This window comes from Pseudonaja textilis, chromosome 8 (assembly GCF_049901715.1).
Source record: "Pseudonaja textilis isolate UNSWEBS1 chromosome 8, rPseTex1.2, whole genome shotgun sequence".
NCBI classification, from domain to species: Eukaryota; Metazoa; Chordata; class Lepidosauria; order Squamata; family Elapidae; genus Pseudonaja; species Pseudonaja textilis.
The window spans coordinates 17143341-17204288 of NC_141997.1; the positions used below are offsets into that span (position 1 = coordinate 17143341).

Genomic DNA, 60948 nt, shown 5'->3' on the forward strand with positions numbered 1-60948 from the left:
AGGGTGAACTTAAAATCCATGCAAAAACTAGAGGAACAAGGTATACAGATGAATTGGTTTTCATATGTGCAAATACATTCTAGATATGATAAAGATTTTAAAACAGAAGGTTTCTATGATAAATTGACTGATTTAGATAAGATCTTAACAGATACTGATGAAAAGGTGATTAAAAATTGTATGGATATTTATTAGAAATTAAGCTAGGAAAAGGACAAGTCAAAGAAACAATGATTGCTTGGGGGAAAAATTTTGGATATGGGATTGATTTGAAGAAATGGCAAAAATTGTGGTCTCAAAATTATAAAATGACAATGTCAACAGCATATAACGAAAATTTGTATGAGATGTTTTGCAGGCGGCATCTTCCCCCAACAAGAATAGCAAGAATGTTCAAGAACAAATCTGAAAAATGTTGGAAATGTCATCAGATACCTGGCTCATATTACCATATGTGGTGGACGTGCGCGGATGCTAAAAGATATTGGACTAAAATCCACACATGGTTGGAAAAAATGACAAAAAAGCATATAGACTTGAAACCAGAGATACTTTTATTGGGAATTTTACCCGAAATATACAGTAAGGAATTGAAATATTTGATTGTAAATGTATTAACAGCTGCTAGGATTGTATTTGCTAAAAACTGGAAAATGAGAAAATTTCCAACGCAGGAGGAAGTTATTAAGAAAATAATGGAATGTGCTGAAATGACTAGATTGACATTTGAAATCAGAGAACAAAAAGATAAACAATTTTATAAGATTTGGGATTTATTTTATCAATGGTGAGACAATAAAACATGGTAATGAAATATGTAGATTTTTAGAATATAAAGAATATATAAAGATGTATTATTTTTATCATAATATAATTATAGGATAGATTTGGGGTGATAATATGGATTGTCATAAAATAAATCAATTAAAATATGGATTATCTCACAAAACATTAATGAATAATAGTAGAGTCAAATGACTGATTAATAATGATATCAATGTATTAAGGAATATTTGATAGATAATATGAGAACATATACCAGTGATTGTAAGTGATGACTATGAAGCGGATGCACAAAACAACTTGTAAACCAATCGACACACTCTACGTACATATGTGGAAGATGGTTTGATGTTTTTATGTTATGTTTGTTTAAAAATAATAATAAAACTTTTTTTTTAAAAAAAAAGAACACGCACACACATCCCACCAAGATTTTTTTTACTGTATCTTTTTTAGTAACCAACTTTTCATTTTTTCAGACATTGAATTGCAATAAAATCTCATGCAAGTATGCAAAAGGATAATGTATATGTCATATATGTACAGTAAATCCTATATTCTGGTCCTCCTCCACAGATTACAATTATGATACCTGTATTGACAGTGTATTCAAAAATAATTGAATAACCTAGGACTCTGTTCTTAATAGTAATTTAATTTGGATATTTCCAGCGTAAAGAACGCTGTCCATGCCTTTATTTTCCTAATAACTTTCTAATGTTCAAGCAGAATAGAGCTGGAAGGGACCTTGGGGATTCTTTAGTCCAACCCGCTTGCTCAACAGGAGACCTTATACCATTTCAGAGAAGTGGCTGTCCAGTCTCTTCTTAAAAACGTTAAATAAATTAATGTGATGATTGAATTATATCCCAACATATTAGGGTTAGAGTGTTTTACTGTTCCAATTCTGGGGCTTCTGCTTAAGCTGAACTGCTTTGCAAGAACAACAGCAACAACTATGGTTTAACAAGATGTAGTTAAAAGCAAACACTTCTCTTCTCTTCTTGAAACTGTATCAGAAGAGGAAAATAGAAACTTTTGCTGCCTATTCATATTAACAATTAACATGCTAATCTTGGTTTAATTCTGCATCCAATACTAGCTAATATTGCAATACCTTTATGTCTGATTGAAATTAATTGAATTGTATTAATAACATGCAACAAACTGAAAAATGTAATGCAAGGAATCTCCAACATAGCGCCCAGCGGTTATATTTGGTTACAACTACCATGATTCCCAAAACAATTATGACTGGAGGATTATGGGAATTGCTGTTCAACACATAGTAGATGAGGATCACCAGTGGGGAAAAAAAATGTTAACAATTTCTAAGCTCTTACTTTTTATTTGTTTCTGGAAATACAAAAACCATTTTGTGGTGGCTTAATATCTGATTTTCTACAGGAAAGTATCGTTCTAAAATATAAATGATACTAAAGAAAGCCAAGCTAATTGTCCCTGGGGAAGAAAATCAGTACTAGGGGAAAGGATTTTGAGCTGCCAAATGACAAAAAGGCCTTTTTTTCTTTTTGGAAACACTAAAACAGTTGAGAATTTTTTTCCAATGTTAGCATCTTGTTTATTCTGTAACAAGTCACCTTCTTGGTAATAGGAGCAACAAGGATCACAATTTAACAATGGTGGGGAATTTTCTCTTTGTGGCCTCAGGCTTGGAAGTTGAAGCCTTCCCTAACATTACATTTTTCAGCACAATACAGTTGGCTTACCTCAATAGCTGCAGTTACTATACTCAAGCTGAATACAATGCTGCAATATTGACACCAAAGTAGTTTAGACTGTTGTGCATTAGAATCTGAGAATGTGACTCAACAGCAAAGAAGATAAATGTGATTTATTTATTCCTGCATAATTCAAGAATATATTTCATCCAGAAAGGATTAATCTAATTCTAGCAGATGTGGTTAATTCAATAACCAGTCATCATTTACATTGCTCAAGACATACTCCAGATGTATTTCATCCCCACAATTAATATATATCAATAAAATTGATTACAGTAAATTTTACAACTAGAATGATGTAGAAATGAATTATTCCATGTTAATAATTCTAGATATCTGGCAAACTGGTTCTCTACTATATTTGGCAGGCCACATGTCTTGAAAGCAAACAGATTTTTCAGATTGTTTTGGTACTTTTTACAAGTTCTGGGTAATTGCTCCTCCTTAGTCACGGCTTTCAAACTCACAGCCTGTGGGTCGTATGTGTCACGCGCTGGCCACCCCCACACCATTTATCAAAAGGGGGAAAAGTCCCGATAGTCACGTGACAATGTGAGTTTGACACCCCTGCCCTTAGTGATGAGGATTGCTTCCATTAACACAACTTCAAGAAGTGAAAGAAACAAGAATTATTTACATGCTGTTTATTAGCCCTAACAAGTGTTCGTCAAAGTTGGCAGTTTAAAGATATGTAGAGTTCAACTCCCAGAATTCCCCAGCCAACAGAGCTAGCTGGGAATTCTAGGACTTGAAGTGCACACAACTTTTGATAGTATCAACCATGGGTATCCTTTTGGGACAGCTGCAGAGGATGAGGTTGGGTGGCACAGATTTGCATTGGTTCGGCTCCTTTCTCTGTGGCAGGTTTCAATCAGTATTGATAGGGAGTGAAAGGTCCAGCCCTTGGCTGCTGTTCTGTGGTATACCATAGGGCTTAGTATTTTCTCCACTCCTTTTCAACATCTATAGGAAACCTCTGGGTGAAATCATCCATCACCATGGGTTGAGATATATATTGTATGCTGATGAGACCCAACTCTATTTTTCCACTCCTCGTGAGCCAAGTGATGCTGTGGCTGCCCTTTCACGGTGCCTGGCAGCTGTGAGGGACAATAGGCTTCAACTGAACCCTGGCAAGGCTTTGGATATGTCCAAGGTCTGAGACTTTGTCATCCTTGAATCTGGATGGCGTATTACTACCCCAGAAAGACCTAGTCTGCAACTTGGGGGGTTCTCCAGAACTCACGACTTCTGTTCAAGGAACAGGTGGCAGTTGCAGTTAGGAGAGCCTTTGCATAATTTTGTGTTGTGTGCCAGTTGCGGCCTTCCCTAGGGTTCCCTGCGCTCAGTCATTCAGTCCCTAATCATCTCACGACTGGACTGCTGTAATGCTCTCTACATATGGGGATATCCTTGAAGAGTATTCAGAAGCTACACAGCTAGTGCAGAGTCCGGTAACAAAGGTAGTTCAGGAGACCCCAAGAATGGCCTCTGTAACACCACTGCTCCACGAGCTGCATTGGTTGCCAGTCTGCTTCCGGGTACACTTCAAGGTGTCGGTGATCCCCTATAAAGTCTTTCAGGGCATGGGTCAAAGTTATTTACGGACTGTCTCACCCCATAAGGATTGGCCTGTACCATTCATGCTGGCAGAGGACACAATGCTGCTGGTTTCATCAGTCCAATTATTTCAACTGGCAAGACCCAGGAGGTGAGCATTCTCTGTCATTCTCTGCTATTGCTCCTGCCCTCTGGAATATCTTGCCTTACAATGTGAGGTTGGCCCCAACCTTATCTTTTCATCAGGGCCTAAAGATGTGGCTTGCCAGTCAGCTTGGGGCCCCGGGGGGGGGGGTCAGCTCAATGGAGGTGGTTGATTGAATAATAACAGACCTCACTCCCCCCCCCAATTCTGTTCCCAGCATCCCATGTCTTTGGTTTTTAATGTTTGATTTTAACTTTTTATGCTTTAACTTAGCTCTAACTATAAGGCGCCCAGAGTTACCCTATGGTAAGATGGGTGACCAATAAATTTTATGAATAAATAAATAAATAAACTTAAAGTTGCCAAGTTTGAAGAACACTGCCATAAATTACCAAAGCAAGCTGTCAAACTAAAAAGCAATTCATACTGTAATCCTGCACCACTTTGTTCCTTTTTCCTTTCTAGAAGTTTCCTGCAGAAGAATAGTAAATAGTAAGTCAGACACTCTAAATTTATCTGAATTACATTCCCGCTCCCCCTTACTATCAAGGTGGGTAGAATGTGTAATAAGGCAACATTGTTCACATTTCTTGCCTGCATATGATTCTACTTCTGGATGGCATATGATCTGTAGCTCACTATTCTAGTTCTATTTTTGGTAAACAGCTGCAAGAAGAGGATGAAATGGCATAGCTGACTGATATGGGCAAGGTGCCAAACTATTTGATTTATCCTTTTAGCCCTTACATTAAAAGCTGGCACAGATGTGCCGTGTTTAGTTTAAGAGCATTCTACAGCTAGCAATACCCATTGGGAGATTCTCAGGTTTAAATTTTCTCCAAAATGGGCTGAGGAATGAATCTGTAGTCACATGAAAAAGTGCAGCCTTTCTAGATGATAAGCCCTAAATTCGTGAACATTAACACTCAAGAGAATATTAAATGGGTAAATATTCTTAAAACTATTTTGTAACATGGATAAATTATATTTCTTATCATAAGATAACTCTTTTTTAAAAGTCCCCTTTCATTTGCCATCACACTGACCAGGATGTGCTTAATTTACTGTCCCTATGGCAACTGTAGATGTTTATAGGGCAATGCAACAGGAAAATATTTAATGTATTTTTAACTCCCTTTTAATGGAATTTAGCAGCTGGATACACAACTGAGAGCCAGGAACACATGACATGGACAGATAGGATTTTGTTTTGTTTTGTTTCCCTCATATATCACTCCAACCTTGATAAATTAAACCACAAACTCTCTAGCTATAAGAAGATACTGGAACATGCAATAGTCACATATATTCTAAGACATAATATCTAGTTTTCAGTCTATATCACAAAATTGTGAAGAGATCCCCATATAATAACATTGTTTGATAAAAGCAATGTTGGGGATTTAGCATAATTATAATATATATTCTGTATATATTCTACATATTTTTGTAGTTTTCGGATGTTGAACAACTTTCTGACAATCCTTAGTTGCTTCCAATATAAAGGAGATATGAGTAGGTTGAGGATCGACTGGACCAGACTGTAATCTGTCCAGCATTCAAACCACTGCAAGAGTTTTTTTAATTGTTCTTGCTAGAACTAACAATATTTTACAATAAAAAATATCCCTATGCACCATTGCTTTTATGTGAATGGTTCAACTTATTATCATAATTCAATAGCACCTTTCATAAACCCTAATCTTGGACGATCCCAATCTCAATGACTAACATCAGAGTAAGCTATTCCTTAGCAGAGAAATATAGAAACACACCTGACATACTAAACCAGGGGTTTCAAACTCGCAGCCTATGGGCCAGATGCATCATGTGCTGGCCACTCCCACTCCCAGTTTAACCAAGGGGGGGGGAGTTGCAATATGTCACATGACGATGCAAGTTTGAAAACCCTGCACTAATCTATCAGCTTTCATTTTTTATCAATCTCTCCCAAAAGTCAGATATTTGTTTCTACAGTATTTTAACATTGCTATATGGTGATATCAAATCTAAACTCTCAACAGTGATGGATTACTTTTCAAGATGTCTTTTGAGGAAACCTGCATAAAAGTGTACCTTCAAAATAGAAGCTTTTTTAGCAACTGAATAGCCAAGTTATTACACACTTTCTTTTTTTTTAAAACAAGTTTTATTGGTTTTTAAAGACAAACAAAAACAAACAAAACATAAAAACATCCAACTTTCTTTCATAAATGTACAAACAGTGTGTCGGTTGGTTTACAAATTTTTTGTGCATCCATTTCATAGTCTCAAATGCAGTTACACTGCATAATAACTCATATTATCAATCAAAAATTGAATACCCTACTATCACTATTAAATAATCATTTGACTATAATTTTGTTCATTCATACTTTGCGAGATAACTATAATTTACTTAGTTTATTTTATAACAATTCATATAATCCTCCCAAATCTATCCTAAAAACATTTTATAGATATAACAAAAAAAGAGAAATACATCTTTGTATATTCATTATTTTTTAAAATTCTAGATATTCTATTATTGTATTTTATTATCTAACCATTGATAGAAAAGGCCCCAAATTTTATAAAATTGTTTATCCTCTTGTTCTCTAATTTCAAATGTCAATCTACTCATTTCAGCACATTCCAATATTTTCTTAATAAGTTCCTCCTGTAATGGTATTTTCTCATTTTTCCAATTTTTAGCAAATACAATCCTAGCCGCTGTTAATACATTTGCAATCAAATATTTTAAATCTTTACTGTATATGTCAGGTAAAATTCTCAATAAAAATATCTCTGGTTTCAAGTCTATATGTTTCTTTGTCATTTTTTCCAACCACATGCGGATTTTAGTCCAGTATTTTCTAGCGTCCTCAAAAGTCCACCACATATGGTAATATGAGCCAGGTATCTGATGACATTTCCAACATTTTTCGGATTTATTCTTGAACATTCTTGCTATTCTTGTCAGGGGAAAATGTTTAGTTTAGTTTCCAATAAATAACCATGCAATTTTTTAATCACCTTTTCATCAGTACCTGTCAAAATCTTATCTGAGTCAGTCAATTTGTCATAAAATCCTTCTGTTTTGAGATCTTCATCATACCTTGAATGTATTTGCGCATATGAAAACCAATTCATCTTTATACCTTGTTCCTCTAGATTTTGCATCGATTTAAGTTCACCCTTTTCATCCAATATTTCCCCATATCTAACTGTTTGTTCCTTCTTATATATTATAGGATAGGAAAATGCTTCAATAGTCGATAACCAGATTGGAATTTTCAAATAGCATTGTCTTTTAATCTTCTCCCAATTTAACCACAGAGACTCCCATATATGATGTGGGATAGCCCTGTGTTTTTGTTCCCTTATACCAGGGGTGGGCAAACTTTTTGGCTCGGGGGCCTCATTGACTTTTAAAATTTGACAGACGGGCTGCCACCTGGTGTCGAAATGCCTGTCATTACAAGTCAAAATCAAATGAATGCAATCATTCAATCATTCACATCAAACCTTAATTCTGTACCAATCTAGGCGGGCCGGATTAAAAAGACCAATGGGCCGGATGTGGCCCGCGGGCCATAGTTTGCCCACCCCTGCCTTATACCATAGAAAAGCATGCCACCCCAACAACAAATCATGTCCTTCTAATGTCAACAATCTAGTTTTTCTTAATGTTATCCATTCCTTAGCCCACATCAAGTTTGTAGCTTGGTAGTACAACTCCCAATTAGGCAAACCAAATCCTCCTCTAATTCTAGCATCTTGCAAGAGTTTTAACTTTATTCTCACTTTTTTACCTTGCCATATATATTTCAACACAATTTTATTTAAATCTTCAAAATAGTCCTTTCCAAGCCTAATTGGTATTGTTTGAAAAAGGTATAAAATTCTGGGTAAGATATTCATCTTGATTGTTGAGATTCTCCCTATTAATGACAATTGTAGATTTTCCCATTTCGTCAGATCTAACGCTATCTGTTGTTTAAGTTTAATGTAATTGTTCTCTTTTAATGTACTACATCTTGCTGCCAAATGTATCCCCAAATACTTAACCTTGTTCGTGACTTGAATTTTCAATAGGTCTGCCAGTTCTTCTTTTTGTCTTAGTAGCATATTCTTTGTCAAGATATTTGTTTTATCTTTATTTATTTTCAAACCAGCCACCTTACCATATGCCTCTATCTTTTCCAATAATTTTGGTGCTGTTTCTAAGGGTCTTCCAAAATAAAGGCCAAATCGTCCACAAAGGCTTGTAATTTAAATTCTCCCTTTTTAATTTTCATTCCTTTTATACTCTTATTGTCTCTAATATTTCTATTCAACACTTCCAAAGTTAATACAAATAGCAAAGGTGATCGTGGACATCCTTGTCTTGTACCTTTACCTATATTGATGGAATCTGTCAATTCTCCCTCTATCATTACCTTTGCTGTTTGCTTATGGTATATGGCTTCTATTGCTTGAATGAATTTTCTGGTGAAACCCATCTGTTCCAATAATAATAGCATGAATCTCCAATTCACATTATCAAATGCCTTTTGTGCATCTAAAAATATTAAAGCCATTTGCTTTTCAGAGTGTGCCTCATAGTATTCCAAAAGTATCCAAAATTACTCTCATATTATCTTTGATTTGTCTCTTTGCAGAAATTCATTTTGATCAGGATGAATAAAATTATTTAAGTATTTTTTAAGTCTTTCTGCCAAAATTGAAGCAAAAATTTTATAGTCTGCATTTAGTAAAGAAATAGGTCTATAATTCTTGATTTGCAGTGGATCAGCCTCTTCTTTTAGAATAAGCGTAATATAGGCTTCTGACCATGTTTTAGGTATCTTCTTCTTTGACATAACTTCATTCATGACTTCTAGCAATGGAAGGTTCAGCGATTCTTGTAATGTTTTATAAAATTCTGCCGGAAGCCCATCTGGACCTGGTGCCTTTACATTATTTTGCTTCTTAAGTGCTTCAGTTAATTCCATCTTGTTATATTGCTTTCTAACATTTTTTCAGTCTCTTAAGGTATCTTAGGTAGATTAGCATTCTGTAAGTACTGTTTGACTCTTTCCTCATCAATATTCTCTTGCTTATATAGTTGCCCATAAAAGTCTCGAATAATTTCCTTTTTCTCTTTATTACCATAGCAAACTTGACCTTGATCATCTATTAACTGCAATATTTTCCTTGATTCTTTCTCCTTTCTCAATTTGTATGCTAACCATCTACCTGGTTTGTTTGCATGTTCAAAGTAGTTCTGTTTAACACTTCTAATTTTCTGTGCTAATTCTTCTTTCTCTATTTGACCCATTTTGTGTTTAATTATGTCCAATTTTAGTTTAATGTCTTTTTTCTGTGGCGTTTTGGTGAGAACTTTCTTTTTTATCATTACTCTAAGACTTAAAGGGACACCCTAAGGAAAAGGAAAAATCTGTAAGTTTTGACAGAACGGAATAAGCGGCGGTTTTTAAACGGAAATGTCAAAGTAAGGCTTGGCTTTTTATTTATTTATTTCTTATTACTGGACTTCTGTCGCGATTTAACATTTGCTAACTGGACTGGCTTTTTTCTTATTTACATCTATTTTTTCTTCTCTTTTTTGCTTTGCAACATTTTAGGTTAGAGGCTCCCTTTAGTTACTTTTCTTTATATGTATATGTGTGTGTGTGTGTGTGTGTGTGTGTGTGTGTGTGTGTGTGTGTGTGTGTATATATATATATATATATATATATATATATATATATATATATATATATATATATATATATATATATATATATATATTATAGTATATATATATATATATATATATATATATATATATATATATATATATATATATATATTCTTTTTTTAACTTCTATTACGTTTTGCCTGGAAAAGGAGGGGGAGAGTGAGAGTAAAGAAACTTTGTAACACTGCCAAGTTATTACACGCTTTCTGTTACCCCTCTAGCTTGGCATTGGTGAGGAAACTTAGCTATTCTAAGTGACATTCAACATTTTAAAATATTTGACTCATTTCAGTGGTGGGATTCAAATATTGTTGCCACCGGTTCAGTGGGCGTGCTTTGCTCTCCGGAACTGGGCAGAACCGGTTGAATACCACCACTGACTTGTTTCTGGTATACTAGAAAATTGTAAAACTTTATATTAATCTTTTCAGATTACCAACCTGATCAAAACATAACACATATAGAGTATAATTAATCGGCATCTTTCCCCCTCTCTCCTTTGTCTATGAGGCATTTGGTGCAAGATTATCATTATTGTATATCATTCAAAACAAGTGACATGAAGCAAGAAAAGCCTTGCAGAAACCTCATCAGTTTTTTTAACATATCCCACATGTATCCTGTGTAGGCAACTTCACAGAATTTGTCACCCTCTACATCACTTTTGCAAGGATTTTGATGTAATCCGTTTACATTCAACGATAGACTTTGGTGGTCATACAGATAAGAAAGATGATGTGAGCAAAACTCAAGGTTTCCAGCAAATTTACAGTATCCTTGTCTTCCTTCTCCTGAATGAACACAAGTTTGTTCAATGAAATCATGCTTGAAAACATCTTAATCTAAATGGCCAGCTTGCTCTGGGATAGTAAAAGCAATCTGAAGGCTGTAATTTGCTGGATCCACTTTCTGATGCCTGGAAATACTGACAGTCATTTTCTCTTGCAATGAGAAAGCAGCTTTATTTATCTGATAATAAGAAACCTGCAGCACTCCTTCTGGTTATAACTATGAAAGTATTGATAAATTTAAAAATAATGTTCTGTGTAAATATCCATTATCTATATATATAAAAGTGAAATACCATTCACACATCATCACAAAATCCCCAGAACCATAAAGCCTACAAACTTGAAATTTGGCATGTATGTTCCTCTTGGCTTCTAGGTGCCACTAAGAAAGGATTTTTCAAAATGACCATCAGAGTATTTCTTATATTATTATTAACACACTCTGATGCTAAGGAGTTCTACTCCCCCTTCCCACCTGAAAATGCAAAATACAAGCAAAGGAATTTTAGTTTCACAGCACCAAGCAGCTTTAATACAGAACAGTTGAGCTAAGCCATGCCCAGGCTCCTTGCTGTCTCTTTCTTGTTCACACTGCAAATACTGTTTCAGTTTCCAAACAGCCCTCAACTCTCTCACACACTGACAGGATGCTAACCAGATGAATACCAATGGATGCTAGTAGGCAGAGGCACGATTTTTCCCCTTATTTTCCTCCCCCCAAACTAAGCCTAACCACATAGTTTTGTAGCGAAGCATGGGTATCAAGCTAGTTTTCCATATGATGAACACAGTTGTTCAAAATATGTGCTAGGTATCATTTGCCATTGGTGTCCTCTCTTAAACAACTTCAGTTTGCAAACACGTTTTCCCTGTCTTCCTCTTGAAGGCATATTCCAGATACAGTATTGTAGGTATTATTATACACCTATTCTCAACAAATATTTTTTAAAGTCCTGATATTTTAAATATAACTTATTTATAGTATAGTATCTTCTTTTCACAAGACAGTTGTGTGATAATTTAACCTGTAATACCTACCAGAACAAAAGCAAAAACATCTACTGCAATAATATTTTTCATTTCGCTACCTGGAATTAAAATCTATTGTAATCTGTCAGGCTTCCTAGAGACTTCCTTCAAAGCTAATGAACATTTTTGCACTTTTGAGGGTTCTTCCACACAAAACTTGATTGTAGCTCAAACATTCTCACTCACTGCGCTTTAAAGATCTGCACATGATGTAGTTTCCTAAATTGTCATTCCTAAATTGTCTAATTTCATATTAAGTAATCTGATGTTAAAATGTGCTTTTCATTTTCTCCCAGTACAAGTTTTTCTGTGCATGATTTGGGGCACTGTGTTAACAACTATGTCCTTATTCAGCAGAAATTGGGTTCAATTCAATTCAGTTCAGTTTATTACAGTCATAGACCAGGACAAATAAAAACACTCAGTGAATATCCAATTAAAATGTATAGAATAAAATATCAGATGAAATCTATGATAAAATCCATTCTGTCAATTACACATGGCCTGACTATACTAAAATTACAATCCATACACTGTGAGGCCTGTAGTCAGTTTAATACTAAAAGGGAAAAGAATACGTAGTGCAAAAGGTTTGCTACATTTGTTGTATAAAATAACTATGGTGGATTAGACATGTTTCCAACAAATCCCCAGTGCTCCTGCACAGAATCTAGGCACCTGCACTGTAGTTATGGACTGTTCATCCTTAAGCAGCCACTGAAGATAAGGATATGGTTTTTTTCTAATATCTCTGTAAAATGAACATTGAAGGAGTATGCGACCAACGGTCTCCATCTCTGCTGAGCCACAAGAACAGAGTCTTTCAGTCAATTGTATCTTTTTATACTTTATACTTTTTTATACTATGATGACAGTGCCACCAGCCGCTCTCATTACCAGGGCAAATTAGAAATTGATATTAGTGCCAAAGAAATTATGCTGTCAGAATTGTGCCTCCCCTATAGACAGAAATCTTACCAAACAAAAGCAGACGACTTGCACCATAAAACATCTACTCGAGGAACTATTAGGAGGAGCTATCTTCTTCCTCTCACACAAACTGTGATGTCTCTTGCTCCCTCATGGGAATCTGAACAAGACGCCATCTCATCTTGAATAAAAGATACCGACATAAACAAATGACACTGGAGTTTTTTTTGCCGGTTATAAGTTTGCAGAAGTGTTCACTGTATGGTAAAAACTCTAGGTATGCAATAAATTGGAATAATTCATGTTACCCATACATTTGTGGGGGAGAATTAATGTAGAAGAAATCAATTTTGCATTAAAACTGATATATATTTTGAAGTCTTTGTTGGTTCTACCGAAATGTGTTAAACAGATTTATTTTACTGTTAAATTTTTATGAAAGGGGGAAATAACCATGACATCTATTTTAAAGTTACATCTCTTCTATTGAGGTTGTGCTTTTAATTTTCCTGATTTTAACACTACAGGTAGTTCTAATATGAAATCGCAGTCTTTGAGCTCATCAAGGTTTATGATACCAACTCAGACTCTCATTAAATCAATGTCTGCTCTTTGAAATCTCAAATGTCTTAATCAATGTTTATACACAAAATCACATCTCTGAACTTGACTGTATGTTCATGAGCAAAATCACGCCTCTGCCCATATGGGATCCTCAAGCACAACTAAATGCAATGCAACTAGTAAAGCTAGGAAGCTTCTTTTGGCCATGGAAGTGGCACCACAAATACTTTTCCAACAGAAAATGGGACTTGTCCCTTTAAGGAGCTAGAGCAAAAAAGAAAAGCCTCTGCCCACAAACAGGATTTCTCGAGATTAACATGAATGGCTGCGATTGAGAATTGATTTTGAAACTGAATAAATCAATTGAAGTTGATTTTACTGGAAACTAATCAAGGAGAGAAGCAACCTAGAACTAGGGAGAAATTTCCTGATAGTTAGAACAATTAATCAGTGGAACAACTTGCCTCCAGAAGTTGTGAATGCTCCAACCCTGGAAGTTTTTAAAAAGATGTTGGAAAACCATTTGTCTGAAGTGGCGTAGGGTTTCCTGCCTAGGCAGGGGGTTGGACTAGATGACCTCCAAGGTCCCTTCCAACTCTGTTGTTCTATGACCTTCAAGGTCCCTTCCAACTGTGTTATTCTATTCTATTATTCCAATGACTGAATTTGGATTTAAACATTAAGCACTTCTCCAGAGATCAGCGTGTTCACTAACATGGAAGAGGTCAGAGGCATTAAAACCAGGCTTTCAACTTGCCAAATTACTGTTTCCCAGGGAGAAAAAAAAAATTACAAAATCCTTGACACTGTTTTCTGCACCATCTATATTGTGTAAAATCATACTTTTGTGGCCACAAGCCCCTCAAGGGCTAACGTTTGCAGAATTAAAACCGCATATTGAATCACAAGGTTCTGGCAGCGTCGGTTGTTGCACGCGGCAAGCCGCTTCCCGCACAAACCCCCTCCTAACTGCTGCAACTTTTCAAACCGCGCTTCTGCACGCGCCACCTTTCTTTCAACCCGCCAATCAGGAGGCAGCAGGAGTTGACGCGCTAAGCTCAGACGCTGCTGCCGCCGCCGCCGCGAAGCCCCGCCCCGTTTCTTCCTGCCCGCTTGCTGGTGTTTCGGCCTCCTTTTCCTCACCTGCCCCTCCCATCTCCGCCGCCGTGGCGGACGTTTCACGCGAGTGTTTTTGGCTTTTTGTTTTTGTTTTTAGGCCCGACGGAACGCGATTGCAGCTAAAACAGGGAGGCGTCCGGGAAAATCCGGATGTATGGGGTAATCCTATTTATAAACACTTACTGTTGCTTTCTGGAACTAATAACTGGGCTTTGGAGTCGCTCCAGCGGCTGAGTTCAGCTAACCTTTTGCGGAAGAGCTGCCTTTCAGCCACGCTCCCACCAACGGTTGTTTTTTGTTTTGTTTTGTTTTGTTTTCTTTCCACCTGAGAAAAGTTTTTCACAGAAAGAGAAAATAGAAGGCCTTGTGTTGGCGTTGCTTCTTAGACCGGCTCTATTCCGCTCTTGAAGAAACCGCTAAGGTCTAAAAAAAGAAATAAATAAATAAATGAAATCCCCCTTTTTTGTCATGAAATGGACCTTTTTTTTTTTTAAGATGGAGGAGGAAGGGGGTTAGCCAGGGGTGGCACGAATTATTTGCAGGAGATTGAAGTAAATTTTCTGCTAGCAACACTCCAGCTCCGGGATCCTTTTTCGAGCACTTAGGGATAAGGCAAAGGATATAGTAAAAGGCCTTTTTTAAAATAAAATAAAAATCACCCAGTAATTACGATCTATTCCAATATATCTGGTCTAAGTAACTGAGAAAACTGAGCTTTGGCAGTCGACTGCCCAAATGTAGTACAAAAACACTAAATTTTCTTCTGAATGCTACCCAGAATAAGAGAGATTGAAGTACAGGTAGTCCTCGCCTTTCAACATTTCATTTAGTGACTGAAGTTACAACGGGGGCGGGGAAAAAAAAGTGACTGATGACTGTTTTTCACACCTGCGACCATGGCAGCCTCCCCATGTGACCAAAATTCAGATGCTTGGCAAATGAGTCATATTTATGACAGTTGCAGTGTTCTGGGGTTATGTGAACACTTTTTTGTGACCTTCTGCACAAGCAAAGGCAATGGGGAAGCCAGATTTCACTTAACAAGCGTGTTACTAACTTAATTGTGGTGATGCACTTAACAACTATGGCAAGAGGTGGTAAAATGGGGCAAAACTCACTTAACAAATGTCTCACTTAACAACAGAAAATTTGGAGCTCAATTCTGGTCGTAAGTCAAGGACTACCTATATTTATTTGCATTGACTTTAAAAAAAAAAACTTCACGCTGCTGTTGCTTCCATTGCTTATGACCACCTGTTAAAAAGTTATCCTTAATAAGGACAAGATAGAATGGCTATGCAGTATATTTCATTGGTAATGTTAGAAACTCTTCATTGTACATAACCTAATATGTACTTTATAATTCTCAGAGGTGAAGTAGAAGTATTTTAGTCATGAAGTGTTTGATGTGTGCATTTATATCAGGTCAGGAAGAAATGAATTCAATAGATCTTACTCCCAAATAAAAGGATATGTACTATAAAGTTTCCTATTATTAAATTTGAATGGGGCTGAAGTCCAGTATATTTACTGTGAATGCTTCAAAAATAATTCAAAAGCTTCAGGCCACATGCTAGAACAACATCACTGCTCAGCCACTCATAAAGGCATCCATAAGTTTGTTTCAGATTTCCATATGAGTTTGACAAAAGATGTTTCATAAAGAATTACCTTTAATAAGCTGTCTCCATAAAACAGTTCTGTTTTGTTTTGTTTTTTTCCAGGTTTGATTGAACATGGATGTAGCTACTTGAATTAGTAACAGAAAGATACTGTTGTACGTCTGTAATGTCTGAAGCAGTTCTTCTAAATTTTTCAAACCAGAAACAAGCTGATTAACTGAATCCATGCTAGTGTCTCTGGTTCATGTTTCATAAGATTTAATTATAGATAGCATTATTTTGACTTTATTATGGTAAGCTAGTAAAGTTGAGTATGATAAGCAATTGAACGAAGAGTTGTATGCCTTAAATCAGCAGTTCCCAACCACACCAGGGATCAGTTTTGGAAAAAAAATTGTTTTTCACGGACTGGGGGTGTATGATTTCACACACAACCTAGATCCTGCACAGGTGAAGCTTTGCTTCTTCGCTCTCTTTGTGTGCCCTAGTTCTTAACACGGACCGATCCCAGTCCGCAACTCAGGAGTTGGAGACCCCTGCCTTAAATAACCTTGTAGGTTAATACATCTGGGACTTCATTAATTGTTCAATTCTAATTTATGCTGTTAATTTATGTTGCACATATCCAGATCAAATCCTGTATCAACCTCCACTTCATTTTAAAATAAACCTAAAGAAATGAATACTGGAAAAAGGTAGATTCTTCATATGGTTTTCTAAACCTAGACTATAAAAATACAAATGCAAAATGACAATAAGAGGTACAAGAAACATTGGTTATTGGTCATATGGTATTTTGCAACCGAGATCTAGTATTCCAACATAAAATTGTTTTTCTTTCTCATATTCTAAAAATGTTCTATAAAAGCATACTACTAACATACCTCAGTTGACAAATTATGGAAAGAAAATCTTTAACCTTCATGGTCTGTAATACCACAATCTAAAACATGTAAAATTCTTAATAATATCATATCTTTTTTGTTTGCCTCTTTATATTTTGGGTGGGTGAGTGGGTAGAGGAAGACAGACAGACAGATTTAATAATCTTAAAGGAAATCTTTTTAACAGGCACTTTGTCTTTCAGGTGGAAATCTGTTTAATCTGATTTGAGAAGTTCATCTATTTCCTTCAAGCAAAAAATAAAAGGAGGACAAGATGCCAACTGTGAAAGTTTTACAGCCTGTACTAAAAATGAAAGTGGATGAGCTCTTTTTGTGCTGGTTGAGTGAAACAGCAACTCAAGTGATGCTCAAAGACTATTTAAGAAGTATAACCAGTGAAGAAAAGATTGAAATAGGTAGTGGTGATGCTGGAGACAATGAAAATATTATTTCGCAAATTAACTATGTCTCCAAACAAAGCATGTTAGGCAGTTTGATGTCTCCTTTGACTCCAACAAGCCCTCCTCACCTTTCTACTGCTCTTCCATTCACTACGCCAACAAGTCCTAGGAGCTATTCTGGTATTCGAGGAAAGCGCAGATCTTCAAGTAGCAGAAATGTAAGTGGATTAATTATGTGATCAGTTACCAGATTAGATCAAAATTCTTGTACTGTAACAAGCTATTGATACATTGGTATGTTGCTGCCAAAATGTTATTTTATTTAAAATGTTCTCCATAGTTCCTGATACATGCAGTAAGTTGAGTACGGGATCTGTCCTCATAAGCAATTTTATTCACTTCAAATGACTATCCTTCATTTTAAACAACATCAAAATATTACTTAAACATGACTTACTATGGAACTTCTTGTATTTTGATATTAACATTAAACCAGAAGTTTATTAGAAAAGTACTTTACAGAATGAAACTACTACTATGGCACATAATTTTATCAATCCAGAATGTGTTTACATAATAGATTTATTGTGAGGTAGACTAATCAATATGTAGCTGTTTATGTTGGTAAGTAATAAACATAATTATATTTTTAATCTCTTTTAATGTTATTTTGTACAGTACTGTTATTTTGTGCAGTGCCAATGTAATACGAGTAGTTCTATGTCTATCAAATAAAAATCTTCCTTGTAATCCACATGGGAAAAAACATGAATGTATTTCACTTTATCAATACTATTGCAATGTATTTACCTTTTGAGGGCGTTACATTCTCAAAGATTTTCTTCACTTGAACTTCAGTTCTTTAAGTTGTAGTAGATCAGGGCATTTAACAGTTGTGGCAATATTCAGAATGGCTTGAAGCTGATAGCATTTCCTTTCTTCCTCCAATAATAGGGTAGTTATACCCTAACATTTAGTTTTGTATTTAAGAATATTAGTTTTGATGCATATTAGTTTGCTTCAGTTCTTAATGTTTCTTCCTTTCTTCTCTCCAATAAATAGCATATCAGGCAACATTGATGGTAGAGAAATTTAGACATTGCTTCGTTATCTTCTGTTTAAAGAAGTTATTTAAATTACATTCTTTTATTTAATCCACCTGCTTCATACAACCATAATATGTGCTCTGAAAAGAAAAAGTAAAATCTTTGTCTAATCTTAGTGGACTGAGCAGTCTAGAAAGTCTCCATTTATTAGATGAATGCAGGTAACAAATTTAATACATTTTAGGATATTTTACCATCTGGTTGTTTATATATGTTGTGATTTTTTTTCTGTCATGTAGACTTGTACAGAAGCATGTAAGTACAGATTAGACATAATGAAGAACTTCTTGACAGTTATAGCTACCAACCATTGGAATAGGTTTCTTTCACCAGAGATTTTCAGAGGATGAATAGTCATCTATTGGGAAACATGTAATGAATACTGCAGTATGGAGAAGGCTGAACTTGATGACTCCGTATGGTCCTTCCAGTTCTATGATTTTGTTGGCTATTTCTTTCTTTCTGGCTATTTCCAGTTCTATGATTTTGTTGGCTATTTCTTTCTTTTTGTTGGCTATTTCTTTTGTTGCTTTTCTTTCAAAATTATAATGTATGCCAAGAATTGTTTTCAAGGAAAAGAAAAGCATCAAATGCATTTAGGTAATAATTGTAATAATTGTAGAACATCTTTCCTCATTAACTTTGTTCTTCATAGCATGAAGAATAAAAAGACTAATGAAGATGATTACTGAAGAATGTAACTGTAGTAATATGTCGCACAGGAGCCCAGCAAAAACTATTCGCTAATTATATCTTGTATAAACATTAAAACGCCTTGTACTGTATGAGTAGGGGACAACAAGCTGCTTCCATTTATTTGTGACTTGGCATGTCCCACAGGTTGATTTAGTACATGCCGTGAACGGTGGGTTGGCTGTGATATCAATAGCTTTTATGACTGAGTCTTAGTGAGGGGTTTGCTCTCATGACAAAAGAATGAATTACAATAATTGTAAAATAAAAGCAGTAAAAAGTTTTTGAAGCTTCCAAATGTCTGTCAGTTCTCTACTGAAAGAAGTTTTTATACACTTCTTAGATCAATTTTTTTGAATGTATCAAATGTATAGACATAAAAGAGACATAGGTAGCAACAAAACTAAAAACAAATAAAAAAAAGTTTTCAAAGTTTTAAAAAGCAGAGGGAGCACCTCAGGCCCTCAACCACATATTGGCTTGCATGCTTTTCTTAGACACACACAGCCCATGCCACTTGGCAGAGCCAAATCTTGATTCTATTCTGGAAGGACAAAAGAACCGGGATGATGGAGACAATGATGGAGAAGGCTTTCTTCCTAGCCCCCCCAATAAAAACTCTTTAATTAATGGTCCCTAATATATCCTCCCTGCCTAGCCAGGTGGGACATTCGGTGTAATTGGGACAAGATGGTTCTTCAGGTAATTTGGTTTCATGTCATGAAGGGCTTTAAAGGTAGTAAGCAGCACTTTGAATTAGATCTGGAGGCAAATTGGCATTTAGTGCAGCTCACATACCAGAGATATTATATGTGCAATTGTAGGGTTACCCAATATTGTCTATGTTCCTGCATTCTGCATCAGCTTCAGTTTCCGAATAGTGTTCAAGGGTAGTCCCATGTAGAGCGTATTGCAGTAGTCCATAGGGGAGATCAGGGTGTGAGTTTAACATAATCAAAAAGTTATATCATAAAGCAATACACATGCCACCAAATCTACCACCAAACTATATAGATAGACATCTTCAAAATATAAGAGCTGTCAAAATACATCCTCAAGCAGGGCTGATGGCAAACGTTAAAAAGAGTCATAATAAAGGTCTAATTAGGGTGGAAGAAGAGTTGTTAAAGTGTAATTGTTACTATTGATGACAAAGCTATAGTAACCAAACATTCCATTCTCCATAGAGCTGCTGCGAGCATCCAGAGTGGGAGGTGCTCCAGTCTTCGCTCTCACAGGCTGAGCTATAATTGAGGAACTCTCCTTCTCCTCCACATGACTCCTCCGTAGCGTTCCCCAGTTTTAGCTCAGCCTCGTAAGAGACAGGCAGCATTTTACAGCTCTTCCTTGGCCGATCCAGGATCTTTCTAGAAATAATTCAGGTTTGATTTCCTTTATTTCTCCTTTGGTCCCTCGCAGTTGGTGTGCCTGATATCTATCTAGTGGGATGTTTTTCGCCCCTCGGGGGAGAAAAGGGGAGCCTAACAGCCCTTTAAGCTACCCCCTCCCTGCCTTCCGTTTTTAGCCGGGCTGCTCTCAGGCAGCGGCTTGCTGTTTGCACTATTTATAGCGCTCTATAAGTTGTTCCTTCCCCCCAAGAACGCTCATTAGAAGGTGAGCTCGCTCCCTTCCGCCCCTCCTGCTTTGGCAGATTATCTGCTTTTTCAATCGAGGTGGCGTTTTTTCTTCCGCCTCTGTTAGTTCGCGTCGGCCCCGGCTACCATTTTGGGTGTGCCTCGTGGCCAGATGCCATTTTGGGTGTGCCTTGTGGACGGACGCCATTTTGGGTGTGCTTCGTAGACGGACGCCATTTTGGGTGTGTCTTGTGGCTGGATGCCATTTTGGGTGTGCCTTGTGGACAGCCGCCATTTTGTTTTGGTCTTTATCTCAGCTGCGGTGACTTTGGAGGCACAGAGCCGGACCGGAAGGCCTGCTAGTGCCTTTATAACTGAGTACCGTGACTCCTAGCCCTGCTACTCTATTTATCCTTTTTATTGTTGGCTATTCCCGCAGCAGTATACAGAGGCGAGGTTTGAGGCCTTGTTAATTCCTCCCATTTTGTTGGGAGGTTGCCTCAGGAGGCCCTGCTTGGTTTTTTTGCCTGCCATTCTTTCTCAGTTTTTTTGTGGCCTCAGCGTTCATTCGACTCTTTGGCCTTTTTTTGTATTCTTATCCTTTTTAAGTACCTGTGTTTCTGGTCTTCATTCTAACTATTGTCTATAATCATACGGATCTGGTAAGCTCCAATTGATCCCACCTCCAAAAAAAATAAAAAATAAAAAAAATTAAAATTAAATAAAAAAAATATAATTAATATTCGCAATAGACCCAGAAAACAGTTAATATATTTTTACGATAAAAATTTTTCCAAAAGGGGGATGCAGTTCAACTATAGGATATCTGGCCTTGTTGTAGGTCGAACTCCTAGGTGTGCCAGCTGCCTCTTTGAGTCTACTTTCTGTATTTCTCACCTTCCTTGTTATGGCAGAGGACAATCCCAGAGGACCTTCTTTGAAGGCCAAGTCTAAGATACACCATCTGCGTAGGCAGGCCAAGGAGTCCCCCAAGGCTTCTCACAGGGACGCCCTAAGGCGCCACAAAGCCTTTGAGAAGGAATTTGACAGGCGTTCAAAGGACTCTCAATCTGTAACCTCAGTCCCTAATATACCCACCCCTTCTAGCTCCGCTCAACCTCACCTTCTGCCAGAACAGATTTCTCTTTCTAGACGCAGTTCGCCCACTCGCAGCCCCCAAGCCGCTCGGGCACCTGAGGCTACATTCACACCTGCCACCGCTGGACTGTGCCCAGAGGAACCATCCACAAGCATTATCCCAGACAGTATCAAGGAGTGGATGCAACTGGCCATCCGCCAGGTAATTGCGGAAGGTATCCAGCAGTTGTCCAGACCAGGTTCTCAAATGATGGCACACGAGGTCGGATCCGCTTCTGGCAGATCCCTCCCCAGACCGGAGCATCGCCATGGTCAGGTACTTTCTCAAGGGGAGATCCCCTTTCCAGAAGAGGAGGAGGAAGAGGATATGGGGTCTTCAACACTTCGGGGAAGAGGAAGAATCGGATAGGGGGTCCTTACACTACTCTGAACCCTTGTCAAAGGTGGAGCTGATGGAAGGAGAGATGTCTGAGGACGAGGGGATTTCTCCGGATCAACCCACCTTCGTAGGCCTATTCAAACCCCATCTGTTCAAGCCCTTGCTATTCAAGGCAAAGAACATTTCAGGCCTAATGTCTCAGTCTTCCTCTGGCTCTTCCTCAGCAACTCCCGGAGACCCAGAGGACTCTATCTTCAAGCAGCCGGTCGTAGAGGCCGAGGTTATTCCCACTCCACCCATTTTCACCGACTTAATAACAAAACAGTTGTCCTCATCGGGGGGCCCCCGCCCCCTCCAGTCAGGACAAGAGATCTTTTAATCTCGATACGGATTTCTCTTCCCTGTTAGACATGCCTGAAGTGGATGACCCCATAGTTAGATTAGCATCATCCTCCAATCCAACTGATGCCCTGGAAGCTTTAAAACCAGAGGACAAACGGGCCAAGATGGCGCTACGCCGGGCTCATCTATCCGATGCCTGGGCCATTCGATCAGCCACAGCCGCATCCTTTTTCACTCGATCTTCCATCAGATAGCTCCGCCAGTTGAAGCAGCATGTCCCCCCATCTAACACCAGGGCTCACCAGGACATTGCCAAGTTTACAGCTGCGGCAGAATTTGCGGCCGATGCCACCTTTCAATCTGTGAAGTTTTCCTCCCGGGCCATCTCCTCACACGTTACAGCCCGACGTCTGCTCTGGCTTAAACACTGGCAAGCAGACATCAAGAATAAAGCTAAATTGGCTTCTGCTCCCATCTCGGGAGGCAAATTATTTGGCCCGGCCCTGGAACCACTGTTAATGGAAAGCAGAAATAAAAAGAAATTCCTCCCATCTCTTTTTCGCAGGCAGGAGTCCAGAGTGTCCCAGCCCTTTCGAAGGGGCTCCTTTTGCACCCCATATCAATCAACCTTCTCTCCCAGGTTCCAGAGATCCCCATCCTTTCGACCGGCTTACCAGGACCAGGGCGACCCAGGTGACAGGAATAGGAGAGGGGCCAGTTACAGGAGACCCTTCCGGGATGCAGGAAGTAAATCGTCCCGGCGCCCCAGATAGTTCCACCACTATCCATCCCATTGGCGGCCGCCTCAAATTTTTTGCCGGCCAGTGGGAATCATCCACTTCTGATAATTGGGTCAGGAACACTGTCAAATTCGGCCTCTCCCTTGAGTTTCAGTCTCCTCCTCCGGAGCGTTTTATGGTTTCCCCCCTTTCCAGAGACCGCACCAAGCGTGCTCTCGTAGAAGCCGCTATTAAACACCTTTCCAAGATCATACAGCCTGTGCCATCCTTGCAGCGAGGAAAGGGGTTTTACTCCCATCTTTTCTTAGTTCATAAGCACTCCGGAGGCTGGAGACCCATTCTAGATTTAAAGAGTCTTAACCGTTACATTGTCCGTCATAAGTTCAAGATGCATACTCTTCAGTCTATTCTTCAGGGCACCAGGGAGGGAGACTGGCTCACCTCCATTGACCTTTCAGAAGCTTACCTTCACATCCCTATTCATCCCTCGTTTTTTCAATTTCTGCGATTTTGCTACAATTGACCAGTACGTGGCACTCCCCTTTGGTCTAGCCTCTGCCCCAAGGACCTTTACCAAGGTTCTGGCAGCCCTTGTGGCTCACCTCAGGAATTTCCCCATCCGCATTCACTGCTACCTGGATGACATCCTCATCCTCTCCCCTACCAAAGACCAATCTGAGAGGGATACTAGAACCACTCTCTCGGTTCTTCAGTCCCATGGTCTTCTCGTAAATTGGGAGAAGAGCCAACTTTCCCCCTCCACCCGGATAGCTCACTTAGGGGCAGTTATTGACTCAGTTAAAGGTAAGGTTTTTCTTTCCCCTGAGAGGCTTCTCAGCATCTGGAAGTCCATCAGGGAGGTTAGACACGCAAGAAAAACATCCTTACTGAGTCTATCAAAATTGCTTGGCAAATTGGTTTCATGCATATGCATTGTTCCCTGGGCCCGTCTACATACCAGATCTGTGCAGTGGTTCCTGCTACCCTATCAACGCTCCGGAAGAAGCAACTCAAAAGCCATGGTGAAGGTTCCTCCAAAGGTCCTCGCTTCGCTCCTCTGGTGGACCAGGCCTGCTACCAACAAGGGACATCTCTTCAAGGAGCCCCAAAGAGTCGTTCTCACGACAGACGCCAGCCTATCCGGATGGGGGGCTCACGTCCATTTGCTTTCAGCCCAGGGCACTTGGTCAGCACTTGAGCAACATTGCAGTATCAACTGGCTGGAGCTCCATGCAGTCCACCTAGCTCTACGCACCTTTCACCCTCAGGTGCGTGGGTGTCACGTGCTGGTCCTGATGGACAATATTACGACCAAGGCTCACATCAACCGTCAAGGGGGCACACACTCCATCCGACCCATGAAAGAGGCCGAGCAGCTCTGTCGCTGGGCAGAGTCCAACCTCTTATCCATCAGGGCAGACCATATCTCGGGGATCTCAAACGTTCAGGCAGACTGGTTGAGCAGCGCCACCCTAGACCAGTCGGAATGGCGCCTGCACCCCTCCCTGTTCAAGGAGGCCTCAGCGATATTCAGTTGTCCACTGCTGGATCTGTTCGCATCTCCGCTCAACGCCCAGACTCCCAGATTCTTCTCATGCTACCCCACCCAGGAAGCGGAGAATCACGATGCCCTACGCTACCCATGGCCCACAGGGCTCTTATACACTTCCCCCCTTCCGCTAATCCCCAAAGTGATCCAGAAATTGATCCTCGAGAGGGCGGAAGTTCTCCTGGTTACCCCGTACTGGCCCAGGAGACCGTGGTTTGCGGACCTTTGCAGCCTGTCAGTGGCCCCTCCTTGGAGGATTCCGCCAGACAGGATCTCCCTATCCCAGGGACCTCTTCAGCATCCAGATCCACAGTGGCTTCAGCTAACCGTCTGGAGGTTAAGCGGGACCGTCTTAAAAAGGAAGGCTTGTCCAATCAGGTCATCAGTACCATTCTGGCAGCAAGACGGCCTTCGACCACCCGCATATACAATGCCACCTGGAACAGCTTTTGTAAATGGTGCCACAAGTCGCTCATCAATCCACTTTCCCCATCAATTGCACAAATTTTGGCCTTCCTGCAGGATGGGCTGGACAGGGGCCTCTCCCCCAATACCTTGAGAAGGCAGGTGGCAACATTATCAACTGTTGTCTCTGGCAATTCTTCTGGCTCGCTCTCGCACCACCCGCGTATCTGAGCATTTCTTAGGTACCACCAATCTGCACCCTCCTGTGATCCACAGATACCTGACTTGGGATCTTAAAAAGGTGCTCACGGCACTGACCAAACCTCCCTTTGAGCCCCTGAGGGAGGCGTCTCTGCAATTCCTTACGTTTAAAGTGGTGTTCCTTGTAGCTGTCACATCGGCAAGACGGATATCTGAAATAGCAGCTCTATCCGTTAGAAAGGATCTCTGCATTTTCCACGCTGACTGGGTGGTCTTGCGACCAGATCCTTCCTTCTTACCCAAGGTCAACTCCGCTTTCCACAGATCACAGGAACTTATCCTGCCTAATTTTTGCCCCAGACCTTCTCGAGAAAGGGAACAGCAGTGGCACACTCTTGATTTCTGACGGGAGCTTCGTATATATATTCATCGTATTCTTCCTTTCAGGAAGTCAGAGTCATTGTTCCTGTCATTTCAACCAAAGATGCTGGGTTTCAGAGTATCCCCGTCTACTGTAGGCCGTTGGATCAGAGCTACAATCTCCAAGGCCTATTTAACACAGGCGCTTCCTGTTCCTAGTGGAATTACCACACATTCTACAAGGAATGCGGCTACCTCAGCAGCCTGGGCTACCCAGGCTCCGTTAATTGATATCTGCTGAGCAGCCACATGGGCGTCTCCGTCTCCCTTTATTCGCCATTATAAAATTGATGTCTTTGCTTCAGCAGAAGCATCCTTTGGCAGGTGAGTCCTTCAACAAGTGATTAGAGACCCAGAGGAGATTCTGGCCCAGATGGAGTCCCTCCCATAGGACAGGCCATGCTTTGGTATGTCCCACTCTGGATGCTCGCAGCAGCTCTATGGAGAATGGGCGTTAGTCCTTACCTGATACGCCCTTTCTCGTCGAGCTGCGTAGAGCATCTAGCCCCACCCTAATTTTGTCCGTCTGGTGGGGAATCCTGTTTCGGCCAATGATTCAAGCAGTTTATAGTTGAGAGTTGTTCAAACGCTAAGATGAGGGGATGCAATTCTGTCTTCTCATCTTCGTAAAACTGGGGAACGCTACGGAGGAGTCACGTGGAGGAGGAGGAGTGTTCCTCAATTATAGCTCAGCCTGTGAGAGCGAAGACTGGAGCACCTCCCACTCTGGATGCTCTACACAACTCGACGAGAAAGGGCGTATCAGGTAAGGACCAACGCCTATTCTATCAGTGTCCCTAACACATTGGTTGATTGTGGCCTTGGCTTTTTGAAACTCCACAGCAATCATGAGTTCCCAGGCAAAAGGATAAGACCTGATTTTTCTCTCTATTACCCTTTTCCAGACAGATCAAAAATTTTCTTGAATGTTTACAAGTATCAGGCTTGGCAAAGTAAATATTAATATTTAAACTATTAAATATTTTAATATATTTAAATATTAAATATTTAAACTATTGATAGCTAATTGATTAGATCTTTTGAGTGTCAGATAAACAAAAGGCAGAAAATTAATAAATGACTGTCTCATTTCTCCTCTGCTGTGGTTGCAGACATATAGATGCATTGTTAAACAAGTAAAATAGTCCTCAAAAATTTAGACGTGACTTTTCTAATGGGATGCAATACTTATATTTAACATAGCTGGACACTGTTTCCATGTTACATACTTTAAGTTCAAATGAGATGAGATGTCAGTTGTACAATGAAAAGTTAGCAATAGCAGTAGCCTGATTGTTCTCAGGGGTGTGTGTGTGTGTGTCCGTCCTCCAGGAATCAGATAGATACTGAAAAAGCATGTCCTATTTTGTTTGCCGATTATCCGATTTCCAAATTATCGATTTAATATTGCAATTTTAATTTGTTGGCAGATTTCAGATCTCCTATTGTATAATAATTATCTCTAAGATCTCTCTTCAACTCTAGGAGAGCTGGTCACCCTAGATCATCTTAGCTAGAATCCTGCCTATCTGTCTATTTTGAGAGGAGAAAATATCCATAAGGTTTTTTGAACATTTCCACCTCTGCTTTAATCTTTTGGAAAAATCAAGCATCCACAGTGTCATAGATAAATCTTCCCTTTCCAGCATAACAAAAACTCTTCATGAAAATCAAACCAGCCAGGGACCCAAAACTGAGAATTAGTAAGTTGGCAATTCCCACAAGTATTTCAAAAGTAGCAATCCCAGATAGCATCTCATTAAAGAAGCATCAAAGAATCTGGAAAATAGTTTTCAGAATTATTGAAGGCAAATTTCCCAGCAGTTTAAACTTATATAAACACAGAACTGGAAGGTATATACAGTAGTTTATTACTTTAGATTTGAACATTTTGGCCTTTTTGGCATTCAGAAAGTAGATATGAAGCCAATTTCAGGCTTTTTTTTTTTCAGAACTTTTATTAGTAAGAATGGGAACAGTTTACTTTTCAGAGGTGTCTCACTTCTATTTCCAACCTTAAAATACTTTTTAAAAGGGGGCTGCAAAATGTCAGCCTCTTACCTTTCATTAATGTCACTATATTATAGAGCCCTTTAAAAGTCAGAAGTCTCACTTGCAATCCATGCCTTCTCAAATGTTGTACACTTTTGTTTTATATTCTTGTGTTTTTGAATATACACTGTGTTGCAACTATTGTTTTTGAAAGTGATTCTCAAAGTCATTTATTTAGGTTTTGAGTACAGATTCCACTGAGAGAAGGCAGTTGGCCTATCTTAGTAGGTTGTGCTGGGCATTCATCCTTACAAATGTTCTGAATTTCTGATGAGCTCAATTTAGAGCAGATGTTGAAGAATCTGGTTTTGCATTTCAGGCTTTTATTTCCTATATTGCAGGACTTCGTAGAAATTACAGAAGAGAGTACATAGGGCATTATTCCAAAGCTATAATTAAAGGGGAATTATTAACATGAGACACTCCGTTTTACACTGAAAATGTACACATATTGAATTAGAAACAAGCTGCGATGATTCAAATAGAATTCACTTCTAGATAGATGCAAATAGGGCTACAAACCTAAAATGTGTGGCTTATATTAAGATGGTGCCATAAGCTAATATTTTTTTTAAAATAAATTATAATATCTAAATGCAGTTTTAAAGAGTTGGTATAAAAGTGATGTAAAAGTTTTATTGATAAGATACAATTTTCCAAAAACATGTCATTATGCTAACCTTCTATAACCTATAGTCCTCTCTCTCTCTCTCTCTCTCTCTCTCTCTCTCTCATATCATGGAATGAATTAATATAAATATGTACTGATTCAAAAAGAAAGTCATAAGAAGTACCTATTATACTAATATAGGTAATGTACATTGGATAGACTCATGACTCAATTGCCCTTTGGAAAAAACCTGTTTTTATTACTGAAGAAGACAGTCTGTAGTGAAAGAAATCAGATGTGCTTTAGGAAGACATTCCAAAGGATCAGAGGAGCCACTGAAAAGGAACACCAGCAGGCCTTATCCCTCCACACTTCCCTACAATGGGGAACCACTAACAGTTTCTCCTAGGTAAATTAAACTTCAAAATAACTGCAGATAGCTAGGCACCAAGCCAAGTAACGCTTTATAGGTCCGAGACCAGAATTCCTGTCATTAATCAGAGGCAGTTGTTAAGTGAGTCACACCTAATTTTATGACCTGTTTTGCCACAGTTGTCAAGTGAATCATGCAGTTGTTAAGCAAATCCACTTTACTTGTCAGAAGCCAACTAGGAAGGTTGCAGGTGGGTATCACTTGAACCTAGGATGCCCGAGGCATCATAAACACATTCCATTTGCCAGGCACCCAAATTTTGATCATGTGACCACAGGGATACTTCAATGGTTACAAATATCAGGACCATTGTAAGTCACTTTTTTCAGTGATGTAACTTCAAATTAATAGTTGTAAGTCAATAATTATTGGTACCTACAGGTGAAACTCGAAAAATTAGAATATCATGCAAAAGTCCGTTTATTTCAGTAATGCAACTTAAAAGGTGAACCTAATATATGAGATAGGCCCATTACATGCAAAACAAGATAGTTCAAGCTGTGATTTGTCATAATTGAGATGATTATTGCTTACAGCTCATGAAAACCCCAAATCCACAATCTCAGAAAATTAGAATATTACATGCAATCAATAAAACAAGGATTATACATAGAACAGTATCGGATCTCTGAAAAGTATAAGCATGCATATGTACTCAGTACTTGGTTTGGGCCCCTTTTGCAGCAATTACTGCCTCAATGCGGCGTGGCATGGAAGCTATCAGCCTGTGGCACTGCTGAGGTGTTACGGAAGACCAGGATGCTTCAATAGTGGCCTTCAGCTCTTCTGTATTGTTCGGTCTCATGTCTCTTATCCTTCTCTTGGCAATGCCCCATAGATTCTCTTTGGGTTTTCTGCACAATTGTTAGGTCAGCAGTCTTTCCCATGATTGTGATTCCTGCTGAACCAGACTGAGAGACCATTTAAAGGCTTAGGAACCCTTTGCAGGTGTTATGACACTTTGAGCCTAGAATATTGAACCTTTTCACAATATTCTAATTTTCTGAGATTGTGGATTTGGGGTTTTCATGAGCTGTAAACCATAATCATCTCAATTACGACAAATCACAGCTTGAACTATCTTGCTTTGCATGTAATGAGTCTATCTCATATATTAGTTTCACCTTTTAAGTTGCATTACTGAAATAAATGGACTTTTGCACGATATTCTAATTTTTCACGTTTCACCTGTATACTAGCACTTTAAATTACATCCAGAACCTTATTGATAACCAGTACTCCATCCACATTATTTGTATAATGTGGTCCACTAGCTAGCAAAAGCTGATTAGAACAAAAATCATTGCAACTTCCAAGTGATCTTCAAAGTCAGCCATATGTAGAACATGTCTAAGCCAGTCATAACAGGGGCATGAATCATTGTAGCCTCATCCCTTTCTCTCCAGGTAAAATGTCACAGCTTTGATGAACTGATCAGAGCTGGAGCACACACCACTCTGGGCTGTAGCCTTCAACTACAGATGCTTTTCTAGTAGGAAATGTGAATGGAGAAGAATCCCAATTATGGACCTTCCCCTTTCTGTATAGTGCCACCCTTTCAAGAGACACCCCTATAGTTGACAATTCTGAGGAATAAATACGATTAGTGTCTTACTAAGATTAAGTTTAATTCTGCTTTTCCATCTAGACCCTGATATCCTCCGTGCATTAGGATAGGACTTCAACAACATCGGTAGTGTGTCCTGAAGTAGCAATGTAACAAGTGGGCATCATCAGTATATTGATGATCCTAAACCCCAAACCTCAGGATGAACTCTGCCAGTAGTTTCATAGAAATATTAAGTAGGTATGGAGAGAGAATGGCATTTTCTAATACCCCGCAAGAGGGTAGGCAACAGGCTGATCTCTCCTGCCACCTCATCAATGATTGAGTAAAACTGTCCATGAAAGGAACAGAACCACTGGACAGAGAACTCCCAGTCCTCTTCACAGGCGGTCCAGAGGATATCATGGGACATTTCTGGAGCAGATAGTAAAATGAGCCAGAAGTGCTTTGAAAATTTGCAATGATTTGTAGAGGTCAATATGACTTTATTAGGAAAAAATATAATCAGACTAATGATCTTTTTCATTAGCTAAGATCATCAATATGTTGTGAGAATGGTGTGAGCAGGATATACCTTGTCTTCTCCAGGACATTCTGTTTTAATAAGGTAGTTAAACATAACTGATTGCATAAGATAGATTCCAGGTTTATTTGCAAACAGCATTCATAAAGTTATCATCAGTGGTTTCTTCTGAAAGTCAAATGAGGTGTCAAGTATTGGCTATATAAATTATTGTTGTTTTTTTTTAATTGAGATGCTATTCTTCCTTGGTCCACCATGGTGACAAGGAATCCTACTGTTAGGATTGTTTAGCTCCTCATGTGGCAGGAATCAAGGCTGTGTGGTGAGGAAGATGTAACTTTCTTTTAGTGAGTTCACAGAATGCTCCAGCACAAGAGATCATTTCATGGTCTTTGCTGGCTGCTCAACAAATAATCAAAAATGGTGGGAGAAGATCAATCTTCCCAATTCCCACATGTTGCTTTATCTGATGATGGTGGGGGCTCAGTGTGGTCCCTTGACACATCTGAATAAATGTCTGAAAGTGATTTAAGATGTTAAACCCTAGCGGAGAAAAGCTGCTACATTCTTTCTGCAAAAGGCCTGTTAAATGGATAGAGGTAAAATACAATCTGCCGTGCAGCAATAGCTTTCTGCCTTGTCTATAAAGTCCAGTTAATGAGCATAGATATTTTAAAAGACTGAAGCTCCATTGGGTACATTTTCTGTTCCACAGGTCGAAATAAACTATACCTCTTAAAACATTGTGTTAAAAACTTAAAGCGTAATGTTTATTTTGCGTATCAGATGTTTCTTTTTGTCAAGTCCTTTCTTGCTTTTTACTAACCTAGCAGGAATACAACCAGATTCACTTTCCTGGATGTTTTATTCATAGGTCACATAACTTTCACTTCTCTTTCCGTATACCCTTACTAATTTGCTTGGGAGGTAAACTGTTCTTCCTGGCAAGGCTCCATCAATTAGGCAACTCCCGGCTGCCAGAATTTCAAAAGTATCTGTCCCAGCTATGCTCTTGGACAGAGAGCTCTGTTGGCAATTTGGACCAAATTGTAGTCACACCAAGTGCATCTCCTTGGCTGGGTGATGTCCCCTGCATTCCACCTGATAGTGATCCTTCTGATCTCCCTCAGCTGCCCCGGACTTTGCAACAGTTGCAGAAGGGAGAAGTTAAAAAGTGACAGATACTAAAAATGAATATGAGAAAATAGCATCTCAGTTAGCTGTTGATTGCTTAAGCTATTTATTGAGTGTTATGCTCTTTGCTGACAAGGGAAAGGATGAACCAACGGGATTGGGCTAGCCCTGTTCACTGATTTAAAGTTGCTCTCTATAGATGCAAACTGCTTCACGTAGTAGTAGTTATCTCTCTCTCCTTTTTTGAGCAGGCAAAGAGACAATACTCCTTGTATCACAGATAAAACTGTATGCATAGATTACCAAATAATATACTTTTATTCAGCTAATATACAAAATTCACATAAATAACAAATGGAGCAAGTCACTAAAACAAAGTACAGTAAATTCATAGTGTTATATGGGTCTGATGAAATCAGTTCTTCAGTCTGATTTTAAAGTTGATTGGAAAGAGTCTGTCTGTGGTTACACATTTGTAGAAAGAGGAATGTGTGCTTCTCGTCAGTGTTATTCTGGTTTTCCCTTTGGATTCTGATTCACATGGTAATCAAAAACCCAAATGGAAATTAAGCTATAAAAAAATAAGAATTTACATACACCAAATTTTCATTGATAGATTTGAATCTTATGGTTAATTAAGAATGGATGGTCAACTGCCTTAACTTTCCAGTTAGTTATTTCTAACCACACTTATTCTATTAACAAATTCTATTAACTGACAAGTCTCAAAAAGGAGTATGTTTTATAGAAATAGTTTTCCTTTGAGAAAATACTTGCAGACACCAAAAACTAAAGAAGCTCAAACTTATAAAATTAGATGTTTTTAATAGGTTGATATTAGTCATGAGATATTAATATTTAATTTTATACTGGTCTTATAGGGAGGATGATGTAGATTATTTGGTTCAATTGACATGGCTGATCCTTATTCATACAATATTTCAGTTTTATTGCTTTTATAAAATAAAGTAGATCTACACTGGATGAGGGAGAGCTTAGGCATTGATAAAATCTAGTCAGTGCAATATTCCAATATTAAATGTAAGCTTTTCAGGGATATTTCCTTTTAATTTAAGTATGTAAGAAAAACAACATTTTATTAAGCCTCTGTTTATAGTTGTATTCTATAGGGTTTGTGAAAGGACAAGTAGGTAGACCAAAAATATGCTGCTTTTTTACAAATGATGATAATCAAAAGTTGGTCAATATCAACCATCCTTGAAAATGAATTTAGATTTTTTTTTTTTTGCTTTATATGTGTAGCTTACTTTCATAAGCAAAATTATTATACTGTTGTGGGGAAAATAGGAGGAGGAATGCGTACTAGATATGTTTGCAGCTTTTAGTTATTTATAAAAATAACAAAGGCGGATACAAATAAATAAAAATTTCTCCTGTATTTCAGTTTTTTAGGATATCCAGTGAGAATATGTAAAAGACCTTTCCAAATTTCAAAGGGCCTCCAAACCTAATCCTAAATGGATTACTGTGAGACTGTTTTTCATTGTTTTTTCTAAACCAGATGTTTATTTTATTGATGGTTAAGAATATCACTTTTATGAGAAGCTCACCATACCATTAAAACATTGGTATGTGTGAAGTAAGGATAGGCTACTAAGTTGCTTTCCTGTCTGTGTTTGCAGTCCTGGCAAGTTCCCTTTTAATGTATGGAGCAGGCTACGCTGAACTGGCTCTCAGAATAACACAGAAGTAAAACGCAGCTGCTACTTTAAGTGGCACTGTGTGATAATAGGACTCGGCTGTTTACTGGGACTCAAGAGCCCGGACTGGTACACACATAAGCATTATATGAAATCTGAAAGCATGAGGATAAAGGAGATTTCTTTACGACAAGACCCTGATCTGCGAAAAGAATTGGCATTATTAGCTCGAGGATGTGATTTTGTTCTGCCTTCCAGATTCAAGAAGAGGCTCAAAGCTTTCCAGCAAGTACAGGTTTGCTTTCTATTATGCATTTGGCTTGAGTATGCGTTTGGGGTTTTGGAGGGGAGTAAAATTCCTGCTTTGACTGGAAATGAGATCCATGTGCCTTACTACTTCATGATTTGAACTCTGAAAATTCTGGAAAATGTTCAGCTTGGTATAAAAAAAATGAATAAATATATATGCCTGGGTCAGAATCATTTTTAGAAAACTGCTTTCGTTTTTCCCCTCTTTTTTTTTTTTAGCCTTCTGACACTTAGTATGTCCACGAATTGTAAAAATATATAACCTGATCTGAGCAGGGTTTTTCTTTTTTTCATATTTTATTGAATAATTACATATTTGACAATAAATAATGCATTACAAGATGTTATTTGTACTGTAAAATGACATAAAGGACATTTGAAAGGAATGTTATAAGTGAGTGAACATTGTTTTCTTATAGCAGAAATCATAGGCTTCAAAAGTGTTGATATTTAAGATCAGATAATAATATTTGTGACCAAATAGAACATACTGAGAACTATTAACTGGCTTCAGTATTCAGTTCTTTAATTTCTTTCATCTTGCTCTTTACCAATGCGGGAATCTCAACAAGGACATAGCTGGACAGAAGATTAAATTTTCTTTCTTAAAGTTGTAAATATAATTAAAGCATTGACTTCTGCTGATTGTTGTCAGTAGCAAAATATTAAATCTGCAAATTACACAATTCATCAACACTTTTATTCAGGAGTGTGTAGTAAATACTGGTCTTGTAAATACTGTTTTTTTCCAAGAGTTTTTCCTGATCCCCTGATGCTCAGAAGTTGACTTTGAAATGCAAAGAGCGTGCATAGTTTGGTAGATTCCAGAGAGTCTAGATTTTCCACTATATGCCCGTGAATATATGGATTGTGCAAGGTTAATCAGAAAGAAGGAATGATATCAATAGAGGTAGGATAAGTAATACATGATGGCCCTTCAAAATACAATGATAGGCTCCCATTTTCTGTTTTCCTTGTGAGTTTTGGATATGGGCTGAAGGCTGAACAAAGTTTTGAATTTCTCAAAGACTAGAAAGTTCCCTCTCCCCAAGATGGATGGGAGGGAAAAATTATAAGCAAACAGAGCATAACTGAAGTGTTTTAATATGTGAGTTTTAAGTTTTCAACCCCCCCCCCCACCTTTTTTTTTTCCAAAAGAAAAAGAACGTTAAACTATTCTGTGGATTTTTGTTGGTGGTGGTTTTGTCACTGCAAAACTGTCCAATTATCTTTATGTATAAAATCTACTGATTTAAATATATTCTACAAAATGCACTTTCCACAATAATTTAATAACATGTTCTGGCACTCAGGAGACCAGTTGGAAAAGGCTAGATTAGGTCAGGCATCCAGTGAATTCTTCCTGGGGGAAAAGATTTAAGCTATGCCCTCTTTTGCAGTCAAACTATCAGCTTCTCTCAGAATTGTTGCTTCTGTTCCAGATGTCATCATATCTTTGCACAAAAGTTTCAACCATTGTGAGACTGTTCATTTGAAATAGTATGAATAACTTTTTAAAGAAGAAAAGTTGAAACATTTTAAAAATCCACATACAATAGTATAAGAAGTTGAACTTAATTATTGGTGATTCCATTTAGTACAATGGCAATAATACAGTAGAAAGCTTGTTTCCCTCTGGAATTATTTTTTTTAACTTTCCTCTTTAGCAGAGTACACAGTACTTTTCAGTATTAACTTTTCCTTCTAACCACTTGAAGTTCTTTTGATGCCAGTACTCAGAAATGAATATTGTGTATCTTATGTACGCAGGCGGCTCCCTAGATATATATAGCAAAATAGATTAAGAAAGAACTCCTAAGGTTCTTGAAATGGTAATGTGAAATAGGTGAAGAGGATATGTCTTTGCAGCTGCCATTTCTTCTCACTGGTGGCTTGCCTTCCTCTCCACTGGAATCTTTATGTCCTAAATGAATTCTGACCATGAAATCTAGAAGTATCCAATTTTCAAATTTTGCTCATGGTGTTTATAGCAATGAGTAAGAGATGCAGAAACTTGTTTTGGATTGGAGAACTGTTGTGTTATAAGATCTATCTCTTAAGTATTTAAATATTAAAATGCACATTTTACTTTATTTTACATTTTTATGGTTTTCCTTCTTCATAATGTATCATGCAGTAAATGACATTGCATATGAATATCAAATATACTTCGATGCAATGTCAGCAATGTTGGCTGCTCAATGAAGACTTAATAAAAATATTCTTGGTCTTCAAATGCATTGCTGAATATTTTCTATTTATGCATCCTATTATGGAAAATTTTAATCTGCTATTTTAATTTATCTGATTTAAGAATGAGTATTTTATTTACTGCTGGCTTTTTCTTCAAAGCTCCTAATCAAATAAAATATAAGAAGCAGTCCAGGAGAGAAGCAGTCATGTTGAACAGACTACAGCCAGGGAATTTGTAGACTATTGAATTTTTAGAACTTTCATACACAAATCAACATCCAGTTTGGCCCTAGAATTCAGAGACCATTGCCAGTATCTGTCATCTGATCCATGTTTTGCTGCTCCCTGATATAGCTATTGACTTCAACTGTTGGATAGGATCATGCAATTCCTGCTGTTACATTTTATTCTTTTGTTGATGAGAACTGCCTTTCAAATAAGATACTTTGAACTTGATTGTGACTGATCCTATATTGCAAGTTGGAATTAAATGCATCATTGGCCTCAAAAATTGGATGGCAGCTTGCCTAGACTACAAAGTTAATGGGTTTGTTTATGGGTTAATTACACAATATAAAATATTCAGAACAAATTCGTGGATTTTAAAGGGCCATTAGTGATTGAGCCCAAATGATTGCTTAAAACAATTAGTACAGAGTTGTGGGTGCTCCATCACTGGTTTTCAGGAAAAGATTGGACAACTATTTGTCTAGGATGATATAAGGACTGAGGATATAAGGCAGTTGGACTGGGAAACCTCCCAGGTCCCCTTCTAAGCTATGATCCTACAAGAATCCAAGTTAAAGCATTCCTAACAGATGGCTGTGTATCCCTATCTAAATAAATCCAGTGAAGGGGAGCCCATTACTTGTCTGGGTATTTGTATCCACTGTCATATTCCTCCTATTTATTTTATTTATTTGTTTATTAAATTGTGTGCCACCAATGTTGCTTCAAGGTGACTCCTTGGTTTTTTTTTTTCTTTCTTTCAATCAGAATCTGCCTTCCTGCCATTTAAACTGAATATTTTGTCTCCTGTACTCTGGAATTATGCAAAACAAAATTTGATCTTATGTGTAATGTGCTTTCATATACAGTATTTTTCAGACTATAAGACGCACTCCTCCCCCCCTGCAAAAAGTGGGTGGAAATGTCTGTGTGTCTTATATAGCGAATAAGGGCCCATCTTTGGCCTCCCAAACCCTCCGTGTGTCCCGTTTTTTTGCCTAAAATGGGCACGTTTTTGGCCTGCAGAGTGCTTCTGGATGCTGAGGAGGGCAAAAACAGGATGTGCGGAGGCAAAAAACTATTTTTTCTTGTTTTCCTCCTCTAAACCAAGGTGCGTCTTATAGTTTGAAAAATATGGTAGTTCAAAGGTTCAAATGTATAGATTCTCAAACTTCTCATAGCCAAGCATGCCCAATACCTTCAAATTCTTTTCATAGGGTCTAAATCAGGGGTGTTAAATTCTATTTCATTGAGGGCCATATCAGGGTTGTGTTTGGCCTTGGGGGGCCAGGGTGAGCATGGCTAGGGTGGGTGTGGCCAGCATGATGTCACTCATGTTGGGGGTGCCTGTGATGGCAGAGCACTCTGCCAGCAAAAAGGGGCTCCCAAGCCTCGTTTTTGGCTGGGATGGCCTCCTGCAACCTTCTGCCAGCAAAAACAGAGTTCGGGAGGGCCACACATGGCCCTCGTGAGCTCCACTTTTGCTGGCAGAGGCACCATGGGCCAGTCCTTTGCTGTTTCCAGGGTGGTCCCGCAGCCAGTTCTAAGCACCCCACCGGCCAGATCTGGGCCCCGAGCCTTGACACCCCTGATCTAAACCTTCTTTTCCTTCTCTGAACCTGTTCCAGTCACTGTGAATACATCTTAAAAGTATGGACGTAATAATTTATATGGGGTATGACTGAAGAAATGTAAATCGGAAATAGTTTCTGGTGATTTGGAAATTATACTCTTATTGTTGCAGCCAAAATTACTTTTTCCATTTTTGTAACTATATCATACTGCTGACTCATAATCAAGTGCAATTTGAATGTATTTCCTGTAAGTACTGTTATTAAGTCAGGTATATCATATCCTATGCATGCACATTGGAATTTGCTTTTTAAGTGAAGAATTTTACATCTGTTTCTGTTAAATTAATGTCATTCAATTGTTCCTGGGTGTTGTTTTTTTATCTTTGCTTTGAATTTTATGTCTATTTTCTTCAGTAGGATATTAGCTGCTCCATCCAATTGTATGGCAACTGCAAATTGATCAGTAGTTCTTCCACTTTTTCATCCAATTTATAAATAAAAATAGTTTTTAAAATATGGGATTCCAGACTGAATCTTGGAACATCCCACTGCATGCCTCCCTCCAATTTAATGAGGAACTTCTGATGAACACTCCTGGAGTATTTTTAAGCCAGCTTTATAGCATCTACCTATGATATCAACATCCCTTGGTTAACTAATCCTGAGCAGAATATTCAGTGTTGTAGGATACTTTTGCCAAACTGTTACTGAAATCAAAATATTACATCTAAAACTCTCCCAACTACATTTGACTACTTTAGAATCCTCCCAGATATCATACTAACTGAATTATAATTCCCAATTCATTCCTTTGTCCCTCTTGGAAGATAGGGCAACATTGTCTTCTTCAGTTGTCTTAGCATTTCACTAGAATTCTTAGAGATAAGATGTAAAATGTCAACTGACTTTGAACTGACCATGAACTAGTCCGTTCAGTACTTTAAGACGTAGCTCAGCTAAGTATGGAGATTAAAACACATTTAAAGTAGTATACATTCCGTTATCATCTTTCTCCCACTCCTAAACTTGAACTTTTCTTCATTGTCCGTTTCACAATTGTCTGCAGTTGACATTCCTTCTTGTTAGAAAAAATTGAGCCAAAAGAAGAGTTGAATATGTTGACTTTTTATTATTTTTTAGCCATTTGCTATCTCCATTGAAATATCCAGGGTACTGATTGTTTTTCCTTTATTCTGAGTATAACTAAAGAAGTCCTTTTATAGTTCTTGATCTTCTTTGCAAATCATCTGTTTAGAGGTTTTTCAAGAAATAAGATAAGAATGCTAGTAACTCTGCTCAGTACTATCGCTTTTCCTTGAAGCTTAGTATTGTTGGTGGGGTTTTTTAAAGCACTTTTAGTAATTATATTATAAACAGTATATTTAATTGTTTTAGAATGAGACAAACTGTGTACATAGTCTGATATGTTTTGTAAGCTTTAATATATACAGAACTTAGTGTGGCTGATCATGATTTTTTGATTGTGTTGCTCATGTGAAATAGAAAGAAACAAGAGTTTAAATTGTAAGTCAGTTTATTGGCTTTTAAATTTTGGACTGAATTCATGGAGCTGTACACAAAGTTTTGTGCCTACCCCAGGGCTCTTCTGAGCTTCCTTTTCCTGAATGAGGCTTTCATGCATCCTATTCTAGCCTCCAGTAAGGATTTCTTTTCTAATGAAGTACAAAACTTCAACAGTCAGTAGATTATATTGACATACAAACATAACTTTGAATTGTTTTTTTTTATACAGCATTTATATATAAAGGACAATTTGCAACTTAGTTAAGTATAAACAATAGTGCTTCCTGATATTTTGGATGACCATTATTCCTAAACATTGACCATGCTAGCTACAGCTCCTGGAATTGTTTGAAACATCTGGAGGACCAAGTTAGATCTCTGTTACCTCATAATGGATAATAACAATAATAAGACACAAATACAGAGTCTAGGCTTTCTTTAGTCATGGCCGCTTTGTATTATAGACATTGTAAACTGGTACTTCTCTTCCAATAAACTGCAAAGTAAGCATACCATTTTTATACCAAAAAGTATAGAAATATATTCCTTTTAAAGTCAAAATGCTTTGTAGTATAATTGCAGATATGCAGTTATAAGCACTGTTTTATTTATCTAAATACACGAGAGAATAGAAACTCAGTGTATTGCTCTAGTATTACTGAGTATTGATATTCAGTTCTATTCACTGAATAAATTTAATGTAATTCAGTATGTAATTGGAATAGTTCTCCCTATTTTCTTTTTGTAATTCTATTTCAAAACAAAATTAAGAGGTACGTTTCTTTTCAGGCACAGAGTTCAAGATAATGTGATATAATGAGGCATTAGGGCATTCTATTTGTGCTTTAATGCTTCAAAGCATTACATTCAAGTTTGATAAATAAGGAAATAAACATTAAAAGTTTCTGTCTCATTTTGTTCACAATTTGAATGTACCTTGAGCAATGAATTGTTAGCAATGCCATTTATTTTGAAATTTAAAGAAGTGTATACTTAAATGCAGCGGATCCGTTGAAATCAGGGTGAGCCAAACAGTTGATATTTTTTAACTATCAAAAATCTAATGTGAAAGGAAAAAGTACTGTTGTGTGTGTGTGTGTGTGTATTATTATATATATATATATATATATATATATATATATATATATATATATATATATATATATATGTGGATCTTTGGTTGTTCGGGTTTTCTCCCGCGTAAGATTCGAAGTATCTAGGCAACGTTTCGATGAAGTCTCATTCATCATCTTCAGGCTTCTGTCTCCGGCTCTGTGCTTCTCAGAGTAATGTGAGATTGCAGCTGCTTCCTCCTTTTAACTGCCAGTGGGGTGGGACTTGATTGGGTGGGGGCTTGGCTGTGTTCTGATTGGGTGGGGTGTGTTCTCATTGGTAGGGGTTTGGCTGTGTTCTGATTGGTTGGGGGTTAGCCATGTTCTGATTGGTTGGAGGCGTGTTCTGTTCAGGTGGGGGCTTGGTTGTGCTCAGGTTAGTCTTAGTTGCTGGGGATTTGAGCTGGTGAGTTGTGATCTTGCTGTTTGGCTTCTAGTTCGTGGTCCTGCAAGCCTGAAGATGATGAATGAGACTTCATCGAAACGTTGCCTAGATACTTCGAATCTTACGCGGGAGAAAACCGAACAACCAAAGATCCACATACAAATACCCGAGAACCTCAGAAAAATATATATATATATATATATATATATATATATATATATATATATATATATATATATATATATATATATATATATAAATATATTAATATAATTAACATTTCTTAATTCAAAGACTTAATATATTGCTCAGTTGTCTTTAAATTGGTTTCCACAGAAAGTAATTAAGGCCTGTAGGCTTAAATTGTATGTTGTGTTGTTGACATTTTAATTTCACTTTAAGTTGTCACAAGAGGTTTTCTGTAAACTTGACTTTTTATTTCTTTGCAGAAGGCACTGAGGCAAGATAATTGAAACCTTCAACTTCTTTAAAATTTGTTATTCAGTTAAGGGCAATAAGCTATGAAGAGTTATGCTTTTTGATTAGTAGATACTAATGATGTATACTTCACCCTCAAAATATTGCTCTTATTCCCTTCAGCATGACATGTCTTTGCTGACATGTCAACTAGAAACTTTTTTTAAAAGAAAGTTATTATTAGATCAATAATGAATCTTTGACTGTTGTGTTCCACATATGTGTGAGTATTTATAGCCATTATTAGAATATTATTGAGTATGGAGCAAAAAATAAAACACAAGGAAATGCCCTTGTAATTCCACCAAACAAAAAACTGACTGACTAATGTTTTTGAAAAGTGAAAAGCTAACAATGAAAAAAAAGGTGAATGTTGTAAAATGAGCATTTTATCACCTGAAAATGGAATTCGGCTTTTCTGTCATACATACTCCCTACTTACAATATGATGCCAGATAGAATTAGCATTTTCAACATTATCATTAATCCATCATGTAAAATCTTTATTCTGAGCTCTCAAAAAGTCCATGTTCTGCTTAGTGCTGAAGACAGATTCAAATTGTGATTAAATTATATATTAAATCTTTGCCCAAAGAGTAAAAAAAATGCATCAGTTTTGCATATAGCTGTGTATGAACTAGTCAAGTTTGCCTTGTACTTCCAAGCACGTCATCATGAGTATTTGTCAAACCACAGACTTCATGGGTTCAACATTCTTTCCTTCTTTTTCTTTAATATCATTTCAGAAGAAGAGATTGAAAGTCAGAACAGCTCTTTCTTTATTAACCATGAAAGCATTTAAGCAACCATTAATAGTTGAGAGCAACCCAAGACATTTTATTTGGTAATTTGGGCTGAATAATGGCTTAAATTTTAATGAAGGTCATGATTGTCTAGTCCTGTTTTGTAAAACCTGATGGTGTATTTTTTAAAAAACGTGTTTTATTAGCAGGTAGGTCTATTCATATTGAATAAGTTTCATAATATTTAATCACTTTATGCTTTCTATCAAAATACAAACAAGTCAGTTTTTCATTATGAGAACAGTATTGTATGCCTAAAAAGTTTATAAGCTAGTACTAAACACATGTTAACTGTGCAGTTTCTGTCACTGTTGGCAGAGATAACAAAGGATCAGAAACTGAATTAAGCTGCAGGTGACACAAAAACCAAAACCATGAATTACACATTAAAAGGAATGTTGAACTTTTCATCATGTGATCATTCTCATATCAGTCATATTGCCTATAAATGTGTGTTCCATTTTTGTTTCTAAAAATAGAAATAGTACAGAAAAATAATACCTATACATATAGCAGATCAAATTTAATTATTCCAGAAAAATATTCATGTATGACATTCCACCATGATTCCAATAGTTTTAGAAGGTGATAGTGCTCAATAGTTTGGCAATCTACACATAAAAAATTACATTCATTTGTTTAAAAATTGTATTACTGCAATTATTGCCATAAATCAGTATTTTGAACTCAGAAATATTCTAACCAATAAACTTTCCTTCAGTAAATCTCAGCATTTTTACAAGTAATTATTTCTTTAGTAAGAGAAAATAATGAACTATACAAACTATACAACTATACATAAAAATCTTTTATACTGCTAATGCAAAAAGTAATACAGTTATAAAATACTGTATAATGGAAAAATGGAAAATTATCTGTTATCTTAAAAGTATCTTATTTCCATAGAAATATTTATAAAATTGTAATGGTCTCTCAAAATAAGTAGCATTTTATCATTCATCCATGCACAGGAATGTAGAAGCTTTCTAATAATTTTATATCATTTATATGCAAAGCCTATATTTAAAGCCCATAATATAATATCAAAATCTTGTCTTTAAACACTGAGTGTTTTGCACCTTTTTTTCCAAAGGATAGATTGCTAAATAAAAAATGGGATTGCTGAATATAATAATTACTCTGAAAGTCTCAGAAATGTTATTTACTGAGTAAAATCGTTATCAAATAGTACATTGCTTTTAATATTTCACCTAATACATTTTTAGTTACTGTGGCTTTGTATGCGTGTGTAATTTACAAATACTGTTCCAATCTACATGTTCTGGTCAGTGAATAAAATGAGGTTAACCATAACTACACAACCAAACACATTAAACAACAAAGCCATCAGACCAGATAGACCAGTGTTGGCAAACCGGAACAGCAGCTCCCTGGTGCATGCATGCAGGAGTGCCAGAAACCGGAAGAGCAGCTTTCTGGCGAATCTTTTCTGCACCAAGTGCCGAAACAGGAGCACACATGCAGGGGAGCATTGGAAACCGGAAGAGCAGCTCTCCTGCACGCATGCATGCAAGGCCACCTGCTCTTCCAGTTTCTGGCATGCATGCACATGCGAATACCAACTAGCTGGCACTCACTGGAAGCCCAGCTTCCTGGCACACACATGCGTACCGGGGAGCTGCTTTTCCAGTTTCCGGCGCTCCCATGCGCACTAAGACCAGCATCAGAACCTTAAGAACAACGGGCGATGGCTGGCGTGCCCTGAGAGATGGCTCTGCATGCCGCATCACTGAGATAGACCATTGCCCACAATTCCTCATTTGGGAATGAGGAAACCCCATTGAATTTAAAAGGTTTTAAGTGCATTCTGAAAAGTCCAAAGGGCAGAAGCCTTTTGATGAGTAGGTGGCCCCTGAACGGTTATTATGAAAAAGGCCTAGCCATACCCTTTTTGCTTCTCATGGAGATGGGGCCTTTTGTGAAGCTTGCCTACACTTCTGGACCAAATGGGAAAGTTCATCCTTTAATTCCTCACAGACACTTTTCCACCTCTAGGAACATTAAACATCTTTTCCTTTTAACATTTTTTCATAGCCTAATTAAATTTTCATTGATGAATAGTACTGGTGAGTTTCATCCCCTAGAAATTATACATACTGCATTTTGATTTGTTCCCTGGTAATCTTTTCATTTTGTATCAAGGAACCGATTAGAGGTTACGGTTTTGAGATATTACATCTTTTATCATTAACTGTGTAGAGTAATATTTCCAGAAGATAGTACGACTGTAAGGGCAGTCTCCCTTCACAATTTTATTAATTTATTTTCCGGTAATGTCACTTCTACTTTTAAATTCTGAGTTGTGGAATATCACAGCTATTGTGAGAAGGATTTTTTTTTCTCTCTGTTTAAATGGAGATTAATTTTAAAGCAGCCCCACATACATCTCCAAGAAGGCAAATGTCTTTTCCCACCCCTTGTTTTCCCCATCTGACTTTGGAGTGGAAAGTGTATGCTCTCAGGGAAGATAGGGATATATCGAAGTGGAAATTAGAGTGTAGTCACTTCTAGCTAAGCTATTTATTATTTGCTTGCGACTTGATGGGTAATGCTGTTTCCAGTAATAGATAACCTTTTTAAAAAATGCAAATATTTGTTAGAAATGTGTTTCTAAAACTAAGCCAAGTTGCAGGGCAAAATAAAGCTTTTGTATTAGGAAAAAAGACCTTCATTTTCCATTTTTTCCTCAGATTTGAGCTTAATGCAAGTATAATGTTTGAATATTACAGCCCAATCCAATCCATCTCTCTACTGAGAAATCCCATTGAGACCAATTTAATCTCCATTTGTATTTAATTTTTGTATATTTGGAGGATTTAAAAATAATAATATTGTGCAATTGCTGAAAATCCTCTTTTTAAAGTGTCACTTTCCTTTTACTCCAGGTTCAGTCAAAGAAAGAGGAATCTTTAACACCATCTCTGAGCCAAACCATTCCAACATTTTATTTTCCTCAAGGTTATCCAAAAGAAAAAGTCAATATTGATGCTATTATTGCAAAGATAGACAGGACTTTCTCCCAGTTTCCCAATGAGCGAGCTACATTAGAAGATATGGGCAAAGTTGCAAAGGTAAGTGGTGAGATGTTTTTTTTTTTTGTCTACAAGACACAAAGGGACAATTAAGAACCTTATTTGCATTGAAATGTTGTCTAATTCAGACCTATGTGGTTTTATTTAACAGTTACTTAACACATTTAGTACATTGCAGCATAGCCAACTTAATTTTATTTCATTTTGCTTTTTCTGGTAGGAATAAGATAGACTATTGAACTCAACCAAATCAAATCAAAAGGAATATAATATAACATAATAAACCAATGCTTTTATATTAATATTACTCAAAAAATGAGCCCTTTTTCTTTTGGGGGAGGTAGTTCATACATGACACTCCTTCTCCCCTCCGCATGTATTATCGAACAAATACATTTTAGAAGGGAGCAGCTCTCTTTGCATAGAGCAGATACTTAGAGTTAATGCTCTACAATGGGCACCAAAAAAATGACTTTGAAATCTTTTTGATTTCATTATTTTAAATCTCAACTATGCAAAAATGTAGAAGTTTTGACATTTTTCTGTACTTCTTGCAGGGATGTGAAATATAGAAACATGAAAAATGATTCCGAATTATTTATCTGTTTGTTTGTATCCTGCCTTTATTATTTTTACAAATAATTCATGGTGACAAACATCCAAAACACCTTCCTCTTCCTATTTTCCCCACAACAATAAAAAAAATTCTGTGAGATGAATTGATCTGAGAGTGATTGTCCCAAAGTCACTCATCCAGCTTTCATGCCTAAGGCAGAATTAGAACTCATGATCTTCAGTTTTCTAGCCTGTTTCCTTAACCACTAGGCCACTGTAAAACAAATAAGACCAAGTTAGAATCCAAACCATTAGTCTTTATAATGTATCATCTGCAGAGCTTTGGGAAGGAAAAGAGCCTGACATTTGTATTGTGCATGGTGTATACCTATTTGTGCACTTTTGTTCAGTGCATGGTGCACTTCTCCTTGGTTCTCTGGACAAGACAATTTTTTAAATCATTCAATATTTTCTGAGCACGCTGGTTTGCCTGGAGAAATATGATGTAAATATTAAAATAAGGAGAAATTAGAATCATCATTCCATTTCTCAGCATTTACGAAACTCTTGCCATACTTAATAGGCCCTTAAGGTCTGCAGGAATAAATGTCAGTTGTTACTTTTTAATGATACCTCTTAATTCTAGGCCTGTGATTGCCCCCTTTACTGGAAAGGTCCATTATTTTATTGTGCTGGAGGAGAACGCACAGGATTTGTATCAGTTCATAAGTTTGTTGCTATGTGGCGAAAGTAAGTATGCATTTCCTGTAAGGTTACTTAACTTGTTTTAAATATTACTTGGAGATTTTTTTTAAGGAAAATCTGGTTATTATTTTAATGAAAAAGACAGTTGAGAAATAGTTTTTAACATTTTCATCCATCCCCTTCCTAAGAAGACCCATTTTGGATCTGACTAAGTTCTATTGGAATTGATTCTTTAAATTGTTTTGAAAGGTTTTTTTTAAAAAGGCAAAATGAATGATAGATGATGGAAGTTGGGAAGGGAGAGACATTGCTGAATTTAACTTACTTAACTTTAAGTGTGTCATGTTCCTAAACTCTATGATGACAGTACAGGACAGTTGAAAGAATTTGAGGTTGAGGATTCTGCTGGCCCCTAGGCTGAACATTTGTTCCTCTTTAAACTTGCTTAATTTTGAAGTGGGGTGGGGGCAACTTTAAGAGAGAATGAATAGAAACATAAGGTGAATTATCTTTGAAATGTGAAGTGACAAGATAATTTGACTTACCCTTTTAGGGTTTTTTTCCTCTCTTCAATGGACTTTTACTTTCAAAGAACCCATGCCTGTATTCTTGGTGGTGCAGGATCAAGACTGCACATTTTATATATAATGCACACTGACAATTTAATATAGCACAGTCAGATAATTGTATAGAAATTCAGATAATGAACAAGGCAATACCTTTGCCATAGTGGAAATACATATGAGATTTTTCTTTTTTCATCTCAGTGCTGTTATGTAATGCATGGTTGATCATTATATATGAAAACAGAAGTTGGAAAAGGAAGCCATTAGTCTGCAATAACTTTGTAAGGCCAATTTGAAAAGAGACATCCATCCAGTCATCTTTCTTCTTCCAAACTTTTCATAGTGTTTGTTTTAAAAGGGCCACATACCTTATTTATTTCAAAGGAATTGATGTTCCATGTGGCCCAACACAAATGTTATTCATACTCGTGAATATATCTTAAGATTGAAAAAATAAGATGTATAAATTTTCTATATCTGCATAAATTAGACAAATTATGCTTTGCAGAATATTGCAGACCTGTCATGATGCTGCAGCCAAGTTTGTTCACCTTCTAAAGAGTCCTGGATATAATTATCTTGTACAAGAAGACTTCATTCCATTTTTACAAGTAAATTCATTTTTTTTCATTATTACCACAGAAATGCACACCCAGTCACCCATTTTCCCAGAACCATTAGTTGACTCAGTGATGTTTCATTATTACGTAAGAAGTCAGAAATGGCTAAATTTAATCTACCAAGTCCTTGACATGCTAGCTGATGGATAGAAACTCATTAGGTTACTAGAGAAATATGAAAACAAGAGAATTCTGTTCTATAATCTTTCTGGCTCAGCAGACAGGCGGAGGTGGTGGAGGCAGGAGGGGGAGAGTTTTGTGCATGCGCCCTGCTTTCACAAATGCAGCTTCATACATGAGCGCTTTCATCCACCATTTCTGCGACCCACTTCCAAACGGGCCTAGGCCATGGACCAGGGTTTGAGGACCCCTGCTCTAAACTGCTTTCTGAGTCTTCTCAGTGCCTTTTGATTCCTAAGCTAAATTGTAGATTTGCCTTTCTCTTCCCATTAGATCTTCCAATCCTAATATGTTCCTGATTCATTTCTTTGCATTTTTTAATCTCTTGATACTGAATTCTTTTTCTAAAGGAATTTTTCATGCATTTTAATATTTTTATTTAAAAATGAAACTTAATAGTTATATTATCTTGAAACAATTTGAATATTTTGCTGATGATGTTATAACTGTACTCCCTATTATGGCATGATGATTTGGCAGAATTAAATTCTTTCATCAAGTAGTAATTCATAAAATTCTGAACTGATGCCTCTTTCATCCTTCATACTTAGGATGTGGTCAATAGTCACCCTAGTCTAGTCTTCTTAAAAGAAGCATCGGAATTTCATTCTCGGTACATTACAACGGTAAGTGTCTTCTGTATAGAAAATATTTTTCATGTGGACCATCTAGATGCGATAGCTATTGATCTGTTGAGGAGAAAAGCTATTCCATTAATTAATTATTCTTATAGTTAGGAAATTTGTTCTTAGTTCCAGATTGGATCTCTTTTTTAAGAAGCTTCCACCCATTGCTTCTTGCCCTGCCCTCAGTTGCTTTGGAGAATAAGTCAACTGTCACCTCCCTGTGACAGCCCCAGTTACCATTAGACAGGCATCATGTCACCCCTAATCTTTCTCTTCATTAAGCCAAACAAGCCCAGTTCCCTTAAAAGTTCATCAGACGTTTAGTCTTACATTTTCAAGTATGGACATAGCTTGATAGATGCTGCTGTTTTAAATAGTTTGGAATAATTTATAAAGGAGTCAGTAATTATGTTTTATTTGATTCCAGATGGAAAGGATATAATCTGGAAAAAGATACAAATATTAATACTCTGAATTGATTTAGTCCTCCCAATTGATAAATTCTAAATATATGTACCCAAAAATATGTATGAATAAACTGGCAAATTACTGTAATATTTAAGCGCTTGGATAGTAATGTCTATGATAGATATAATAGTCACACCCTATATTTTCTTGTAGGTAATACAAAGGATATTTTATACAGTAAACAGGTCATGGTCAGGAAGAATCACTTGTAATGAACTCAGAAAAAGCAACTTTTTACAGGTATGGCATGCAGTTTTGTAATAAAATAAATTTTACTGATTAACTGTTCAGGTGGACCATAAAAATTCTTTATAGTTTATTTCTGTTCAGAAATGAACTTAGGAAATTTTATATTTCTGATGGCTTTACTTGATCTTAACTTGGCTTAATGGAAACCAACATTACCTTCTGCCATACTTTTGCAAATTCAGTAACAATAACTTAAAAATTTATCTCAACTTTTGATGCTGGTTGGTTAAGGCATCCTAGGAAGTGATGTGTGACTGGGTACAAGCAGAGATCAAGTCATTCTTCAGTGAAGGCTTGATTCTCCCTTCACTTAAGGGGGAGCTGGTCTGCACGTTCCTCGGGAAAATATTACTGATCCCAACAATGTCATAGGATTTCTGACCAGGTCCAGCATTTCCTGCCTGGGGAATATTGTTGAGAAAGTAGTCAAGCTGTAGCTTTATATGGTTTTGAAGGAAATAAAAGTAGTTGGATCCTTTCCAGTCAGGATTATCAGAGTGGTATACAATCAATTTCATGTCTTGGCACAGAACCAAGAAGGCATTGATTGCACTTGTGAGTGTCTTAGGATAGAACAGAAAAGGTGGTGAAGCATCTATCCTACTCTGTCTTGATTGATCCATGACCTTTAGTGCTATTGATTATCTTTCTGCAATGGTTCAGGGGATTTGAAGTAGGGGCCTCATTGTTGCATGGTACTTCCCTCTGGGGCCCATTGGTGGAGAAAAAAGTAGCCCTTGATTTTACTATACAGAGGGCCTTAGGCCTGATTTCTCCCTACTTCTGTCTAAACATCTATATGAAGACACTTGGTGAGGTCACCTATAAGTATATATCTCAACTCTTGGACAGCCAAATTATGCCACTGTAGTTTTGTCTCTGGGAAGCTGTGGAATCTGCAGGCAAAACAAAAAACAGGCCAATTCTAGCAAGATTAATGGCTGTGGATTTGGGAGCTGCCTGGATCTGGGGATGCATTTATTCATTCATTCCACTGATTTATATGGATACCCATCTAACAATTGCAACTCTGGGCAGCATAGGCTTTAAACAAGTAAAACCAAAATAATAAATAGCAGTAATTGGCCATCCTTATTTCTAGGTAGTGTCACACTGTCCACACAAACTTAGTGCACAATATGAGGGTCCTCCTAGATTGACAGCTTGTGTTTAAAGGACAGGTGCTGTTGTGATTTGAAGGACCTTTGTACAGATCTACCTTGCATTACCAACTGTCCCATTATTAAATCAGAAGGCCCCACTCATGGTCACTCATGACTCTGAATTACTGCAGTGTGCACTACATAAAGCTGTCTTTGAAGATCACTCAGAAACTGTAGGTGGTGAGGGTACATCACGGGTTGTTATGGGCAACCTCTGTATGACAGTATAACACTGTATAGGTTGCCAGTAAGCTTCCAAGTTAATTCAGATAGCTGGTCATCAATCATAAGACCCTTTATAGGAGAGGGCCTGGTTATTTGTCTAGTTTCCTCTGTCCATCTGATAGGTTTCACATGCTTTGGGTCCTGTCCCTTAAGCAATGCCATCTGTTGGGATCCAAGAGATGTGGCTTATTTGCCACTATTTGTCACCTGCTCCACTGAACAGTGTTCCCCATGATGGTTCTGATGCTGCCTACCTCCTGAAAGACTTTGAAGACCTGTCTTGAGGTTTTATGAGTCCATCTTGATTTATGGTTTCTGTTGTTTGAGTTGCTCTGACCACAGTGTGCACTATTATATTTGATTCTTTTGCTTCTTGTTATTAGTCGCTTTTACTTGTCTATACCATCTTGGGTCATCTGTTGAGTGACAATATTATTTTGATTGACTATGCATCAGTTGTTGATATGTATGTAAACTAGTTATTATAAATTGCCTGGTATTTAAATTATTGGGATCTGGAGTAAATTCACAATGAGGTGAAGATATTGGAAATATCTTCAACCTGTATATAACCTATCCCAATCAATGAGTTTAATGCCTTAATTTTCTCAATGTTTCTCTCTCTCAATAGAATGTGGCATTGTTAGAAGAGGAAGTAGATATTAACCAGCTGACAGAATACTTCTCTTATGAACATTTTTATGTAATTTATTGTAAATTTTGGGAGCTAGATACAGACCACGATCTTTACATCGACCAAAAGGATTTAGCTCGACATAACGACCATGGTATGATATGATATTAATTTAGTTCAAAATAAAATTGATGGATGATATGCATATTTTATTTATTTATTCAATTTCTGCAGCCTTCCAACTCAACCAAATGACCCTGGGTTGCTTACAATTCTAAAACTATAAAGCAATTTTAAAAATTTTAAAAATTAAAATTCAGAACGAATAAACATTTCTCAAAATATATAAAGACAAATAGCTGAGATGTCAACACAATTACATTTCTGATGTTCTTAGTGTTGAGAATTACTCTCAGTTTGGGTAGTTTATTTTCTACTTTTCAGGAAGATGGCAGTATTCTAAAATGTAGAAAGTAGAAATTAAAATCTAAAATTTATTCAGTACTGTTGCACATTATTACACTAAGGGAACTAAGATCAATTAATTATGAAAACTCCTTAATTTCACAACAAGTAGAGAGACTTAACTGTAGTTTCAGCTGGGAAAGTGTGAGCATCCCAAGCCAAGTTTAAAAATACTCGAGAATTCCTAGAAGTCTGGGCACTCTGATAAATCAGTCATTAACAGGCAGATAGAGATAAACCGCATCTACATATGATTCAAAAAAAGACAATCACAAAGCCCAAAAGGAAACAAAAAAGACCTAAACATTTACTCACCAGCAGTCAATACCCAGATGAGGAGAGATTAATACCAAAATTAACACCAGACCAACAATCAAGAAGTAAATAATAATCCAATCAAAGAACTACTGCAGTAACACAGACAAACAAGGTAACAGTAAACAGCAACCTAATGACGGAGCCATCAAGACGACTCCCACCAACACTGATAGGGCAAACCAGTAGTATATTATGTGTCTCTTAAAGAGCAAGAATGCTTAAAAATTAATTAAAATGAATGCTGGTATTTTTGTTCTTAAGAAGGTCCAAAGATTAAGCTTTGTCCTTTCAAATTCTGCTTCTCAAAAAGTTATCTGTAGTATGGTAGCCATTTGTCTAGTATTGATGCTGAAATCTTGGTTAGTTTAAACACTTGCCCAGAAAACCATTGAGGAGCTATAAACAAAAAGGCTTTTTCTGTTTTTGTTATTATGATGTCTATACAGTTAAACCTTCAGACTAGCTAACACTAGAGGCTGAAATATCTTATTTAGCAGGAATGGCCAGTGTACCAGTGACTGGGGAAAAGTGCAGTTTCTTTCACATCGTAGGGTTTGCATTCTTCTGTTGTAAACTCCACCTATGTTAGTGTTTGCAATTTGCAAATATTAATAGAATTTGCCATTTGGATTGTACACAAAATCCTTCAAATCCTAGCCAAGAATCCTTCAAATGGGGAAGGACCAGCTGAGCCAACATGCTATATATATGCACGTGACACCTACATGTTATATGTATACAGTATATGAAATAACTGTCTTTCTTTCCACAATGGGGATAAAGGCCTCATACCATTGGGATTTGAGGAGAGGAGAGGGTATTGAAAAGGGGCTTATTTGGGGGATGAGCATTGCAATAAGCTTTGTCTTGATTTTTCTTCAAGGTGATCTTTTCAGTGCTTAATGCCAAGAGTAAGGCAATACTTCCTGATTACAAATTCAGTAGAAGCAGGAAGTAAGTGCGCAGTTAGTTTCATGTACTGTAGCAGAAAAGCAAGATGTATTTTAAAATTCAGATTTGCTAATGGGCACAGCAAAGTACATCCTTATCACTATCCTTGTTGAATAAGAGAAATATAATTTTTTTTTCCCAAGTAATTGCTGATGCTGTTTAAAATGGAGGGATTCACACAATTTAAAAAATATAAATGAATAACTTCAGACATAACCAAATTGAATGTTGCTACTTTCCCTTTTTTAACAGCTATATCTAATCGGATGATAGAGAGGATTTTCTCTGGAGCTGTAACAAGGTATGTTTTTAAAAACTATACAGTATATATTTCCTAGCATGTAAATTATGTGGCAAAGTGTTCAATAATAAAAAGTCATTTTAGTGTAAACAATGCAAATAAATAAATAAATTTAGCTCTCAAGTTAGCTAACAAAATTTTTTTATGAAGTCTACTACAAAAACCACTAGTTATACTAGTGTAAAATAGATATTTTAAATTATTTTTTTAGCATTGTTTATGTGTAAAATATATGGAAGTGAAATGTTGTTTACTACATGCTCTGATTAAATTACCCCTCGCCACCAATTATGTAGAGTTGTGTATATGCTGTAAGTGAGCAATGCAAATTCCTGCTTGCAATCTGATATCATTAGCATTGAAATCTCAGTCCAAGCTTTGGTTTTTCAGTTGTGTAATATGATGGCATTTTTGACAGAAGGAGACAGCTTCTCATGTCATTTTATCCATATTTTGCAGTGATAAGAATTAGAACATTTTAATAAAAATATTTTCCTAGTAGAATATCAGAGAAACATGTAAAACCTTACAAAAACCTTACTTCACACAATATTATGTATTTATGCCCATTTTATACTGTCTTTCTGTCCATAGAACAGTCAAGGCAGCTTGTAGTCAAATATAAAACTAGTAAAATTAATGCCAGTATTTTTAATCCAAATCAAAATGTCTTAATCTCTTTCTGAATATGGAAAGTGAGGCCCATTTAATTGTAAATATGTGGCCAAAAATGGCTCATGATGATACACAAAGGGTAGTTGTGCAGATAAAATTAGAAAAAACACTACAGTATATATTTTTGTCCTTGAAAGAAATGCAGGATGCAAATTATTTTTAAGATATATATACACACACACATATACATACACACGCGCAGAGTGAACTCTGTATTCTAGTAAATTTGAAAAGTGCAGAAGCTATTTGAAACTCTAAAATTTAGGTGCTGTATATATAACCACATATCATCTCCCCCCCCTTTTAAATATTAATTTCGAAGGGGCAAGAAGGCACAGAGAGAAGGAAAAATCAGTTATGCGGATTTTGTGTGGTTTTTGATATCAGAAGAAGACAAAAGAACTGCCACTAGGTAAGAAAAAAAAATGCTGTTCATGAGATTATGTTATGATGTTGTCAAAGTAAAGTCATCAAGATACTATCACAATATATTCATTATAACTGAAACATAGTTTACAGAAAGCCAGTTTGGTACAGGTGGTCCTCTCTTACTGACTACTTGTTCAGTAACCATTCAAAGTTGCAACAGTGCTGAAGAAGTTGCCCTTGAGGTTCCAGCCATTGTATCACCCTCACAGTCAAATGATCATCATTGGCAATCTTCTCTGTTGGTCTCCAACAATCAATGGTGAAACCAGCAGGGAAGGTTAAAAGTCCCTCTAGTCTGTGCTCACAGCGCCCTACCATCCCTCTCTGGCCTCCCTGTACCTGGCCTGCATTGGGCCTCTCAGCCTCACATTTCCTACAAGAGACTCCCCCTTAATTTTTACAACAGCAATCAGGACTGCCGTGATTGACACTGCTAAGCAATGCAGTGATGTGACATCCCACTTTATGACTGCATTACTTAGTGATGACAGTCCTGATCCAAATTGCCATTGCATCTTCAGGCTAGAAACCGAGAGACCACGAGTTCTAGTTCTACCACCTGAGTGATCTTGAGCCAGTTGCTCTTTCTCAATCCTAGGAAATAGGCAGTGGCAAACCACTTCCTGCAAACCATGCCAAGACAACTGGAAGGACTAGTCAGGAACTAGCCTTGCACAAAAATACTAATTGCCCAGCCACTGAAGAAAAAGAGCAAGAGGGAGCATATCAGATCTGTGGAATCAAGCATTCTTTTGGGTTTCATTTCATTTTACAGGCATCTAGGAGGGCGAGGTAGGAGAAATGCTTCTTGTATATTCAGATAAAAAGTTCACATATAAGCACAGAGGAAGAGCATAGTGCCCAAAATAACCAAAACGTGGAACAAAAGGGCATCCACGAAAAATGGACCCGTATAAGAAATTTCTAAGGATTTTATATTTTGGTGTTGCTAGTCTAAAAGCCTGGCGATATAGATGTCTTGAATTAATCATTCACAAATGGGTTTTGTGTTGCTCCTCAGAACACAACATAAAAATGAACATGAAATAGATTGCTAAATTGTTTAATGATTCATTTCAGCATTGAATATTGGTTTCGGTGTATGGATCTTGATGGTGATGGCATACTGTCCATGTATGAACTACAATACTTTTATGAAGAACAGTGTCAAAAACTGGATAATATGGCCATTGAACCTCTGCCATTTGAAGACTGCCTTTGCCAGATGCTGGATCTTGTGAAGCCAGAGAATGAAGGTGATGGATCTTTGTAGTATCTTTGTTAACCAGGTTAATACAACCATTCAGTGTTTGGCTTTAAATGTTCTTGTAAATGTTCTTTGTTTATTGCATTTGGCAGGTAAAAAAGCCATCTGTTCATCTAACTTTCTGTTTTAACTTTCATTCAGTCTGAAAATTGAGTTGTGCATGAATCACAATCAGCCAAAAACTTGCTGATGGTGTTAAGATTTTCACTTTTATCTTGAGAATAAATATGGCTACTCTTGGTAAGAAGTTGTAAAATTGTTGTTTTGATTTACAGCTGATGAAATTCTTAAACCAGACCCGTTAAAGTCATCCTAACTGAGGGACTTACAATTTTAGGCAATCCTAATCTGTCATTAATTGCACCTGCTCAAGTATTAATTAAAAAACAAGCATTTAAATCTTAAATTTCACATGGGATATGCACCACAATCTAAAACATTTCATATTTTTTCCAGGAAAAATAACACTTCATGATTTAAAGAGATGTAGGATGGCAAACGTTTTCTTTGACACTTTCTTTAACATTGAGAAATATTTAGACCATGAGCAGAAGGATCAGTTTTCTGTGCTGAGGGTAAGGACAATTGGTGCCAAAAAGGATTTTGCCTATAAAGTCAGTCTCAGTGTTTTATCAATTTAGTGTTAAATGCCTTGTGATAATATTTTAGGGCACTGAAAATGAAAATCAAGACATGTCTGATTGGGAAAAATATGCGGCTGAGGAGTATGATGTCCTAGTAGCTGAAGAAGCAGCCAGCGACCAATGGAATGACTGGTAAAGTAGCATTTACACCATTATTGTTAGAAGATAATAGTTGTAGATCAGGGTTAAGCTGTGGGGTCCTTGGTGCTCTCTGAGCTTGATGGTTTTCTTACAAACATTTCATTGCCAAACTAGGTAATATCATCAGATTTATCATCACCAAAGAGTTTACATTCTTATCCTTCTAAATTAAATAAATAAAAGTTAAATGATCCAATACTTGTGGAACTAAGAAAGTGGTATCTTGAATACAGTAGCACAATACTTTTCTGACTCATTGTTGGTCATCGTTTATTGGTTCTAGTGTTTTCTGCCAAAATGCCTTGCTGCCAAACAAAATGCTAATTATACTTTTATAAAATAGTATTGTCAATTATTTCTACTACAGTCTAGAGTTCATTAAAGGTAGAAGTGAATAGAGATGAATGTTGCTGGAGTTGGTTTGCTTGTGCCCTCACTTAAATAGCTGTTACTGTATTATTTCTTCTTAACACAAGAGCCCCTTTGAGCTACGCCTCATGGGGATTAATCTGTCTGGGGAGAATCATCAGGACCAGCTGTCCTCCTCCTTTTGGGATTCTGATCGCATAAGCTATTAGCTAGTTTTGCTGAGGCTGAGTTGAAGACATAAGTAGCAGCATCCTTTCTATAAAGGAATGCCAAATTGGCCTTTTTATTTAAAGCATCATTGCTATTCCAACATAAGCACAGTTACCTAATATTGGTGCTGTATTTTGTAGGAAAAGAGACTGGTTTTATTACGACAAAAATTATTTAAATACATATTTAAGGATACTTCCTTGAACAAAAGAAATCACTGAAAATACCTTCAACTTCTCTGGGATACATTCTAGGCAGTAGGATGGTGCAAATACACTCTAATATTACTCAGTGTTTTCTTAATGACACTGACTTCTTGGGAGTTGGATATACATACATGCAGATAAATTGCTTAGCAGCTAATCTGTCATTATGAAAACATTTTCTCCAGGAAGGACAGCAGCCTTAATTTATGAGCAAAATATGTGTGTCTGAAGGTTCTTTGAAAGCCACGCCTAACTATTTTGACACGTCATATATTTTAACTTGTTTTTTTTTTTTAACAACTCAAACTCACGGCCCGCGGGCCAGATCTGTCACATGATGGCCCCACCCCCGTCCAGTTTAGCAAAGGAGAAGAAAGTCCCGATATGTCATGTGACGACACCATGACAACACGAGTTTGACACCTCTTATGTAGAGTTAATAACTTCAAGCCTTTCAAGATAAAGTATGTGTTACTGGGGATACTAGTGATTTGTTGATTGACTCATTAAAAATCATTAAATAATTTGACAAACCATCCTGACAGAAAAGATTGTTAGAGAAATCCAATATATAGGAACTGGCTAGAGCTCTCAATCCCCTGCCCTTTCTGTGTTACAACAGGCTCCAGGGACAATTCTCAAGATACATAGGAGAAGGGATGCTTCATCTCCTTCTCCTCTTTCACCGACAAGCAATTCTGTCAGCAGATTTAATTTATTACTTTTACCTTCTGTCAGCAGATTTAATTTGCTACTTTCAGTCCGACAGATGGTAACCAGTTGCCTCCAGGAAGTGCAAAAAGTGGACAATTTTTACCCATACAAAGTGATCACATACAATAAGGAATAGGGATATGTTACCTGAGGTCACACAATCAATTTCATCTAGGATTAAGTCTATAAATTGCAAGTGCTTCCCATACGTGGATTTAACTGAGAGGTCAGAAACTTCCCCCGAATAGTGCAGCCTACTTCTGAATAAGTGGACATACACTTCCAAAGTAAAGTAAATTCCTATCTATATTTACTTTCCGCGCTATAACATAAACATGCATATTAAGGTGTGCAGTACTTGCTATTTAAAGGGTTCAGAAAGATGCTTCAAAGCATGCAAGGGCACTCATGCAACACCTGTTGGCAATCCTTTAAAGCAGCTATGTCTTTTGAGGGGCTCTCACAGCTGCCTCCACAACTGCAGTTCAACCCTGGGAAAAATCATTTGGTTTAAGCAGCTGTCAAAAAATATTAAACGTGCACACTGCACACTCCAACACACATTTTTCCATTTGACTCCAAAGTACTATCCAACCCGTAATTCATAATGCCTTTAAAATTCCTTTAGGTAATAGTGCAGAGTAAGATTTGCCTGTTTCCGCCTCGCTATTCAGATGATAGAATATGATGTAATAAATACACAAGTTACTTTTACAAATATGTATACAGGAAGTCCTTGACAACCATTTAATTAACAGAGGTGTAACATTATGACAGCCCTGGAAAAAATGTCTTACAACCTATTCTCACACTTAGGACTGTCATTCACACCCTCTCCCATGGTCACAGGATCAGAGTTTGGGCACTTGGTTACCACCTAACCTTTATGCATTGTTACAGCATCGTATCGTTATGATGACAACTTGGGAGTTCTTTTGTCAATGGGGGGGGGGGGCAGCCCATTATGGAAACTGGATTCGCTTAACAACCAGAGCGATACATTTAATGACTGCTATAAAATTATTGTAAAATAAGGTTCCATTCTACTTACAATCACAATAACATGTAATGTTAATTTTGGTCCCAATTGTACCTATAATTCAAGAACTGTCTGAAATTTGTTCCCATTTATTTTTATTTTTAGTTATGAAGCCGAGCTTATTCCTGGTGATCATCAAAAGACCAACATACTAAAATATCAAATGGAGAAAAGACCTTTTTTTGATATGCCTTCCCATTTGGCAGATGTTGATTTGGATGATTATGACTATGAAGATGATTTTGAATAAACTATATTTGTAGAAGTATAAAGACTGTGTCTGCAGCAGGTCTGCTAAATCTGTGTAGAATTCTGTCCCCCAAAAAAAGAATAAAATTGAGTTTCTTGTGCTGCAAAATTAATACTTTCAAAATATCTAAATGGTTACATTTGTATGGAATGACACTTTTTATGTATTTATTCAATGGATTGTTGCCTAGGAAAAAATAAATTATTTATAGACTTTCTTTAAGGAATTACAGTGTATCTTGTATGAAGTAAAAGTACTGGCTTGTTTTTATACAAAATACTAAACTTTTTCTTGATTTCTATAATAATGTAAGTCCTTGCTCTTGCAGTCTCCAAGATAAAATTAACTTCGTCAAGATTCAAAGAGAAAAGTGTCATGATTGTGAATGGAGATCGCGGTTCAGAACTCAAGTAAAGCATCACTGGATAAGCTAGATAACACACTGGTACATGTAGCAAATTATATCCTGCCTGAAAACAGGCTATAATTTTTTACCTCTTAGCATTCATTTTGTTCTACTGACTCAATTTAAAAACTGGCTTTTATTGCTAACTTAACATTTGTGGATATTATATTCCATGTCAAGGGAATCAATTGCAAGTTTTACTTGATCTGTGATGTGCACTAACCTCGTATGGGCATTTAGTGTGTTTCTTCAGTGGTTGGCTAATGACACATTCCATGAATATTGTTACCAACAGTGTCAAAAGTAGCTGGACAGTCTGATGCTTTATTTGCCTATATGAGGTGAGAAACTGCTTATAGGGCAGGATAGATATTGCTATTCTGATTTTTTTTAAAAAAAGCATAACGTTTGTAGTGCCTTAATTATCCTTATGTTCACACAAGAAATGAAATATGGTAAAGCAAATTCTTGCTGTTAGGTTTTCCCAATAAACAAAAAGCTACCTTGTTTGCTGTGCAGATCTGTTAAATATTTAAAATATCATGTTCGTATTTTCAAATAAAGGTTTTTTCATACATGTAACTCAGCAATTTTTTTATGTATCAGCTCATCACAGAAGTTATTGAAAGTTTGAATACCAGAATCATTTTCATGTAATCTTAGTAACTGTACAAGCTGTTCATACTTTGTGATCTATAGCATAGAGTGACTTCAGTTTGCCTCCCAGAATTGGGGTTTATAGCTCCCAATAATTCCATATTCCTCAGACAAAGCTAAAATATCCATTTTCATAAATTCAAATATGATTCTGATAAAGCTATGCGGCACAGATAGTTCAGCTGTGAAACTACAAACCACCTTTTTATAGTTGAAGTTAATGGCAATTTAATGAAGATTGACAGAATACACAATATTAGGATGGCTGGGTTTTTTTCTATATATGAGGGTTTTCTTTCAGAGCAGGTTTTGGGGTGATACTATTCCTTTTGAATTGTTAAGTTTTCTTGTGATGATTCTGAATTACTAGATGCAACTATTTAGAATTTAAGGTTAGCTGCAAGATGGCATTACAAAGCTGAGGGAACACCAGGAAAGATTTTTTTATAATAGATTTATAGCCTGCCTTTTC

General features: G+C 37.1%; 1 protein-coding gene across 2 annotated transcripts; it reads left to right on the top strand.

The window, feature by feature from the left end:
• Positions 1-14351: 14351 nt before the first annotated feature.
• On the top strand, positions 14352-60401 carry PPP2R3B (protein phosphatase 2 regulatory subunit B''beta). 2 transcript variants are annotated; one of them, XM_026707454.2, is made up of 14 exons: positions 14352-14550; positions 17101-17516; positions 45297-45482; positions 46645-46748; positions 47778-47880; positions 48621-48695; positions 49317-49403; positions 51432-51588; positions 53421-53469; positions 54467-54556; positions 55654-55829; positions 56297-56415; positions 56510-56616; positions 59269-60401. In XM_026707454.2, exons 2-14 carry the CDS (start codon positions 17172-17174, stop codon positions 59411-59413), a joined length of 1743 nt encoding a protein of 580 aa, XP_026563239.1. In that variant the 5' UTR covers positions 14352-14550; positions 17101-17171; the 3' UTR covers positions 59414-60401. The 2 variants fall into 2 exon arrangements, with proteins under 2 accessions (XP_026563239.1, XP_087794540.1); XM_087938414.1 differs by lacking the exons at positions 14352-14550; positions 17101-17516 and adding an exon at positions 33819-34080.
• The last annotated feature ends 547 nt before the right edge of the window (positions 60402-60948 follow it).

Bases quoted from the DNA above. Each gene is read 5' to 3' on its own strand.
- PPP2R3B (XM_026707454.2), top strand. From the start codon at position 17,172: ATGCCAACTGTGAAAGTTTTACAGCCTGTACTAAAAATGAAAGTGGAT. The intron at 17,517-45,296 runs GTAAGTGGATTA...CTTTTACTCCAG, and splicing joins GATCTTCAAGTAGCAGAAAT to GTTCAGTCAAAGAAAGAGGA. The intron at 46,749-47,777 runs GTAAGTATGCAT...TATGCTTTGCAG, and splicing joins TTTGTTGCTATGTGGCGAAA to AATATTGCAGACCTGTCATG.